Below are 72,089 nucleotides of genomic sequence, written 5' to 3'. Positions count from 1 at the left end.
ACATCGTCGACGCGCCGCCGGCGCGTGAGAAGGCACCTTCCGCAGGAAGGATGAAGACGACCAAGGCACTCCTCAGGGGGCTACCTTGGTGCTGTGACGAGGCAGCGGTCCGGGAAGGGCTGCTGCGAGCCGGGTTTGGTGGTGTAACCGCAAGGCTGCACAACCGGACCAACAAGAAGAGGGCGCCGCTCTATGCCGTGACCGTGCATACGGTCGACGGCGGGAGCGACATCTTCGACTTGCGGAAGCTGCTGGGCTTCCCGGTGACGTCAGAGGCTCTCCCGACCGCCATGGACCCCCAGCCCCAGTGCTTCAGGTACCAGGGCGAGGGCCATGTTGCGAAGTATTGCCGCAACGCGGTGCGGTGCGTCAAGTGCTCAGGGGAGCACGACAGCCGCGCCTGCGACCGCGGCAGCAACGTTCTGCCGACCTGTGTCCGGTGTGGCGGCCCGCACGTCGCCAGCTGGCGCGGTTGTGCTGCTTTCGCAAGCCGCAGCCGTGTCGGGGGCGGCGAGGCGGCCGCACCGACGCAGCGGAAGAAGCGAAGACGACGTCAGAAACGGCGTAGGGCGCAGAACAACCCGGCGCAGCAGAGGGACGGCGCAGCAGCAGCTCCACCTGCCAGGAGCAGGGAAGACCGCTTGGAAACGGGCGGCCAGGACGCAGCCCGCGCTCCCGAGAAGATACTTGACCTCGAACTCGGCACCGCCGTGAAGGAGGCCACTGCAGCCCTCAGAGCCGTCATTGCGACAGAGAGGGCTGCCTTCGCAGCAGCCGTGGCTGCAGAGAAAGAAGAGGCCTTAAGGCAACTGCGAGCAGTCTTCGCCCGAGGCCCCGGCGCAGTAGTACCTGCGAACACTCCTGCGACCTCGCAGAAGGACGTCCGCGCGCCTGAGCCAGCGGTTGCCCCAGCACCACCGCAGGTGAAAGGTGCTAAGAAGAAAACCGCCGCCCCAGCTGAACCGGTGGCAACGCCGACCGCTCTGGCAGCGGGTCCCGCAAGGGATCGAGAAGCCGAAAGGGCAGCCTTCATCGCCAAGTTGCGACCGACCGGCAACACTTTCTCGGACGCTGAACTGTCGCAGCTCTTCGAACAAACGGAGCTCCTTGGAGCTGCATTGGAAAATGGCTGCGGCGTGCAGTAGAGGAGGACGCTGAATGGTAGCCACGCTGCCGTTCTGCACCAGCCTGATGAAGCTGCACCAAGTCCCCGACGACAAGGCGCAGCAGAGGGCATAACAGCAACGAATGCGTTGCCGCGCCGAACTCTTATGTTGCAGGGAGGAAGCCACTGCGGCCGGCCTAGGAGACTACAAGCGAGCCCAGCCGCAGCACACGGACTGACCCAGCTAACGGACACGCAACACATACGTAACGATGCACGATACCTCACGCTAACCGACCTCACCTTGCATGCTCTATCGCAGCTAGCAAGCCGCTACTGCCCTTACTACCCGTCCTACTGTCGCAGAGGTTTTTTTTCCCTTGGCGCTGGCCTTGGCACTTTTTTCCCTCTGCCCTTACAACCGTTACCCTTCGATCGCTTTCGACCACTTCTATCTCCTGATGGACCATGTCAATGAGTAATCTTACCCAGACGCATGGACAACATCACAGCCTGCATCCTGTGACGCCTGATTCAAAACTAACATGCTTACGGAGGTGACAGTAGAACTTTTGGTTTGGTCACCACGTTGGTGCGGGCGTGGAGGGGCCCCATCCTATATATATATATATGAAGTGTTCAGCCACACGTGAAACGTCAACCACGACCTGCAACAAATTATGTTGTCCAAGTAGGTGTTTTAACTGCTGTCACGGCTAATCCGCACATCAGTAGCAGACAAATTGCGCGGGAATGGTGAATCTCGAAAACGTCGGTGTTGAGAATGCTACATCAACATCGATTGCACCCGTACCATATTTCTATGCATCAGGAATTGCACGGCGACGAATTTGAACGTCGTGTACAGTTCTACCACTGGGCACAAGAGAAACTACGGGACGATGACAGATTTTTTGCACGCGTTCTATTTAGCGATGGAACGTCATTCAGCAACAGCGGTAACGTAAACCGGCATAATATGCACTCTTGGGCAACAGTAAATCCACGATGGACGTGAGAAGTGGAACATCAGTGACCTTGGAGGGTTAGTGTATGGTGCGGCATTATAGGAGGAACGATAATTGCCCCTCCCCCTCCATTTTTCGATGGCAATCTAAATGGTGGCATGTATGCTGATTTCCTACGTAATGTTCTACCGATGTAATTACGAGATGGTTCACTGCATGACAGAATGGCGATGTATTTCCAACATGACGGATGTCCGGCAGAAAACTCGCGTGCGGTTGAAGCGGTATTGAGTAGCATATTTCATGACAGGTGGTTTCGTCGTCATGGCCCGCACGTTCATCGGATCTGACGTTCCCGGATTTCTTTCTGTGGGGAAAATTGAAGGATGTTTGCTATCGTGATCCACCGACAACGTCTGACAACATGCGTCAGCGCATTGTCAATGCACGTGCGAACATTACGGAAGGCGAACTACTCGCTGCTCAGAGGAATGTCGTTACACGTATTGCCAAATGCATCGAGGTTGACGGACATCATTTTGAGAATTTATGGCATTAATGTGGTATTTACAGGTAATCTACATCTACATCCATACTCCGTAAGCCACCTGGCGCTGTAACAGCATGCGTTCTCAGAAATGATAAATTCACAAAGGTACATGTATTACATTGGAAAAACCGAAATAAAATGTTCAAACGTACCTAAGTTCTGTATTTTAATTTAAAAAAACTTACCTGTTACCAACTGTTCGTCTAAAATTGTGAGCCATAAATTTGTGACTATTACAGCGCAATCTATCACAAAGCGAAAAAAGTGGTCCAACTGAAACATTCATATTTCTTTACGTACTACACGAATATGTAATGAAAATGGGATTTCCTATTTTTTAAAAAAACGCAGTTGATATCCGTTTTACCTATGGCAGCGCCATCTAGAGGTGCGACCATGGTGCCATCTGGTTTCCCCATTCAAGCTAGACAAGTTCCGTTCTTTGTAGTTTTTTCGTTTGACGCTCATTTCGTGAGATATTTGGCCCAGTCGCTATCATTGGACCACCCTTGTGTGTGGGTATTCTAAGTTAGAAAATCTCTGACGTCACCCCTGAATATAATGTACTTGTTATCCTCTCAGTTAAGACAACCCACAGGACTGAGCACTGTGTGCACCAAGGTTTAGACATTCTGTAAGGATCATTTAAAACGAGCAACGTGAGAAATCACTAAATACAACTGAGAAAGACATAATTATGACAGGCATTATGTGACGTCAAGCGACAGCATTTGAAAGGAAAGTGGAAGAGGTTTGTCAGTTCAATCCATTAATCAAAATTCAGTAATAATGTTAAACCCGGATTTCTTGTGAGGAAGAACCCGGATTTCTTGTGAGGAACAAACCTACATCCGATACACTTATGAACTGAAAAGCTTTTAAATTATAAACTAGTGGCGACCAAGAATTCTGCCCACGAAGCTTACCATGTGTGCCGTAGCGCTCACCATGGCTGGCACGCTTCACGCACCGCCACACCACGCTGTCTGAGCGCGAAGATAGGCAAGGAGAGGAAACTGCGAACGCGCCCCTTTTAAATGGCAATACAGTCGCACTGCGTACGAAATAGTTTCATATTTCAAATTTCTCAGCAACATAGATATAAAAAAACAAAAATAATCGTTTTCAATGTTATTTAATTATTTCTGGCGTGATGAAGACGTACATGGAAACTCTATTTCAGCAAAACAGAAAAGCAATGTAGACGTCCTGGACAGTTTCAACACTAAAGGAAATTTTCTTTCATATAGGTATTACCTCGTGGGACTGCCAGTAACATCTGGCCATTCTCAGGTACGCTTTCAACGGAAATGGCTGACAGGGTCGAAACTAGATATGTAAGACTGGCAGTGTCCTCAAAACGTTCAGAAAGCTATCGTTGTAACGCTTCAACCTAAGCGTTTTCTTAACGTTAGTGAGCCTAGGGAACTGAACTGTGCTTATCTGAGTGTCGGTTTTACAATGCGAGTTTCTTTTATAATGCATCCCTATCTAATCAGAAAGAAGTTGTTTCTCACTTTCCAACATCTTGATATGGCACGGGGCAGTCAAGTCCACTTAAAATGCGAGGACGGCAATCCATTAGAGATATTCTAATTTTCATTCGCCACTACTTTTTTCTTCATAAATTCTACAGGTAAGAGTTTTAAATAAACAAATCTTGCCTACGTGCCCCTTGATTTAACAAATGTAGACTATTTTGCAGTCAAAGTCCTCATACTCTTCACACAGTTCAGCCGAAAACTGTTGCAACTGAAAGTGGAATAATGCGTCAGGCTTAAGGTATTTTAGTATTCGTACTACTAATTTCTTCGCGCAAAGTGCTTCTTGATGTACAAAACAGTGAATCTCCGAACAACTAGCGAAGGATGAACACTATTGACACCATGATTCTGCCTTGCTGCATAGAGCAGTGGCGACCGAAAAGTATCTCCGCAAAGTGGAACAGGCAAAGCGCGCAGTAGCAGAGGGCGGACCAAAATCGGACAACCAAATTTAAAAAAATTAGTGTACACATACACGCTGAAGCGAAAAATCAAACTATGTACGAAGCCTGAGATTGAAAGCAGGCTCTCCTGCTAAACAGGCAGATGCGGTAACCACTACGCCACTTAGCACAGTGCCAGGGCTACGTAGTGGGTAGTCTATCTGCGTAGAGAGCAGAATACCGTGTTCGAATCACGGCCCTGGTATCACTTTTCTCCATGTGTACATCATAGATGTTTGAGACTTGATAATGTCTCAGGAACCAAATATTTTCATTTGATAAGAAAATAATCTTTAACTGTGTAATACTACACCAATGCCCACTACAAGTGAACACTATACTGTAGAACAGTATAGCCCAACTATCAAAGTAATTAAACATAAGCGGCGATGAAAAGATTTCCGCTTCAGGGTACTGCTGCAGCATCCACGACGGAAGTGGCGTACAAGGCGCTTATTCGACCGATTGTTGGGTATCGTTCATCTGCCTGAGACGCTTATGATATGGAGAAGGTCCAATGAAGAGCGGCAACTTTCTTCACAGGATCGTTTAGTCGGCCCGAGGGCGTTACACAGATGCTCAACAAACTTCACTGGCAGACACTACAGAAGAGGTGTTGTGCATCATAGAGAAGTTTGCTGTTGAAATTTCGAGAGATCTGGGAAGAGTCGGACAACATATTATTTCCTCCCGTATACATCTTGTGAAATGACCATGACAAGAATATACTAGAAATTAGAGCTCATACGACAGCATACCGACACTCGTACGATAAATATCCTCCGTCACATGCCATCACATGTGTTGCATTGTACTGATGTAGATGCATATGGACATATTAAAGGAGATTCTAAGGAACTTCTGTTTGCTGATGACGCTAGCTTGACTGGAAAAGACACTGAGTGCAACATATACAGTTATCAAATTGTGGATTTGAAGGCATAAGTTAATGTCTTGTAGGAAATAAACTTATGCTAACACTCAGTTTTTATAATTTCTAACACATAATTGAACTAAAACTGACATTTTGATACCAGATAATGGACATATGATCAGTGAGTCTGAGCTGTCAAAATGTTTAGCGTTCAGATACATGGCAAACTGTCACAGAAAGCTCACGTTCAATGTTTTGTTCAATAGCTTCGTGCTGCTGTGTTTACCATCGGAACAGAATGTGAAATAAGTGGTAGTCTAATTAGTCCAGTTTGCTTATTTTCATCTGCTTATGACATACGTTATTCTGGTGTATCTCTTCCCATTGTCAAAGAGTATTTCGGCTCAAGAAACAGTAGTTCGGGCAAGGTGTGGCGTAAGTTCGCGAAACTCTTGTCGATCCCCTCTCAAGGGCCTGGGAATTCTGAGACTTGCCATTCTATACATATTATACTTCACTTGTTGTAAGAGAATCAGTAGCCTTCACTCAATATTAGGGAGAAATGCAATCAGCACTTCTGTCGGGCTTCCTTGATTCTTGTGCAGAACAGCGTGCAGTATTTTCCATTTTCAATAACCAATCACAGGAATTTAAAGAAATCTTAGCAGTAATCTACGTACTTTATAGTCCAAGCTGACGATTTTTGTGGCTCACCACTTCTTTTTGTCGGTGAGTTCCTGGATAAAAATTAAGCAGATTCCTGTGATGTTACTTTTGATTACGCTGGATATTACTCAAGTGCTCTTGTAAACTAGATGTGTATAATAAATTAAAAACAAGTGATAGCAGTACTTTAACCTAGTTGAAGAATCGTCTTCACTGATCGATTTCACAGTTTTTATCCAGTTTTTCTTCTTGTTTTAATGTTTGCTTATCCCTTTCCTTGGGGCGCACATTTTCGCCGGGATTGCCCCATATTCTGCAGCCAATTTACGTCCCTGCTACTACCACTGTATAGTTTGTTTAGCCATACAATGAAATCTGTCCTCATACCCTTTTAGAGTTGTTGTGGTCTTCAGCCCTGAGACAGTTTGATGCAGCTCTCCATGCTACTCTATCCTGTTTAAGCTGCTTCACCTCCCAGTACCTACTGCACCCTACAACCTTCTGAATCTGCTTGGTGTACTCATCTCTTGGTCTCCTACGATTTTTATCCTCCACGCTGCCCTCCAATACTAAATTGGTGATCCCTTGATGCCTTAGAACATATCCTACCAACCGATCCCTTCTTCTGGTCAAGTTGTGCCACAAACTTCTCTTCTCCCCAATCCTATTCAACAACTCTTCATTAGTTACCATCTAATCCTCAGCATTCTTCTGTAGCACCACATTTCCAAAACTTCTATTCTCTTCTTGTCCAAACTATTTACCGTCCATGTTTAACTTCCATACATGGTTACACTCCATACAAATACTTTCAGAAATGACTTCCTGACACTTAAATCTATACTCGATGTTAACAAATTTCTCTTCTTCAGAAATGCTTTCCTTGCCATTGAAAGTATACATTTTATATCCTCTCTACTTCGACCATCATCAGTTACTTTGCTCCCCAAATCGCAAAACTCCTTTACTACTACAAGTGTATCATTTCCTAATGTAATACCCTCAATATCACCCGACTTATTTCGACTACATTCCATTATCCACGTTTTGCTTTTGTTGATGTTCATCTTATATCCTCCTTTCAAGACACTATCCATTCCATTGAACTGCTCTTCCAAGTCCTTTCCTGTCTCTGACGGTATTACAATGTCATCGGCGAACCTCAAAGTTTTTATTTCTTCTCCATGGATTTTAACACCTACTCCGAATTTTTCTTTTGTTTCCTTTACTGCTTGCTCAATATACAGATTGAATAACATTGGAGAGAGGCTACAACCCTGTCTCACTCCCTTCCCAACCACTGCTTCCCTTTCATGCCCCTCAACTCTTATTACTGCCATCTGGTTTCTATACAAATTGTAAATAGCTTTCGCTCCCGATATTTTACCCCTGCCACCTTCAGAATTTGAAAGAGAGTATTCCAGTCAACATTGTCAAAAGCTTTCTCTAAGTCTACAAATGCTAGAAACGTAGATTTGCCTTTCCTTAATCTAGCTTCTAAGATAAGCCGTAGGATCAGTATTGCCTCACGTGTTCCAACATTTCTACGGAATCCAAACTGATCTTCCCCGAGGTCGGCTTCTACCAGATTTTCGATCCGTCTGTAAAATATTTGCGTTAGTATTTTGCAGCTGTGACTTATTAAACTGATAGTTCGGTAATTTTCACATCTGTCAACACCTGCTTTCTTTGGGATTGTAATTATTATATTCTTCTTGAAGTCTGAGGGAATTTCGCCTGTCTCATACATCTTGCTCACCAGATGGTAGAGTTTTGTCATGAGTGGCTCTCCCAAGGCCGTCAGTAGTTCTAATGGAATGTTGTCTACTCTGGGGGCCTTGTTTTGACTCAGGTCTTTCAGTGCTCTGTCAAACTCTTCACGCAGTATCTTACCTCCCATTTCGTCTTCATCTACATCCTCTTCCATTTCCATAATATTGTCCTCAAGTACATCGCCCTTGTATAAACCTATATACTCCTTCCACTTTTCTGCCTTCCCTTCTTTGGTTAGAACTGGGTTTCCATCTGAGCTCTTGATATTCATACAAGTGGCTCTCTTCTCTCCAAAGGTCTCTTCAATTTTCCTGTAGGCAGTACCTATCTTACCCGTAGTGAGATAAGCCTCTACATCCTTACATTTATCCTCTAGCCATCCCTGCTTAGCCATTTCGCACTTCCTGTCAATCTCATTTTTGAGACGTTTGTATTCCTTTTTGCCTGCTTCATTTACTGCATTTTTATATTTTCTCCTCAGCATTTTTTTCCCGAGCATGCAGTCGGGAAAAATTACGGCAGTAGTTTCCCCTTGCTTTCAACCGTTCTCAGTACCAGCACACACCCCCAATTACGACTTACCGCAGTTGTCAACAATAGAGGGCTATAATCCACGGCCTACGCCGTAGCTTAGCAACGGTTTCAGACGAGTCGAATGGCGAGCAAGACGACTCTTCGTGTCTGCATTTAGCAAAGTCTTTAAAAAAACGTGAAACGCCGTAAGAGCACGGGGAAGAGACAGCAGACTCTGGTAAGCCAGCAAATAGCATCTTATTTTAGCCAAAAAAAGGACATCGAATCGATTGCAACTTTCTGCGGACGCATAAGATCAATTTTCGCTTTCGTGTATGTTTAATGAATCAGTAATTTAATTTTGAAAATTAGTCGTCCAATTGTTTTTAACGGTTTGTCGGAAGCCGCAAAGTTTAGACGTGTGGTCCGACGCACCTTGCCATGGTTCGCGCGGCTCCAGCTGTCGGCGGTTAGAGTCCTGCATCGGGTGTGTGTTTTGTGTGTGTGTGTGTGTGTGTGTGTGTGTGTGTGTGTGTGTGTGTGTGTGTGGTATTTGGGTTGCCACATATTGGCAACGTCCTGTGTGACGTTAGCTTTGGACTATGCTACAAAAAAAAAAGAAAAAAGTGTCCATTTTTCCACATTCGCATCCCTGTCGTAGCCATACTTGCCATTCTTTTCCGTTTCAACTCATGCAAATGCAAATGTTGTTGCTGCGCTCTTTGATGGCGGTGGGCTGCAGAATCTGGATCAGAGCTTCGGCATGGTGCAAAGTTCAGTTAGTCACGACGCATTAATTAGTTACGACATTCCATGATGGTTATTTGCGACAGAGAATGAACTTCAAGCAACTGACAACAGACGGAATTTTATGGATTGGTTCAGAGGAAATGTAAACATATAGTTTAGTAGCAGTACCAGCACAGCAAGGCCGTTTTGGTTAGTGTTACAAGGCCAGATCAGTCAATCATCCAGACTGTTGCCTGCGCAACTACTGAAAAGGCTGCTGCCCTCTTCCAGAACCACGCGTTTGTCTTGCCTCTCAAGAGATACCCCTCCGTTGTGGTTGCACCTACGGTACGGCTATCGCTGAGGCACGCAAGCCTCCCCACCAGCGACAAGGTTCATGGTTCATGGGGGGGAGGGGGGGGGAGAGGAGGAGGAGGAGGAGGAGGAGGAGGAGAGAATCTTATTGTATCTCAAACAAATTATGATTAACTATTCAACACTTTTTGAACATGTTATTTTGATACCTGAAGGGTGTCAACATCTGAAAAATATATTTCATAACTTTTTTATGTTTTCCACAATTTTATGGTGTTTTTCTCTGCAGAATTTGAAATTTTTTGTTCATATGATGAAATCTAGTATATCCATTAATGTTATTTATATTAAAATTTTCTGACAGCTCCATTGATTCTTGGTAGAATATTTTATACATTATAAATCAAAACAGACCCAATATTTGTCTAGTATTCTACAATACTGTAGAACATTACACCAGCACTTCATGTTTTTCATTCATAATATTTTTATTCTTATATGGCAAAAGTGTTATGTTACCATAATGTAGACTTTCACGGCCGGAAATATCATGTCCATTATAATTATCCGGGCTGTTATGCCGTGGTCGGTTGATGAATTTTGTCTCAATTCCCAACGTTTCGTCTCCGACTGCGGGAGATATCTTCAAGGGGGTCCGTAGGTCAATAGAAGGTCCAACAACTAAAAATATTTGTGAACCTGAGTTGCTCGACGCTGAGATGGAACATCTCCACAATGCATTAATGAAGAACGGATATTCGTCCGCCGAAATAAAACATGCGTTAAGGCAGCCACGCACAAACCATAGTGACGTACAGGCTACTGCAAAATCTAAGGTATTCCTGCCGTTTATTAAAAATGTAACGGAAAGAATAGGGAGGATCTTGACGAAGCGGAATATTACCGTAATTTACAAGCCCACCAGGAAGACACAGGAATATCTTAAGCCTGCCAGGGACGCTCGCAAACCTTTGGAAAAAGCTGGCGTGTATAGGATCCCATGCAGCTGTGGTGATGTTTATGTGGGTACAACTAAAAGAATGGTTTCTAAACGTTTGGAAGAGCACAAGGGAAACTGTAGAAGAGGAGAAACGGAACGATCAGCTGTTGCGGAGCATGCTTTCCAGCCAGGGAACCACAATATTCGTTTCGAGGAGACGCAAGTACTAGCGGCCACAAGCTGATACTACGAAAGGCTCTACTGGGAGGCAATCGAAATCGCTAAACACCCAAATAATTTCAACCGAAAGGAGGAGGGCGTGAAATTAAACGGTATATGGATGCCGGTGTTACAGAAGATGTGTACCACCCGTCCACTATTGGGCGATGGCAACGGCGATCGACGGCGACGGACAGCGGCCAATTGCACTGACGTTTTCAAAACACGTGACGTCACACCGCGGCGCGGGAGCTCGCGGAGACGGAATTTAGCGGCAGTCAGTAGCGAGCCAGTGGGTGTGTTGGACCTGCTATCGACCTACGGACCCCCTTGAAGTCGGAGACTAAACGTTGGGAATTAGACAAAATTCATCAAACGACCACGGCATAACAGCCCGGATAATTATAATGGACAAAAATGTTATGGTAAACTAGAAATAAAAAATCTGAAATAGTGTTGCACTACAGCCTTTTAAACCTGCAATTCAGAAAACAAAAGGTTGCTCTGTGTTCTGGTTTAAGAAGCTGTAGATGGATTGAACTACCATGATGAAAGCCTATGATTGGCACTAAATTGAGATTTGTTACCAAAAGCCAACCCCCTTACTGCCCCCAGGTCAGAACACTGCTGATGCAATCAAATATGAGAGCTATAATACACCATTGGTGAGTCAGATTACACCAGGTCAGATCCTGGCATTGTGCCTCTCCTGGGGTTTATGCAATTAGAACTGATGGTCTATCACCACAGGCTTCGGTCAAGCAAAGTTAATTACTGTCTGCTCCAGTATTGCAGTATCTGCCATCAGCTGCAGCCATTTATAAGAGGTATTCAACAGCTGTGAATCTCATGTGGATTTTAGAGTCCATTGCAACAAGATGCTGTCTTTGCTAGTTGTGAGCCTGTGTGCTGTGCTTAGTGCTGCTGTGATCTGAATTGGTGTCTTCTAGCCAGAGACGAGTTGTTGGCTGACAAACTAACTTCATGATGACTGCCCTGCAGCACTTTCAACTAACTCATTTCTGAGGTACGACATATCTGTGTGCATTGACTTTGATATTGCAGATTTGCTGCTACAGGCTGCTATCTCTGCATCCTATGTCAGGGTTCCAGGTTCCATGTCACAAAATCACTCTTTTATTCACTGCTAATTCGTGCAAGTGCTAAGCTGGCTGTGCTGCACCATCATCTGACTTGGTACCACTGGGGACACAGTTCTAACACAAGGTGACACCACCATGTATTGCTGAGTGGAGTGACTGTGGCAGCCTGGTTTTGCTGCTGTCAACACTACTGCCTAGGTAAGGTTGTACAGCCATGTGCCGACTGCAGCTATTGGTTGCTCTAAACTAGTGTATTGATTGAGATGAATAAATACACTATTGGTTTCTCAATGCTTGTATGGGTGTATGATGGATGAATGTGTAATGGACAACTGTATTGTTTGACATTCTGCTGCCCTGCATAACATATTGCTCCAACATCATGGCCTTCAGTGAGGTCATTAACACTGAATACAGCCTTAACGCACTTTAAAAGAAGTAGAATTGAGAACAATGGAGAAAACATTTGAGATTTCAACAAAATATACCAATACTGAATTAATGGTCCTCAAAGTGAAACTTAACAAAGTGAACTTAAGAAACAATATATACAATTTTGATGCTGTAAATAAGTTTTCACATACAAAATACTACCTGATCATGTTATTTGGTTCATTACATTATTTGCATGCCTTCTATTTTTTGTGATGTTGACTGTGAATAACTGAATACAATGTGCTTCGAAAGATTTTTTTAAAGATTGCTTGGAAATACTGTTACCAAGTACCAGTATTTAATGAGATGAATGTAAGGAACCTCACAGAACAACTCTCAAACCGGCCACTAAGTTGACACTTAAAAGTCTACAACTGAAATAATGTTCCATGTCTCCTGAATATGACGCATTGTTATGTTGTCATCCCAACTGGATTGCAAAATTCAGAACAATTACTTTACTGCTGGTCAAGAACGTGTGTGTTAAATTAACTTTTGGGTGCAATTCTATCCAGAATACTGAGGTGGTAATGAGTTACTGGGATGGAGTTGGTTACTTCAAGTTTCAGCTTGTTGAGAGGTTTAGCCTGTATCTGTTATGCACCTCTGGAGAATTTTAATTGAGTCATTTGAGCCCAGACAAGACCAATGAACTGTTGCAGCTTCTTAGTCATTTTCACAAGTCTTAACTGGCAAACAAAAAACTTACTAACAAGGCACCAGATTGGAAAGGTCCACTTAGGGTGCCCCTTGAAAAATGAATAACTTACATTCGTTGATTTGTTGCATGTTACATGATGTAGTGATCAGACCCCGTACATTGCATTACCCATGCATGACCCATATTTTCAGTAATAAAGCCAATTGTGGGAGCCCCACCCAGTGGTTGACTAAAGATTAATTAACAACAAGATAGTCTTAAAATCTGTACCCTTGTCTGATTTATATAAACATATTATCACCTTCTGTTGAGACTGGAACTTACATGAGTTCAGCAGGGTTCCTTTTGACTCGTCCACTGGTGTGGCTGTTTTCTCCCATCTTTCACGTTATGTCTTGGTTGACTTGAATTTTAAATGTGTATATAACTATCTTCATGATGTCACAGTTTATAGTACCACCTTTGTTGAACATTTAAAACACCTGCAGGTGGTACTTGAGGATCTTACTGAAGCAGGGTTGACTATCAGACAATCCCAAATTACATTAGTGTATCAGCATATATCAATTTGGACATCTGGTTTCAGCTGATGAAGTTAGGATAGACGAATATCAAACTAGGGATTTGCATAGAATCCCTGCACCCAGTAATAAGAATGCTGTGGCTGGCTTTATTGGCATGGCAAATTTTTTCATAAGTTTGTACCCAATTTTACTCAGTTAACTGGGCCCCTTAATGACCTTCAAAAGAAAGGTGGTTCTTTTCCATTGGGATGAGAGTCATTAGGCATCCTTTGAGTCATGTAGAGGCCCTTGGTAATCCCATTGTTTTGGCTGTTGCCAATTCTGAGTGCCTCTTTCTTGTCCTAATGGATGCTTGTTCTTGTGGTATAGTGGCCGTCCTTCTGCAAGAACAAAATTGGGAGTGTCACCCATAACAAATGCTTCGAAGAAATTGTTACCCTCTGTAACAGAATATTCTGTTTATGAATGAAAAGCATAGGCAGACAACTATGACGTTGAGAAATTTAAGTTTTATCTTCAGCACTGGGAGTTTCTTCTTCTAGAAATGGAAAATCATGGCCTGAATTAGTTCTATTACACCCTGGATGACAGTGCAAATAGCACACTGTGCAATTCAAATTTTTGCTTTTTGTTTTGAGGTCAAGCATATCATGGGCCCCAGCAGTCAGGAGTCAGATGCATGTTTCAAGGTGAGGTCCATGAACACCAGTGACAGAGGGTGGATGGAGGGTTGGCTTTTGATAGAGCAACATGGGTGTTTATGGAGTCTTCTGAACTCTTTACTAATTTGAAGGTGAAGGAAGGTCTTGACCCTAAAATTTCCAAGATGAAACAGATGTTATTACAAGAGGGACTGGTCTCTGGGTATAGCTTGCACAAAGAACTACTACTTTACAGTTGATGTGGTGAGTGAGAACTTAAGATTTCTTTACCCATGGAACTTGGTGGTCCCATATGCCTTTACTTTCATGATCTGGTGATGTTTGTCCATTTTTTGTATTTAATAAAATTATTGCTAAAGTTAAGGAATATGTTACTTGGTCTACCCTTTATAATAATGTTTAAGACTAGTGGGTAGTGTGAAAGCTGCAAAAGTGCTAAGCCCAATTGTAACTCACAGAAGAGGCTCTTGTGGTCAAATAGGGAGGACTGTCTCAGGGAGAAGCATTTTATTGATTACAAAGGGCCCCTCCCTCATACTCATGCTGGTAATAGGTAGGTCCTGGTTGTTGCTGATGACTTGCCATTTTGGCTGGTTGATTCTGAGCTGTGAGGTACTCCTTTGGCCATTTGCTGCCTTCTGAGATGTTTTCTATCTTTGAAACACCTAGGTCTCTTGTGAGTGATAATGCTTATGCTTTCACTTGCTAAGTGTTTAAAAGGTTTTGTTTTGAGAATTCTGTTAATCATATCGCCACCACTTCATACTGTCCACAACCCTTCTCTGTGAATTGAGTCAGTCATAACTTGAAGGCAGCATTGGTCATTTTTCATGGTAGTTCTCAAAGGAAGTGAGATATTTTGATATCCTGGCTCTGTTTCACTTTCAATATGTCCCAGCATGAGTATGAGTCTCTTAAGGCCTCCACAGACTCACTTATATCTGCTTATCAGGTGATTTCCTGTTTGGTTAACTCATGGTCTATTAATGATCTCCTTCCAGAGCAGGTTAATCCAGAAGTTATTCAGTGGAATTGGAAAATTGTGAAATGCAACTTCCTGCACATGCATCAGAAGTTAGCTAGGTGCTGCAATCGTGGTCATAAGGAATTTAAAGGTGAAGTTGGGGAATAGGCTTTAGTGCACAACCTGAGTATTGTCTTACAACATGATGTAGGTTATGATAAGCTGCTTTCATGTGAGAATGTATGGAAGTTATGTCCTGTTAATCTTCTTTCACAAGATCTCTGCACAGGTAGATTGTTGTGGGCTCATGTGAGCCAGTACAAGCAGTATAAGTTAATTCTACTGAAGAAAGAGGAGAGTGCTCCCTGTCCCCACCTTTTTGTAGTTTTGGTGAGGAATATTCAGCCATTTTGGTTCCCTTTCCATTTACAAATTGCTTCCCTCATCCACATCAGTTTGCAGCTGCAGTATAGAGTGATGGTGATAGTGTCATGGTTGGGGAAGCGAAGGGTTGCATGGGGAGTAGTGAGCTGGGACCGGTCATCAAGGGAATCACGTGGCTTGAATTTGTGGTGAGGCATATTGACTTTGGGCACTGGGAAATTAGTGTGTGTATATCAGCTTTCTGGGGTTAGCTCCTTTCTTAACTGAGCTCAGTAAAGTCTTCCTGAATTAATTTGCTGTGTGGTAATCCAGTTGCAAAAATGTAGCTGGTTCATGACTGCAGAATTAAGCCCAATTCTTGCTTGTTTGACTAAAGTTAATTTTGGCTCTGAGAAACCCACTGCTTCTCTGAAAGCATAGACCAAAATTTTGCAAGTGAACGTGATTGTTTTGGCCATGTAAGAGTCCCACTGACCTGCCTACGTCATTCCCAGTACCTCTGTAAATCATAAAGAGTAGAGTTGAGTTGCAAATTTTTGGCTGTTTAGGTTTCTTAGTCAATGCTTATCAGGACTTCTGGAATTATTTTTATGTTCTACAATCCTGCCTTATGATATCCACAGTGAATGTTTATTGTAACATTTACTCAGCTTTAGCCATGTTGCTGAGTGGTGTGACTCTGGCAGTGTTCATTGTGCAGTAATTTCATGGACTTAGATGATCTTTTAGTCTGTTTCATCATCATGGGCAGTGTGGTATGCCACCTTATGTAACTCTTGCGCCGCAATGTCTCTGCAGCTGTGCTTTTACATGCTGCACCACCCTTCATAAGTTTCATTAAGGAGATGATGACTCACTAAGTTATGTAATTGTAATCTATGAACTGTTTCATGTAATTACTATTTTCTTCACTCTAAAGGCCTAAGTGGTCAGTGGAGGTCACTGCTCACTAATTTATGTAATTGAAGTCTAGTAATTATTTCATATAACTGCTGTTTTTCTCTTTCCAAGGGCCTAAGCGTCCATTTATTTTAGTATCCCTTGTTTTAACAGTGTAATATGTCTTTGAAGGTGGCTAACGTTTTTAATTGGTGTGGGAAGCTACTCCTGTCAAATTACTTATTCTTTTGGTTCAGTAGTTTATTTAACATGGCAGTCTCACCATCTCCTTACCCACCTGTTTCTTGTAATGTCGGGGGCTGTAATGGCAATGGTTTTGGGCACCTCATGCTTCATTTGGCTACTGGGGACTGTATTTCAGAGCATGGCGCCTAGATAGAGATTGTTTTCAGTTATTTATTATTTTGTCAGATCGTATCTCTATTGGGTCCTATTTATTGTGTTTGGTGTTACCAGTCAAATCTTTTAAGAGGAAAAGTGTCTAATTTGCGTAGATTAAACCTGGTGTTTAAGGGATTTACCTGTGCCAAACATTCTGGTCATATGATGTTAACTGTAACCAGTATGCACAGGTTAGAGTTGATACTGAACTTACTTCCTGTCTTTATTTTTCGTTAAGAGTGGAAAAGAATAGTTTGTAGTGCCAAATAAATTAGTTTTTCGATGCAGTGAATTTTAATGTTACCTACAGTGTCAGATTTACTTTTTCCTAGATATATAGGGCAACATCTAATTGTGACATTTTATACATGTTACTTCTTTTATATTCTAAAATTCAAGCCATTGCACCTATTTCATAATTGTTGAATCGATCCTATAGAGTAAGTTTGTAATAATCATGTCAAAGGTTATGGGAAAACTGTATTTGACATACTAGTGCTAATTATTGGTCGCAAAAGCTGTGCCTTTTGTTGAAACATATGCAGTATGTGGTTTAAATGTTGATAAAATTTGGTAGCAATTAGACATTAGAGGTTTACAGTTTTATGAGCTTGTTTATAAAGAGTTATAATTTGATAAAAGGCCATGTTATGTTTTTATGTCTGTTGCTTGTATCTGAATTGTTGGTCATTTTTAAAGATTGTGGGTTATTTAACTGGACATAATTTTTCTATACTTGCTGTTTGATGTATTTGTTGCTGATCTCTTAATTGTTTATCTTCGTTTTTAGTGATTTTATTTCATTTCTTTTGTTTTTAAATGGTAATAAAGCTTGTCAAATAATGAATGGTGTACATTTAAAACCATGGCACAGACCTTTCTCTTGTTTGATTTTGGTTAGACTGTACTCTTAAAGGTCAGTTTTCACCATCCCATTAGCTTTAGCCACTAGAAAAATAGTACACACATATGGTGAAACTTATGGCCTAATAACCCATTGGCCTTAAGTTCATCTATGGTCTGATGTAGTTTCTACATTTTGATAGGGGATTTTTCAGACAGGAATTTCAGCTGAAAACTGAGGTCGATAATCAGTTTTGTTCATGGCCTTATTTTGTTAATAGGGATGTAGGGAGATTTACCAAGTAATTTTAGCATATGCTGGGCTTATGCATCATTCTGATAAGTTATATTAAATCTAATGAGGTTATGTTGAATGTTACAAACAATCTGAATATAATAATTATGACTACACAATATATTTTTGCCAAGATGGAAGTAAAGAAGGAAAAAAGAACTGTTTAGCCACATAATGTATATCACATCCTGTCCCTTTATAAACACATAGCCAAGTAACACATTACAAAAGCAACACTTAATGGCCACAATAACCCATGAACACCTGAAGTGGTGTTGAGTTTCCCTAGTCTGGAAACAATTCACCACTGACACTGTGGCATTGCTTGGGAACGATTGTAAGGAAGGAAACTTACCTATGTGGGTACACTTACAATACCTCTGACAATCAAGCAGAGAAATACTGCTGCCTGAGGCCAGCAAGGCATATGCCAGGTTGTGGCTTGAAGTGGTGCAATTGAAGTATAAATCTGATGTCAAAACTGTCTTTAGCATATTACAGACTTTTGCTGGCCCACTGTGACTCCTGCCAGGAGTCACCAACTGCTTGTATCACTTTTTTTTAAATCCTGTCTCATGGTATGAGACAATAATGCATTAGATGACCTAAGTGACTACTTCAGGAGAGGCAAGTTCTACTATCAGTTGCCAGTTGTTTTCTCATGCTATCACATCGTGTGCTTTTAGCATAGACAGGCACAAATGTCCATTTATGAGTGCCGTGCTTTTTGTCACTAAACTATATGTTCCCTGTACCTGCTGACAACTTATCTAACATGTTAAAGGTGTCTGGTTTGTCAGTGAATAGCGTATTTGAACAGTCTTCTAGGGCTCATAGCTTCTAAGATATTATTAACCATTTATTGTTCAGTAACCTTGAGACAAAGAACTGACATGGGCATCCAAATTTCTGCATTATGTCAGAGAAGTGACTCCTGATTCTGAACAGGGTAGAAATGTTGGCTGTCTAGTACTATTTAACTCTGCTTGATAAATGTTTGTACAGCAGTCTTCCACATTAGTCAACCAATACCTTGTTGTGTACCTGTTGATCCCAATACCCAACAACATTATGGGAAACTGCCACCAAATAGGCATAACCACACAACTGAGCAGCATTACACTACAGATCATAGTACCACGAGTCCCCTTCTTAAGACTATATTCCAATTCAGCAACTGCTATTTATGGAGAAATTATGCAGTCAAACAACTGTCTGCAAAATTACTTTTAGCTATAATGACAATATCATTGTTGTCATCATCTTGAGTCCGAAGGTTGATTTGATGTAGCTCTGTGCTACTGTACCCTGAATAAGCCTCTTCATCTCTGAACAATTACTGCAACCTACATCCTTTTCTGTACATACTTACCATATTCATCCCTTGGTTTTCGTCCATTGTTCTGCTTTTTCCCCAGTACTAAATTTGTGATTCTCATGTCTTAGAATGTGTTCTCTCAGCCAGTATTTCTCTTATTCAAGTTGTTCCGCAAATTTGCCATCCCAATTCTATTCAGTAACATCTCATTTGTTACACGATCTACCTTTCCGATAGCACCACATTTCAAAGCCTCTAGTCTCTTCTTGTCTAAACTGTTCATATCCATGTTTCACTTCCATATGTGGTGACACTTCAGTGAAATACCTTCAGCATCTGTACTGGAGAATAAAAAATTTCTCTTCGACACAAACATTCCTTTGCCCTTGGTAGTCTACATTTGATGTTTTTTCTACTTGAACCAACATCAATTATTTTGATGCCAAAACAACAAAACGTATCTACCACCTTTAGTGCTCATTTCCTAATCTAATTCTCTCAGAATCACCTGATGTAATTCAGCTGTATTCCATAATCCTGATTTGGCTTTTGGTGATGTTCATCTTGCATCCTGTTTTCAAGACATGGTCCATTCAATTCAGCTGCTCGTCCTTTGTTGTCTCTTCTACCAGTCTTATCCTTGATTCCAATAAACATAACAATTATTAATGTAACTCAAATAGGTATCTGGACATTTCTATCAGTGTCAACAGGCGTAGTAACGTGCAGTATAACAAACTGGGAATATAAGTTCTAGAAAGGCATTGCCTTTATTGATTGTCACTTTGTTGTTTTTGGTTTGCCTAATTCTCTAATAAACAATCATGGTGCGATTCTCCTGAGGCACACATCCCAGTGTTACGAAAAGACATCAAACTGTTAGTGAATAATCATGGGTGACTATTCCTGAAATCACTTCTATCAATAATAAGATTCTGTTCAATTGCATAAAAATAAAACTGGATAAAATTATTGCTTTAAATGAAATATTGTTTTAAGATTGATGTTTTGTATATTTCATCATAAACAGCTGTTGAAAAATCTTTCGGTATAAACATATTTGATGATAGTCCAGTTTCAATAAGCACATATTACATAGTTGAATATGGAAGAAAGTCCCAGGCTTAGCACACCAGGTCCAGTTTCCTCCACCTCGTCATGTGGACTCCTCAAAGACTAGTTAGTTTGAAATCAATGCAGTTACCACATTTAATAAGTACAAAGGATTTGTTAGATGACATTGCAGCAGATCTGCAGTGACCTCTACAGAGAAATTGTTTGAAACTCAAATATTGTAGAGAATGAATGATTACATAATCTTAAATATACTACATATAACAGATGTTTAGTGTCCAGAATGAGATTTTCGCTCTGCAGCGGAGTGTGCGCTGATATGAAACTTCCTGGCAGATTAAAACTGTGTGCCCGAACGGGACTCGAACTCGGGACCTTTGCCTTTCACGGGCAAGTGCTCTACCATCTGAGCCACCGAAGCACGACTCACGCCCGGTACTCACAGCTTTACTTCTGCCAGTATCCGTCTCCTACCTTCCAACCTACGAACCTGCGAACCTTGCAGAACTAGCACTCTTTCAGGTTCGCAGGAGAGCTTCTGTAAAGTTTGGAAGGTAGGAGACATACTGGCAGAAGTAAAGCTGTGAGTACCGGGCGCGAGTCGTGCTTCGGTGGCTCAGATGGTAGAGCACTTGCCCGCGAAAGGCAAAGGTCCCGAGTTCGAGTCTCGGTCGGGCACACAGTTTTAATCTGCCAGGAAGTTTCAGATTTTTCGTAATCTGTGTATTGACAAGAGTATGATAAGCTGCTAGGAAATGACAAAAGAAACAAATCTGATAAGTTATTTAACATTATCAGAGGTAAACCAAATATGTAAATAATTGAATTCCAAAAATAGAATGGGAAGTACAAAAAGTGAAATACCACAGCGATGTGCAAATAGGTCCCTTTTAGAATTTAAGGTATTCAAATTTCAAAGAAACATCGTCAGAATATGAATGGTGGCAAATATTTTGACACTTGTTTTGTCATCTACTATAGAGCAGGTATCAGAAAGGTACAGACCTGTTTCAGTCTGTCTGAATTACAATGTCATCAATGAACTTAAAAAGTTTTATTTCCTCTCCCTGACCTTTAATCCCAACTCTATATGTTTGTTTGATTACCTTTACTACTTGCTCATTGTACTGACCAAATACCATTAGAGATAAACTGCAACCTCATTTCACTCCCTTCTCAACCACTGCCTGCCATTCACGCCCCTTAACTCTTAATAAAAGTATTACCGGTTTTCCATTTATATTACATTTCTGTTCTAGTGCTGCCATGCTAGAATGCAACGTGCCACTCATTTTAATGAGCTATAGTAGAAAACAAGTTGCTGCTACCACGGATGTCTGGACTGTATTAATAGTAACATTGGGTTACAGTATCTCAGCATAATCCTGCTTAATTTGCCACAGAGTAATAAGTAAATAGGTTGAATTATTAATGAACAATTCACTAAAGTAGGTCCATGAGTCCACAACTTGACAGTTTACTGATTTTTTTTTTCCATTATCGGCAAAACATGATCAGGTAACTGGTCAAACTGCTTCCAACTATGATTTAGTAAAGTGCTGTACTCAAAATCACTATTCAGTGTACTTGGACTGGTATTCTTATTAGCCTATGAATTTGCTTCCCCATCTAAGAGCAGTTCCACTAATATTATATTAAATGTATAAGTCATTTCAAACGAAAAATTGTGACTGATGTAAGAAGGTCTATTGGCTTCCACATTCCATCTTCTGGAAAACTTTTGATCACAATGATGGCCTACATGCTGCCACAACTACATATAAAACTTTTCTGAGTTACACCTCCTTAATTTTTCTATTTAAATCTGGTACATTAATTCTGCACTTTCAGAGTACATGTTACCTTTTTTTTCTTCTTGAATAACTTGGTCACTGATAACAGGAAGTTTCTGATCAAGTGTCGCATTTGTGGAAATCTTTTCTTCTAAAAATCACCCAGTCTAAGCCATGTCCACTTTCTAATTTGAGTTTTCTTGATTTACAAACCTATCAATATTCTCAAGGTTTTCTGTGTCAAATCTGATTCTCTATTTTCAATTCTACTTCCACACAATCATTGACCTGACTTTGTCCAATCTCAACGAGAGTATTCAGTACATTCATTTCTTCCCTCATTTCTGTGACCTGTGTGTGATTGCTTTCTGTGTTCTTAATTTGGAAATAACATGTGAGGGCCTGTTTACTTATAGCTTATAGGGTGCCTGAAGGATTGTGCTTTCTTGGATAGTTATACAACAAAATACAAGCAAATCATATTTATCCTTTTTATAACAATAAAGTATATTGACAATGTTTAACTTTGGTTTACAAGAACATATTGCAAGCTATAGGCGACATTGAAACAATCAAAGTTCTTTGCTAATTATAATGTCCATACCAATTATTCACACACTCATAAGTCACTGCTATTGTTAATATCCCTGCTTTTCTAGGCCTCTCTGTTAGTGTATCTTCTACTGTCGGGGTCTGCTAATGCCAGTCTACTACTGTCCAGACATGGCTGGCAGGAGTGACACTAATATTCTTTTTGTATAGAGGTCGCTTCTGTCATGGTGCAGTCCTCGTCAGTGAGATATTGGCTGGAATCTCACAGCCTTTCTTGCTTTTGTATTCTTTATCTTTGTGGTGGCACTTCATTACTCTGGAACATAACTTGTGAGGTTTTTTTCATTAATTTGTTTAGCTGTTTGCTTCTTGAATTCATGTTTAGTATATTCTATGAGACTTTCCATCTGCTACCCTGTCACAATTCCAGTTTTTTTGGTAGACTAATTTGTTTTTCATTTGCTGTCCTAGCTGGGATTATCAGTCATTTCTTATTTCAGCAAATTCTACAAATATATTTTCATATTCCCCTACCAGTGGCATGCTAATAATATACTTATTTGATGACACCCCACTGAAACTGAGCAAAACCTGGGTCCTTCTCTGCTAACATGTCATCCGATTATGCTCTATTCATGATTACATTGTTCCAACACAAGGACAAATTTCACATTAACAGTTCTTACCAAACACTTTACTATGATCAAAAAGTTTGGTTTTAGTAAAAGTTTCTCGTTTCACTGATGTTACTCTCAGTTTTTAGTTTAAAAAGTTACTTTTTCTGGATTTCATGCGAAACTGTACAAAATGAAGTCAATTTGATGTTTTGTTCTTTGTATCTGGTTGTGTACTGTTGACACCGAAAACTTACATAGTTTTCCTAGGGAGTGATACCTAAAACAATTGTGTGTCAGAATATGCAGATTCACACAAATGCAAGAGGATCCCAGCTCCTACACCACATGACATACCATCTACTAATCAAGCATCAATTTTTATAATTTAAATATGGCCAGTGATGAACTATTTCTCACTACACGTAATGTTAGTGCGTGCGCGCGCTAATAATTGAGTAAATGAAAAATAAATTTTTGAAATTGGCAAATATGTGAATTTTTTTCATAGGAAAGCACCTAATTTTACAAGTGAGATGATTTAATTCCAAGCATGCAAGATCGCAAGTCCACAACCTAAGAGAAAATAGTAGGAAACGTGGTAAAACAGGGAGGCATCTGGAAACAAAAATGTGGTAGCAAATATCAGGCAACTCTGTTCAAATTTTATGACCTGTAACTGAATAAACATGAAAAATTTAAGTCCATTAGTTGAGAAGTAAAGAATTTTTTAATGTCTTTATTGACTCACTCAGAATTCAAGGCAATTCTCCAAATGCATACAGACTGGCATGCTCCAAATCTGGGAAATGCCAAATGAAACTAAACCCTTATAAACAAACAACTAATACAAATAAAGTTAACAGACGTAAAGAAAATAAAATGGCACAAGATCTTTTTGATACATGTCATAAAATTAAATATTATCTTTATGTGACACAGTAATATCCTATGGAGGACACACACAATCTGTGTGTGGTAAGCACTAGCTCTTCTACCTATTTAGCATTCTTGTTTTATGTTCAGTTCCAGGTGCTGCATCTTCTAATACTGTTAATCTATCAAAATTACCTGTTACTATAATGATCATGCACTTTAAGCAAATAGTAAAATGTAATTTGGTAAGCATTCAACATCTGATGTTTTAAAATCCACTTCATTATCAGAAAACTTATGGTATAAAATATTTGTACAGTTTTTAAGAGAGACCAACCATGAGACTTCTCTCAAGTGGTAAATTTTGTACTATAACTAACAATGCCCATAAAGCACAGACTTCATATCACAGGAAATACCATAGTGTATAATGTGACACCTATTCTGGTTTTTACGAAAGTATATTTTTGAGATGTGAATTCTATGTGACTTATCTATTTAACATGAGGCACACTTTTGACTTTGCTGTCTCAGTGGGCAGCATCGTACAATTTTACTTTCCAAGTAAACCCATGAGATAAAAAAGACGGCTTTGGCCAAAAGCAAATTTTGTAACTCTTTCTATTTAGCCTGTCTGCCACTCACGGTGTCATCTTAATGGTGAACAGCAATCTATACAGGGTGAGTCACCTAATGTTACCGCTGGATATATTTCATAAACCACATCAAATACTGAAGAACCGATTCCACAGACCGAATGCGAGGAAAGGGGCTAGTGTAATTATGTAATACAAACCATACAAAATGCACGGAAGTATTTTTACACAAACTTTTTTTAAAAAATGTAACCACGTTAGTTTGGCTAGAACATCTGAACATAAATACGTAATCAGTGCCGTTTGTTGCACTGTCAAATGTTAATTACATCCGAAGATATTGTAACGTAAAGTTGACGCTTGAATCCTCCGGCGTTAAGTTGCGTGTTGTAACAAACACGGGCCACAGTCAGCGAGAAGCATCTGCAGGGACATGTCTACGATGACGACGATATTTACTAGTGTGGCTATAGTGCACTGTTGTGGTTTGGTCTAGCTGCCGCAGTGTCCGCATGTAGCGCTTGCTGCTATTGTTATTTTGCATTCGTCTCCGCACGCAGACCATCTGTAGTACACCTTGTTACCAGACGTCTGTGATAGTGTAGTGTTGTACGAACTGTGACCGTGGTGTATTCGAACTCTGAAAAGGCAGAAATGATACTCATCTACGGCGAGTGCAGACGAAATGCAGCTGAAGCCTGCAGGGTGTGTATGGTAGTAGCACGTAAACGCGTCCGTAACAGGCCCATCACAGGAGAAGTGGGTGCAGTTGGTGTGTTAGCTGCTGTTGCCATGAACCCACACATGAGTACACGGGACATTGCAAGAGCCAGTGGACTGAGTCAAAGTAGTTTCATGCGCATACTGCATCGTCACTACTTTCGCCCGTTTCATGTGTCGCTACATCAGCAATTACATGGTGATGACTAATCATCGAGTGCTATTTTGTCATAGGGCATTAACAGAGAATGCGTTGCAGTTCTACCTGTTTACCGATGAAGCGGGTTTCACAGAACATGGGGCAGTGAATCCACGGAACATGCATTAATGGTCCGTGGACAATCCTCGCTGGCTCAGACAGGCAGAGCGACAGCGAACGTGGACTGAAAATGTATGGTGCGGAATCATTGGCGACCACCTCATTGGTCCTCACTTCATTGCAGGGGCCCAAACAGCTGCAACATACATCGCGTTCTTACAGAATGATCTGCCAATGTTGCTCGAAAATGTCCCACTTGAAACGCATCGACGTATGTGGTATGAGCATGATGGAGCACCTTCAGATTCCGCAATTAAGACTTGGCTGACCCTTGACAGAATGTTGGATGGGCGTTTCATAGGACGTGGAGGACGCATAAATTGGCCAGCCCATTCTCCTGATCTTACACCTCTGGACTTCTTTCTGTGGGGTATGTTAAAGGAGAATGTGTACCGTGATATGCCTACAACCCCAGAGGATATCAAACAACTGTGGCAGCCTGCAGCGACATTACACCAGATGTACTGCGGCGTATACGACATTCATTACGCCAGAGATTGCAATTGTGTGCAGCAAATGATGGCCACCGCATTGAACATCTATTGGCCTGACAGGTCAGGACACACTATTCCACTCCGTAACTGAAATCGGAAACCACGTTGTGTGTGTGTGTGTGTGTGTGTGTGTGTGTGTGTGTGTGTGTGTGTGTGTGTGTACCTCACCCCTCATGGCAATGTACACGTGCGTCAGTGAAAAAGACCGATAAAGAGGTGTTAGCATGAAGACGTAATGTGCTGTTCCAGTCACTTCTGTACCTGAGGTCCATCACCGTTCCCTTGAATCCATACGTAATTCGGTGCTCTCCGATAGAATCGAACAGCGGAGGAGTGGTACTCAAGCAGTTACTTTAGGTTACAATATCTCCGGATGTAATTAACATGCAACAACCGGCACTGATTACGTATTTGTTTGTGTGTTCAGATGTGCTAACCAAACTAACGTGGAACCATTTAAAAAACTTAGGTTTGTGTTAAGAACATACTTCCGTGCATTTTTATGGTTTTTATTAACCAATTACACTAGCTCCTCAAGTTCGGTCTGCGGAATCGATTCATCAGTATTTGGTTTATGAAATATATCCAGCGGTAATGTTAGGTTACCCTGTATATATGAGTAGCTCAGATGCAAAAATTGCTAATTGAATTTTCTGTCGATTCGGGGTTGACCACACTAGAACATATTTTTCAGTGCCAATACGATAGAATAGGTTTCAGGGTGCAAAACCCACTGTAAACCTTTGAAAAATGGCTGTAGAAATTCATGTGCCGTTGCAAAACCCCTGAAGTGCGTGGCGATCACCATGCCATGTCTGGATGTAAAGCACACTGCAACGGACATCAGACTTTCAAATGTAGACAGTCAGACCTAAATTTCAGTTTAAGATATTTTTACTCAGAATTACGTTTCTTTGCTGCAGTAAATGCGTATCCAACTGTAGATCTATAGCTGCCGATTCATTTTTTAAATATACGCTGGTTTTCACAGTTCAGCTGATCAGCAGGGTGTGTGTTGACATTTGTGTGAATTTGTTTTTAAGAAAATGAGTGATTTTGTTGATGGTTTTGATATGTCTGCGTAATCAGAAGAAAATAATCATCAAAGTCTAAAAACAATTCGTTGGACTGTTCAATTAACCAAAACAAATTCTCCAATTATAACACCAACACAAAACAGTGATCCGTCTTCGAATCACATCTACATACAAGAATATAGAGAACAGCTGAAATAATTTCCTACTAGTCTCCGCCAGAGATTTCCCCTATATACCAAGCCTAATCCAGAGATCAGCGAGAAGATACAAGTCAGGCTGCTGGGGTGACATCTGTCCATGTCTTATGGCGGTCGATGAACTGCCGAGTGCCGGCCTTTATAGAGCTTCGGCGGATGAGTACCTCGGAACTGTTTTTCTATCATGTGGTTTGACGTGTGAAAATAGTTCCGGGATCTGCAGCGACCTCTTCCTTAGGTTTATGTGGGCCGGTAGAGCCCCTGGTGGCCGCTGGTGTCTTTGCTGTGGGGTAGTTATTCTGACTGTTCATCAATATTGCCTGTTGGTTGTGTAGTGCTTCGGTGTGCCTGCAAGGCGGGCTACCCGCGGCTACAAGCTGTCAGTTTGGTTGCTGATACTCTAGGCGCGGTGATGTCTGGTGGACAAAGCCACAGCAGGCTTAAACAAATAACGTGTGAGTAATTGGAATACTTCAAATTCTGCGAGAAATTGAACTCATAGCAGCAGTTAAAAATAACCAGAATGAGACCAAGGGTAACAGTCCCTGCTGGAACAGAAAGTAGTGTCCTGACAAGTAGGAAAGTAATGTTCCCAAAAGAGAAAGTTAAGAACATTAAAAGTATCATTTAAGCAATATTATGAAATAAAAACCGTGGTGGCACTAATTGTTAGCACGTACACGGAAAGCTTGGTGAAACTGACTAACTGGTGTTTCAAGGTTTGAAAAAAGAAAATGAAAAAATCCCTTTCACAGTGATGTGTATGTGTGTTACACTAGTCTGAACTGTTTCAGTTTGATAGGCCTCTGTCATTGAGTTACTTGGGACTTTCGCTGGAGATATGGCAACTATATGTAGGTGCCTCTTCAAACACTGCAACTTTTCCTGCAGTTGCCCAACTCTTTATAAAACATGGCTACCTCGCTGTTTCCAGATGAAAATGTCAAGTGCAGTGCAGAGTCCAGAGCAGCTCCACCAGCGCAGTGCAGAGATGCAGGAGAGATGGCAGGAGCTGCTGAGGAGGGCCACCGCCGACAGCCATCGGATTTGGCTGCAGAGAGTGGCAGACCTGCCAAAGGCTGAGCAGCTGCTCAAGGACTGGACTCGAGAATTGGAGGCCTTCGTGAACTTCATCCAGAGGTTCTGGCCCCGACGAAGACTTCCTTGAACGAATGCCTCCAGCTGTGGGAGACCAGCAGCACACTGACCAGCAGGAGTCCCCTACCGAGGGGGGGGGGGGGGGGGGGGGGGGGAAGCAGGGCAGCAGCAGACTCCCCCAGGGCAGATCTCCATCCAGAGGTGCACTGCCGATAACTCTGATCCTGATGAAGACTTCCTCGAAGTAGAGCACCCGGCTGTGGGAGGACAGCAGCAAAGTGACCAGCAGGAGGCTCCTGTCAGGGGGTGGCAGTCTCTACGAAGGAGGCCAGCCGTCAGGTAGAGGGTGGGCAGGCGGTGTCTGCGTCTGGTGGCTCTGCTGAGGAGGACATTGGCAGCATTCCCACGGAGCATATGCTACTAGTGGTTTCTGTAACAGCTAGCAAACGAAAATAATGATGTGTTCACGACGTGTACTACTATATGGTTTAACGCGGTGGTTTTGTTAGCTAGACCTGTTTCTATTGCTAGTAGAAAATAAATTATTTTCTTTTTTTAAGTAATACTGATTTAGTTATTTTCTGGGCAAATCCCTTCGCTTTCCTAGTTCTGAGAAAAATGTTACTTATGTCTGACACCAAAGTGTTGGCAATAACAAAGAAGTGTCGCAAGCGAAGGGTGATATGCAGATAAGGTATCTCTCCAGCATACACAATTCCTAACTCGCTGGTCTTGAAGTTCCTAATCTTGATGGTGGTGGTGGTGCTGCTGCTGCTGCTATGGGTCGCGGCCAGTCGGCGTGGAGCTTTTGTCGTCTTCCCCTAGAGGCCGCTGCCGTCGCGTTGTCCTGGAAAGAGATCCGTTAGCTTTAAACTGGTTGACGTCTTCACACAGTTTTTTCCTCTCTTTCGTTTCCGACTGACGAACCTACACTTAATTATGCCGAAAATACGTATAGGGTACTTCCCCTTCTCGTAGAATTGTGACATTGGACAAAAAGCGTGTTTCCACAGCGAAAATAAAAGATAAAGTACTAAAGTCGTTAGTTTGTAACTATCACATTGTTACCTGTCTGTTCAGGCATTTTTTTCTCAGGAAGGGGTAGAGGTATCAAGTTAAAATTTATGACAAAGAGTCTATTGAAGTAGTATAAAATTCAAGCTTCCAGTAAGGTAAGCATTTGGGCTCTAACACATTTAAGCCTCAGTCTCGTGAGCGTTTATTTAAAGGCGTCGTACAGCACAGTTGGTATTCGTTCATCTGCGAACCTCTGCAGTCGTCCACTGGAGGCTGCTGAGTATGGCGTGCCGAAGTCGTCCTCTGCTTGCCGCTAGCAGATACCTATAGAGACCCTGCACTGTGTATGAGAGGTTGCATTTTGTGGAGCTGTTTCTGTACCGAAAAGTCAAATGGTAGGGCGATTGGTAATCGACCTTGCTAATGTTTCACAAATGGTTGATATGAAGTAAGGAGGAACTCTTGATGGTCAGGATGGTATCTGTGTAGAGAGTGAATTAATCCCATGATCCCTGGTATGTGCTGTGCAGAAGTATTGTCACCGTTTAGATACGGATACTGTTTCAGCGCCAGCACAATATTATGATGCTAGTGATGATAATGACAACTAGCTGCAAGTGGTAGTGCAACGGCGAGTTCGGGAAGATAGAATGAAAGCAGTAAAAGTGAATTTCAGCTTTTTACTGATAAGTTTTTAACACTGAAGTGTCATTATTTGATGACAACACACTGAAGAACAGCACAAGGTATACGACGATTATCACTTCAGAGGTTTCAGTACATGTGACGACCTCTGGAAACAAGGCTCTAAGTGAACGCTAAAAGCAACATTAAAAGAGTACAGGGCAAAGATTAGGTAATACAGTTTTCGAAAGAAATCGTACGCTGCAATTCAGTGTGTTAGCATGTGATGTGGAAGATTGAGGTAGAGCGAGACTGTGGTACTTACGTTCAACAGTGGACATTGGACGTGGCCAGCAATGTCGAGTGTATAAAGTGAGATTTATTACAATTTTTTAAAAAAAGGAGTTTAGGATAACATCAGGCAGAGTAACCACTAGTGCAAGGAGGAAAATATGACAAAGATGATACGACTTTAAGAGCTCAAACATTTGTTGCTGAATTCAATGCGCTAATCACGACAGGAAACATCAAAATGGGTTCTGTACGGAATTTTGATCATAATCAGTTAAACTATGAGCTTCCTTTTTGATGGGACGCTATCAATGAAAGGAAATAGTAACAGTATCGACTTCATGTAGCAGTATAGAACACGGCAACACTGTCGATGATGCTACAGCAATTGAACGATTGGGATACAATATATATATATTACTCGAATTCGGGACCTATGCCATTCGCGGGCTATTGCTCTACCATCTGAACTACCCAATCACGACTCACACCCCGTCCTCACAGCTTCACTTCTACCAGTACCTCGCCTCCTACCTTCCAAACATTACAGAAGTTCTCCTGTGAAACTTGCAGAACTAGCACTCCTGAAAGGAAGGATATTGGAGAGGCATGGCTTAGCCACAGCGTGGGGAATGTTTTCAGAATGAGAGTGTCAATCTGCAGCGGAGTGCCCTCCAAATGTCTTCATAGATGCAAATGTGATCTGGAAGATTGTGAAACAACATTGAGACCTATTTACTCTCAGTTTCGAATCTAGATTTATCGACGAAGTAACTACTTCTTTATGACTCCTGGTGTGGACATAAGGATGAACAAGGGCTACTGGACACAGCTAGGTGTAGCTACAAGAATCAACCCACCTGCAAGTACAAAAATGTATAGAGCCTCTGGACGTGTATTTTTTCACACACAAAATGTATGTCAAGAGAATAAATTTGCGAGTCTACTTTCGCATTACAGATTCTTTATGATGAAAATGCATTCTCTTTCTTTACGTGTGCCGAACCAGTGAACAACTTCAGAAGTACCATTGACACGGTGCTCAGTACTGATAATATTGAATATGCAGATACAACCTATGATCAGCTTGATTTTATTTCATTGTGCGTTTTGTAGGTGTTAATATTGAAGGGTACTTACGGAATGAGGTAGAATTCGAAATGTTTGTTGCACACTGTCAAAATGCGATTATTTTGTATTACTAAGCATTAATAAACCATGTGTATCTTAACTCAGTGCGTATTTGGGAGTGTGTGGGACTGCAATCCGTGGTTGATTGATTACGCACATTAACCAGCCTTTGGCTAAATTGGCAAAAAAAGAATGCACCACCTGATTCAACCTGCGCATGGAATCAGCAGAGGTGTTATGTTTCCAATATTAATGTTTAAATTCAACTCAATATGAACAGAACATTTTATTCAAGAGATGAATTCCAGAGATGCAAGAATATTAACATGCTATTTAACTCAGTTGCTGGTGCCTGCTTCACTATACAGGATTAACAGAATTAACATAAAATATCTAATCTTACAGCTCGTGGGCAATAAATAGCTTGCAAACTGAGGATAGTGGGCTGATTAGGTACACACGCATTTCGATATTCGCAGTAGGACAATACAGAGAGCGGAGAGGAACGAGAAGAATAGAAACCTACACCATGAACACACCACAGCAGGCAAAGAGGACACGCTCCGACAGCCAGACGCATCAATAATACAGCATTTAAAATTCACGGATTAAAATTAAATAATGAGGCACAACGTCAGACATAATTTAGATTAGAATAGCGATTGAGAACAGCCATGCGGGGTTCAACGAAAAGGACCACAGAGAAACACCGTGGGGGAATAGGTTGGTGTGCAGACAGATGCGAAAACGTCAAGTTACAAAAACGTTAGCGGTACCGACAAGAAACCGCAAGGTTAAGGAAACACGGGATACGGACTGGAGGAATCATCTTTAGTACTTCACGCTTCGAAATTGTAAGATGCAGCTCAACAAAGCGAACTCCCTACAGGCACCGAATAAAAAAATCCAGTTGCTGCTTATCATAAAGGACAATTTACCACGTGCTCATTGACGTTCGTTTGCACAATGAACTAATACTGGACACAGTTTCTAAGGAACACTTAAAACAAAAACTTACTCGCCACTTAAAATCAACTTTACTGGAGAATCTGCTCAACTCTTCTACACATGAAAAATCACTATTTACTTGCATTAATAGACAAAAATAGTATGACAACGAAAAGATGATCATTAGAATTTCACTCGCCTGTGACGTCATCTTCCATTATCCCCCTTCAGTTAACCTTTGAACAAAAATGTATTCATACAAATACCTAGAACTTTTTCTCACTCTCTGGCAGCCATATGGTCCAGTCTTTCTACTATCGACTCCCTGCCTTACTAATACCACACCCTCCTAAATGTCTTAACATTATATCAAGGAAAGGGTTGTGTCCTGAGAAAGTGTGTACGTTTTGTAAGTTAACTGTGACTGTGACATCCAGCCAATGACCAGATAAGAAAGCGCCAATTTCGACCGTAGAAACGAATAAGTAATGATAGTGCAGACGGTTTTCTCATCTGAATGTAGCATGTAGAGACCTAACTCTTATTCCGGATTAACGCAACTGAAGTGCCTGAATGTAAAATGTGAAACGTGTTAGAAATAAAACAGATCTGCAGCAAGGTGAACGAGTTTGAATTTCAAAGAATTAATATTTTCCTGTCAGAGAGATCACAGTTTGTTGTAATTGACGGAAAGTCATCGAGTGAAACAAGTGATTTCTGGCGTTCCCCAGAGTACTGTTATAGGCCCTTTGCTGTTCCTTATGTATATAAACGATTTGGGAGACAATCTGAGCAGCCGTCTTTGGTTGTTTGCAGAGGACGCTGTTTATCGACAAAGAAAGTCATCAGAAGATCAAAACAAACTGCAAAACGATTTAGAAGAAATATCTAAATGGTGCGAAAAGTGGCAGTTGACCTTAAATAACGAAAAGTGTGAGGTCATCCACATGAAGGCTGAAAAGAACGCGTTGAACTTCGGTTACACGATAAATCAGTCTAATCTAAAAGCCGTACATTCAACTAAATACCTAGGAATTACAATTACGAACAATTTAAATTGGAACGAACACATAGAAAATGGTGCTGGGAGGGCTAACCAAGACTGCGTTTCATTGGCTGGACACTTAGAAAATTTAACAGACACTGCGACTGTCCGAACTATTTTAGAATCCTGTTGCGCAGTGTGGGATCCTTACGAGATACGACTGACTGAGCTTCGAAGAAGTTCAAATAAAGGCAGCACGTTTTGTATTATCGCGAAATATGGGAGAGAATGCCACTGAAATGATACAGAAGTTGTACTGGACAGCATTAAAAGAAAGGCTTTCTTCGTTGCGACGGAATCTTCTCACGAAATTCCAATCACCAACTTTCTTCTCAGAATGCGAAAATATTTTGTTGCCGCCGACCTACATAGGTAGGAATGATCACAAAGATGAAATAAGGGAAATCAGAGCTCGTACGGGAAGATTTAGGTGTTCATTCTTCCCCCGCGCTGTACGAGATTGGAGTAACAATTGTGAAGGTGGTTCGATGAACCCTCTGCGAATCAAATGTGATTTTCAGAGTATCCATGTAGATGTAAGATCCCTATCTTGCATGTCCGCAAATGTATTTTAATTGTAAGCTCTATATGCGTGCATATATTATTGTATAGCTGCTAGTTACGAAAAACTTATTAAAATGTACACACTATATGCAACAGTTTCCCAGCTGCAGCAAACGCCACTGGAAAAGCGTAAGATTTCATTTGTATGTGAAATGAGTTCGCACTTTGGAATTTGAGAAGCTAATGAAGCTAAGGTAAGTCGAGGCAGTCTATTGCCACAGTTATATGGCAATGAAAAGAAAGCATTTAAAATGACTATTTAAAACTGCGAACGAGAGAGATTGTATATGGAGCAGAAGCTGGAATGAGAGGAGTGTGACCACCTCAGGACGACGTTATACGGGTAAATTATGGAAAATGATTTCAACGTGATTGGGTAAGGTTTTGGCTGTACAAAAAAAAAATCAGTTTATATTTTTGAGACAATATGTATCGACGGCTAAATTATGCTGGAAAAGATCAGTTGCAGTCACTCTCGTGCAAGACCTTTAATTCCAAAGACCTTAATTCCCTACCACGAAATTTGTTTACCTGCTAAGCGATACCGCCTAATGGCGACATGATTCGTTGCCCGTGAGGCGTGGAGGTACCACCGTCCTGTCTTCCCCCACCCTTTCCCCACGACAACCATTACCTAAGAGTGGCCACCACCCCTCTAGCGTCACTTTACAACCGTCTGGTGCACCAGGACACCACCACCCCGCTCCTCCAGCTCAGGTTCCTGATCACCGCGAAGTCCTACAACAACGCGCGTCGATGCTGCTATGGGCACATCCGTAAACTTGGCCATTAACCTTACCGAAGGCCAATACGCGTTGGCCCGACCAGCTACGAGAGTAAGCATTTCCAGTAGCCGTCACAGGAAATAGTTTCCCCATCACCGAAGGTCGGCTAAGTAGGTGAAGTTTTGTTTTATTTCTACGTAATAGTAACAGATTTTTGCTTACGCTGCTTGACATGCCGAGCAAGTATAGCAGGCCAATGGAGAGTCAACTCTCATCTGGAGCGTCGACCCCCGTCTTTGTGAGTGCAGACGCAGGTAGTTGTCGGACACTGATTTTAAAATAAGACTGCGGGGGTAAAGCATTTCCTACTGAATTCTTTTTTGGCTTTCAATTCCTTCAGCAGTTGTATGTATTTTGGTATGGTGTTTGTCCATACTCGTTCGAGTCCTTGTGGATTCAAAGAGAAACGCTGACTACTGTTTCAATAGAATGCGTGTGGCCGTGTGATGTCACCATACTAGGTTCCGATATCCTTAACTGCATGTGTTTGTAATTTACGGATTCTACTTATTTGAAGTGATGTGATATGGTGTCTGCAGTTCTCCGTTCGAGTCACACGATCTTTGATCTATGCTATCTCATAATATAAATTTCTTTTTCTTTGCTGGTCTTTACAGTATTTATTACGTCATTTCGTTGCTGCGTGTCTATTCCCTTCTATTTCCTTGACTTTTTGCCCTATTCTATCTTACGAATCCTATGTTTGTGTGTTTTGTGTGGTACCTCCGAAATTTCCATTAGGATTCTGTATCTCTCTTCTGAAGCATGTACAATACCTATTACTTTGTTCAGTATTCATCGACGTTCGTCCATATTATAAAGGGTCAGTGCCTGAGTACAGACTGTACAGCGGAAGCTCGTTTTATATTTCACAGCTACAAGGAACATTTCCGTGTGTGTATGAACTACCAGCGTATTTAATTCCCGTAAGTGTATTTTTATGTATATTGTAGCAAATGGACATACCGAACTTCTGACTTCTCACTAAGCATTCCTCATATCTTTTCCTCGGTACTGAAATATTTTCATTTAATAGTTTTTTTGTAATTCCAAACGCACATCTCAATGTTGATGTTTGCTTGGTTCTTCACATACAGGGTGTAAGTGCAATTACACGGAAGACAAGGAATTTCATTACAACAATTTTTATCCACATGAGGTGTTACGCTGCATCGATCCTGGATCACTACACATTTAACGTCGCTAGCTGCTTCCTGGCCTGTTAGCCATAACTTCGTAGAGTAACCTTAAAGCCTGTTCCATCCTCATGAAATCCACATTTTGCTTGTCTTCCAGTATGCGTTCCCTTTACGTCTTTATATTACGAATGGGCCTCCTCTTCGTGACCCCATTCTTACAATATGCTTCTTCCATTTTGTAGGCAATTACATTTTTTCCTCCAATCTTAATGTATTTCTTTCAGAATTACTAAATAACTGATTTGATCTTGAGCATAGGTATTACTGTGGATGATTCATTCTGTGTGTCTTGGCTGGCGTTCTATGTCTTGTACTACTGCTTGCTAAATCTGGTATCAAACGATATTTTATTTAAGGTTAATCTGTTTTTAAAATGCTGTTAAACAATACGACATAAATGAGGAAAATTTATTTTGTAGGAACTGCGGTCTGTGACGAGTTTTAAATCTTTTGACAGACGTTTATTAATGCTGTGTCGACTGGAGTATGCCCTGTTGCACGTTTTACTGTGCATTGTCAGTGTCGCAGCACTGAAGAATGGCGCTGTCAATCCCCAGTTTAAGACCGGGCTGCGCTATTTGGCTTTGGCTCTTGGAGTAGCGAGCTGTCGTAACTTGTTGCTGGGATTCGCGCGTGTGCGACGACTTCACATGTATGCCTGCAGACAAACTCATACGTTAAGGTGAAAGGTATCACTGTAATCCATGATGACTAGTTCCTTTGAACTCAATTTCAACAACATTCATGGCCGATTTAGTGCGTACTGTGTCAGCAAGAATAACCGGTTACGGAGATTAAGGTGTATGTATCACTGTTAGGGAATTAACGCAATGCCTTTTAGTTGTGTTCGGGGTATGTAACCGCTATTTACGTTTGTTAAAGGTGAACTGGTCTCGTTTTTCAGTCGACAGGGCGCAGTAGGCCAGCGACCTGATAAGACTGCCGTCAGATATCGATTCGAGAGAAGGGTGGCCAAGAGGATTCGGCGTGCAGAGTCCTCAGAGTGCGAAGAGCCAGAGAGGAAGGCTATCTGCACGAGAGTGGCCCTGAGGACGGGCAAGCGGCCATTCTCTACCGAATCGTCAGGGGGCGAGGAGAAGGAGGGAGAAGAGGAAGAAGGAGGCTATTTAGGACAGTGAGTGCGACCCACGCTGCGAGGCGGTCGGAGAGTGCGTGACGGAGGAAGTGCCAGAGCGGCGGCGCTTTCAGTTGTGCCCGCACGGGGCCGACACCGATGGCGAGGGGACTGTGGGGACAAGCCGTGGGGGAACCTGACCAGTGAGTGCCGCAGTGGCGACTGCCCGTTTGGGCAGGTCAGCCTGCCAAGCGACGAAGACAAATCCGTGCAGTCCCTTGTCAACAGGTGGCGCAGGTGGGGCCACCTGGCCAGTGAGTGCCTGGGCGGTCACTACGGCTGCATCCCAGTCATGGTGCCCGACGAGGGAATGGCCAGCAGGTGGCGCCACCTGATGAGATAGTGCGTGAGCGTCGACTGCGGCTGCTTCCCAGTCATGGTTCCCGACGAGGGAATGCGCAGAAGGTGGGGTCACCTGGTGAGCGAGTGCGGCGACTCCAGCTGCGTCCCAGTCATAGTGGCTGACGAGGTAATGCCCAGCTAGGCTGCTGGCCGCTCGCTGTACCAGTGGCCGGGGCACTCCTAGAGGCGCTGCTGCCGTTCGGCTTCACCATAAGCGCGGGCGAACGTCCCACCCGCTACCATCACGTGCTAGTTAACAGACCAGGCTGGCCTGTTGTGGTTGTCGGATGACGCCATACAAAACCTCTTCCACCTGACTGTAGGTGACTGAGGAGCAGCGGCAGCGCTGTAGAGTTAGGCAAGAAATTTCAGATGGCGATTGCAGCCCACATTAGTCTTTGTGTCCATAATTCCTTTACAATCACCGTATACCTACATAAATAAAACTGATGGGAAACTATGCTTGAACTGAACTTAAAACGGAAAAACGAGTAACAATTGATTAAAATAGATGTCGAAGATGAGGATGCCAACAAACGTATTTCGTACTCTCTCTTTATCGCTTGGTGGTTGTTATATAATTTAACTGGGTCTTCTTTCGTTTACTGTGGTTACCTGATCTATCAACGCCAATGGTTCGAAGCCATACAGTATCTCATGCTCCTCTGTTTCTTTCATATACTTTCCTTCTTTCCAAAACTTATTTGAGCATAATCTGCAACCCATATTTTAGTAAAACAGGATTCTTAAACGTAGAGTAATACAAAGCTACAGTGCTTCAAAGAACTTGGTACCTATAACAAATTCTATTTTTGTTATTGGTAGTCAAGAAAAGTCATGTCAGCTCTATTTTCATTCGATGTGTTGTATTTCACATTTGTTTAGTGTATTTTTTCCATCACTACTTGGTTTGTGTGGTATCGATAGCTATGACGCCACGGCATAGGGGCAAATTCATAGGTTGGCACTACGACACCGACGACAGCGCCCTCTAGCAGGCTCTGTCCAGATCTACGATCTCCACTCCAGATACTGCCCATTTGATGAAGAGCAGACGGCTGGGACACTTCAGCTTCGCTTCATGGACACTCTTTGCTCTACTGATCATGGGTCTAAAGCTTCGCACCTATGTACAAACTTATGTATGCCTCTACATATATTCATGCAGCAGTAAAACACTTACTTGCCGTACCGACGTGTTTTACCTTTTCCTGCTCCTTCTCACTTCCTACATTCTGCCTACCCTTCAGTTTACAGGAGCAGATCCACGCGCCGCCTTCCGGGCGGGATGCAGAAGTATGTTACGCCAGAGACGTTCTCACAAGCACTCAAGAACCGTGTTCATTCGGTGCTAGTAGCATTGTCGTTGCAGACATTCTTATTGTAAGAGCAGCTGGTTTTGAGTCGTGTATAGATACGGAGAAGGCTGAATTTGCAATAGTTAACCTGTATATTTGCTATGGCACACTTCATCTATATCGTGGCTAGACCTCAAATTCTGACACTATAGTTCGCACTTGGTATCATGTTTGATGTTGCATTACTTTACTATCACCTTTCAGCTCCGCGGCACGGGAAGTGACGACGCCTCGCACTTGCGTTCACTGCTAACGTAACGCTACCTGACGGTTACGTCTCGTTGCGTTCCTCTCGGCTGTCGTCCACCTTGAAGCGGCCCTTAAGAGTCGCACGTCTATAGGGTGATCTTGTGTTGCGTACACTACTACTAGCTCCCGAATGAACTATCAACTTCACTGAGATGTTTGAAAGAATGTATATTGAAAATCATTTGCTTCCGACGTGTAAGGGCTAATATCTACCTGTGAACATTGTTCTTTCAACGAGGACCGTTTTGTGTGACGGCTTTGTCTTCAAGACGATAATTTTCCGTTAGTAACGTTTCGTTACATGAACTGGATGTAGCTCCCACTTATCGTTCACTTCACGTAATTTAACACACGCGTGCGTTGCTAGCTAGATTAATTCAATGCCTGTTACATGAAGCGTGCGATACATTTTCGCTAAAAAGCAGCCAGACTCCAGTTGAGGCGCTGGTGGTACGAGCAAATAGCTCATTAGGAAGTTCTCTTAGCTGTCAGTGACTGCCCCTGGCTAGCAGGACTAACGACTCTGCCGCTGTTTCCGGTACCGACCTGACCTCTGAATGAGGCGTACTGGTTGCATCGCGATGCTCACCATCCTTCTTTGGTTTGATGTATGAATAAAGGTTCCCCGTAAAGCAACTGAAATCACTCAGAGGGAAGTCCTGACGGGATACCAATTCGATTCTACAGAGTACGCGAAAGGACTTGCCCCCCATCTAACAGCCCACTACCGCAAGTCTAGAGGAACGGGAAGTTCCAAATGATTGGAAAAGAGCACAGGTAGCTCCTGTTTTCAAGAAGGGGAACTATAGGCCTGTATCCCAGACAATCTGTTTTATAATTTTACAAAAGGTTTTTTGCTCGCGTATCATGTAATTTCTGGAAACCCAGAATCTACTCTGTAGGAATCAATATGGATTCCGGAAACAGCGATCGTGTGGGACCCAACCCGCTTTATTTTTCATGATATCCAGAATATATTAGAGACAGGATCCTAGGTAGATGATATTTTCCTTGACTTCCGGAAGGCGTTCGATACAGTTCCGCACTGTCGCTAGATAAAGTAAGAGCCTATGGAATATCAGACCAGCTGTGTGGCTGAATTGAAGAGTTTTTAGCGAACAGAATACAGCATGTTCTTCTCAATGGAGAGACGTCTACAGGCAAAGTAACGTCTGGCGTGCCACAGGGAGTATTTTGGGACCACTGCTTTTCACAATATATTTTAATAACCCAATAGTGTGTGAAGTTCCACACCTCTTTCGACGATGATGCTGCAGTACACAGAAGTTTCAGCATTAGGAAACTGCAGCGAAATGCAGGAAGATCTGCAGCGGATAGGCACTTGGTGCTCGGAGTGGCAACTGACCCTTAACAGAGAGAAATGTAATGTATTGCGAATACATAGAAAGGATCCTTAATAATATATGATAACCGGAACACACACTGGTAGCAGCTACTGCTGTAAAATATCTGGGAGTATGCGTACGGAACGATTTGAAGTGGAGTGGTCATATAACGTGGTTGGTAAGGCGGGAGCCAGGTTGAGATTCGAGAGTCATTAGAAAATTTAGTCCTTCAACGAAGGAGGTGACTTACAAAACACTTATTCGACCTATACTTTAGTATTGCTCATCAGTGTGCGATCCATACCAGGTCGATCCAAAGAAGAGCGTCGCGTTTCGTCACAGGGTTATTTGGTAAGCGTGATAGCGTTACGGAGCTGTTGGGTAAACGTAAGTGGCAGACTCTGCAAGAGAGGCGCTCCGCATCGTGGTGTAGCTTGCTGAACAGGTTTTAAGAGGTTGCGATTCTCGATGAGGTATCGAATTTATCACATTCCCGTACTTATACCTCCCAAGGGGATCACTAATGTAAAATTAGAAATATTCGAGCGCGCACGGAGTCTTTCCGGCAGTCTTTCTTCCCGCGAATCATACGCGACTGGAACAGGAATGGGAGGTAATGACAGTGGCACGTCAAGTGCGTTCCGCCACCCACCGTCGATGGCTTGCGGAGTATAAATGTAGATGTAGTCTTGCAACCCAAGGGCAGTCTGACAGTTAAGGGAACTTCCTAGCGAGAGATTCTATTTTATGCACGTTTTATTAATTTAAATAAAAATATTCTGTAACTTTGCATGTCTTATTTGGAATTACATATTGTCACCTCCGAACGTTACGTCTGTACACTAACATGAAAATCTATGACCTCATAACGTGCCAAAGGACCTGGCTACAGAGCGACAGAGTCCATGACAAATTTCTGTGGACTGTAGATTTTATTTCTGTGTAACGTTGAATGGTTTCATGATTGTCTCTCTCCAAGTTGTATTACTTACCTGTCAAACACGTGTCTGTTAGTATTTTAATGGTACGTAAGAATACAATATGCAATAATTAATGTATACCGACATCGGCAAGCTAAGTCAGGTACAATTGTATCATCTGTATTACTTATGAAAAATCAGGAAAATGACGGATCGAATAGTGTTTTCCAAAATATTGAGAATGAATGTTGTTGTTGTTGTTGTTGTTGTTGTTGTTGTTGTTTTCAGTCCTGAGACTGGTTTGATGCAGTTCTCCATGCTACTCTATCCTGTGCAAGCTGCTTCATCTCCCAGTACCTACTGCAACCTACATCCTTCTGAATCTGCTTAGTGTACTCATCTCTCGGTCTCCCTCTACGATTTTTACCCTCCACGCTGCCCTCCAATGCTAAATTTGTGATCCCTTGATGCCTCAAAACATGTCCTACCAACCGATCCCTTCTTCTAGTCAAGTTGTGCCACAAACTTCTCTTCTCCCCAATCCTATTCAATACCTCATTAGTTACGTGATCTATCCACCTTATCTTCAGTATTATTCTGTAACACCACATTTCGAAAGCTTCTATTCTCTTCTTGTCCAAACTAGTTATCGTCCATGTTTCACTTCCATACATGGCTACACTCCAAACAAATACTTTCAGAAACGACTTCCTGACACTTAAATCTATATTCGATGTTAACAAATTTCTCTTCTTCAGAAACGCTTTCCTTGCCATTGCCAGTCTACATTTTATATCCTCTCTACTTCGACCATCATCAGTTATTTTACTTCCTAAATAGCAAAACTCCTTTACTACTTTAAGTGTCTCATTTCCTAATCTAATTCCCTCAGCATCACCCGATTTAATTTGACTACATTCCATTATCCTCGTTTCGCTTTTGTTGATGTTCATCTTATATCCTTCTTTCAAGACACTGTCCATTCCGTTCAACTGCTCTTCCAAGTCCTTTGCCGTCTCTGACAGAATTACAATGTTATCGGCGAACCTCAAAGTTTTTATTTCTTCTCCATGAATTTTAATACCTACTCCAAATTTTTCTTTTGTTTCCTTTACTGCTTGCTCAATATACAGATTGAATAACATCGGGGAGAGGCTACAACCCTGTCTCACTCCTTTCCCAACCACTGCTTCCCTTTCATGCCCCTCGACTCGTATAACTGCCATCTGGTTTCTGTATAAATTGTAAATAGCCTTTCGCTCCCTGTATTTTACCCCTGCCACCTTCAGAATTGGAAAGAGAGTATTCCAGTCAACATTGTCAAAAGCTTTCTCTAAGTCTACAAATGCTAAAAACGTAGGTTTGCCTTTTCTTAATCTTTCTTCTAAGATAAGTCGTAAGGTCAGTATTGCCTCACGTGTTCCAACATTTCGACGGAATCCAAACTGATCCTCCCCGAGGTCTGCATCTACCAGTTTTTCCATTCGTCTGTAAAGAATTCGCGTTAGTATTTTGCAGCCGTGGCTTATTAAACTGATAGTTCGGTAATTTTCACATCTGTCAGCACCTGCTTTCTTTGGGATTGGAATTATTATATTCTTCTTGATGTCTGAGGGTATTTCGCCTGTCTCATACATCTTGCTTACCAGCTGGTAGAGTTTTGTCATGACTGGCTCTCCCAAGGCCGTCAGTAGTTCTAATGGAATGTTGTCTACTCCGGGGGCCTTGTTTCGACTCAGGTCTTTCAGTGCTCTGTCAAACTCTTCACGCAGTATCGTATCTCCCATTTCGTCTTCATCTACATCCTCTTCTATTTCCATAATATTGTCCTCAAGTACATCGCCCTTGTATAAACCTTCTATATACTCCTTCCACCTTTCTGCCTTCCCTTCTTTGCTTAGAACTGGGCTGCCATCTGAGCTCTTGATATTCATACACGTGGTTCTCTTCTCTCCAAAGGTCTCTTTAATTTTCCTGTAGGCAGTATCTATCTTACCCCAGTGAGATAAGCTTCTACATCCTTACATTTGTCCTCTAGCCATCCCTGTTTAGCCATTTTGCACTTCCTGTCGATCTCATTTTTGAGACGTTTGTATTCCTTTTTGCCTGCTTCATTTACTGCATTTTTATATTTTCTCCTTTCATCAATTAAATTCAATATTTATTCTGTTACCCAAGGATTTCTAGCAGCCCTCGTCTTTGTACCTACTTTATCCTCTGCTGCCTTCACTACTACATCCCTCAGAGCTACCCATTCTTCTACTGTATTTCTTTCCCCTATTCCTGTCAATTGTTCCCTTATGCTCTCTCTGAAACTCTGTACAACCTCTGGTTCCTTCAGTTTATCCAGGTCCCATCTCCTTAATTTCCCACATTTTTGCAGTTTCTTCAGTTTTAATGTACAGGTCATAACCAATAGATTGTGGTCAGAGTCCACATCTGCCCCTGGAAATGTCTTACAACTTAAAACCTGGTTCCTAAATCTCTGTCTTACCATTATATAATCTATCTGAAACCTTTTAGTATCTCCAGGGTTCTTCCACGTATACAACCTTCTTTCATGATTCTTAAACCAAGTGTTAGCTATGATTAAGTTGTGCTCTGTGCAAAATTCTACTAGGCGGCTTCCTCTTTCATTTCTTAGCCCCAATCCATATTCACCTACTATGTTTCCTTCTCTCCCTTTTCCTACACCCGAATTCCAGTCACCCATTACTATTAAATTTTCGTCTCCCTTCACTATCTGAATAATTTCTTTTATTTCATCGTACATTTCTTCAATTTCTTCATCATCTGCAGAGCTAGTTGGCATATAAACTTGTACTACTGTAGTAGGTGTGGGCTTCGTATCTATCTTGGCCACAATAGTGCGTTCACTATGCTGTTTGTAGTAGCTTTCCCGCATTCCTATTTTCCTATTCATTATTAAACCTACTCCTGCATTACCCCTATTTGATTTTGTGTTTATAACCCTGTAGTCACCTGACCAGAAGTCTTGTTCCTCCTGCCACCGAACTTCACTAATTCCCACTATATCTGCATTAACCTATCCATTTCCCTTTTTAAATTTTCTAACCTACCTGCCCGATTAAGGGATCTGACATTCCACGCTCCGATCCGTAGAACGCCAGTTTTCTTTCTCCTGATAACGACATCCTCCTGAGTAGTCCCCGCCCGGAGATCCGAATGGGGGACTATTTTACCTCCGGAATATTTTACCCAAGAGGATGCCATCATCATTTTATCATACAGTAAAGCTGCATGTCCTCGGGAAAAATTACGGCTGTAGTTTCCCCTTGCTTTCAGCCGTTCGCAGTACCAGCACAGCAAGGCCATTTTGGTTATTGCTACAAGGCCAGATCAGTCAATCATCCAGACTGTTGCCCTTGCAACTACTGAAAAGGCTGCTGCCCCTCTGGTGGTGTGTTTATGGTTCTCGTGTTGTGTGGTGTATTTGGTCTATTTTGTACAGCTGCTTGAACTGTTCAGCTGTCGGTTGTGACTGTTCAAGAGAAATTCTTCTACAGAAATTGGTTTCAGAGTGTTAAGAATTAAGCTTCCGCTGTGTTTAAGTTATTGTAGTGTTGTTTGCTGTATGTCGCGTGGTAAGTCGTTTAATTTGTGACTAGTTTTGTTTGGTATGGATATGACGGATAAATTAAAAAGCGCCAGTTTGCGTGCGGAAATGGGGGAGAATGCGTTGTCCCTTATAAAATTTGTGCAACTCTATGGGCAGCTGGCAGAAGCGATTAGGTGCTGCGTGTGTCGGCAGGAAATGCGGTCGGTGGAAGTTCCGGCGTCTGGGACCAGGGAGGGCTATATGTGGTGGTGCCGTAGGAGCAACCTATGGCGCTGCTTAATGCGTGGTACCTGGTTCCAGAGATCTAGGATGTACATGTGAGGGATTTTGTTTATGTATTATTTGTCCTCAGTTTTTGTGCACATGAGACTGGTATGAGTGAGAGGACGGTTTTTGCCTGATTTTCGTTTTGTAGATAAGTGTGTTCTGAGTATGTTAAGTACAGGTGTAAATCGGGTGGGCCTCGGGTGGAGGGTGTTGACGAGTCGCAGTTTGGGAGGGTAAGGCTCCGGTTGGTTTATGGGAGGTTCTTTTTGTGGTTTTAGGGCGCACAACTACAATGGTCATTAGCGCCCTGACTAAGTTGGGAATGCACCGCGAGGCACAAGGTTAAAACAGCAACTAAAATGGACAACACTATAAAAGACGTATTAACAGGCATAGGATTAAAAAACAATAGCATAATCAAATGTCCTTAGGTGTGTCAAGTTGATAAAACGAAGAACGCGAGCAGCAGCTCTTGGGTCATTCGCTAAAATGGCATGCAGAGTACATGGCAGGCCAAGATCAAGACGCAGTGTAGTAAAATCCAGACAGGACGTTAAAATATGGCGGACCGTCAGCAATTGCCCACATGGACAGAACGGCGCCGGCGCAGCCGTCAGCAGATGGCGATGGCTGAACCGGCAGTGTAATTCGAAGCCGGGCCAAAACGATCTCCCACCGAGAAGGGCGCGAGGGGGACGTCTAAGCCGCGGGAAGAGATTTCAAAGACCGAAGCTTGTTGTCCGTAAGTGCAGCTCAATCGGCATGCCACAGCGATAAAATGCGCCGACAAATGACCGTGCTACAATCTGGTGAAGGGACACAACAAGAAGCTGTCCGAGGCTGGAGGACCGCAGCCTTGGCCGTGGCATCTGCAGCTTCGTTCCCAGGGATACCGACATGGCCAGGAACCCACATAAAGCTAACTGGAGACCCGTCGTCCAGCTGCTGAAGAGAGCGTTGGATCCGGTGCACGAAAGGTTGAACCGGATACAGATCACTGAGGCTCTGGATGGCGCTCAGAGAATCTGAGCAGATGACATAAGCAGAATGTCAGTGGCGGCAGACGTAAATAACAGCTTGGTAGAGGGCAAAGAGCTCTGCTGTGAAGACCGAACAATGGCCATGTAGCCGGTATTTGAAACTTTGTGCCCCGACAATAAAAGAACACCCGACCCCGTCATTGGTCTTAGAGCCATCTGTATAAATGAAGGTCATATTAATGAACTTCGAACGAAGTTCGACAAAACGGGAGTGGTATACCGAACCGGGGGTAACCTTTGTGAGCGAACTGAGATCAAGGTGAACGCGAACCTGAGCCAAGGTGGCGTGTGGCTCTGGCCCACTCTAAAGGTTGCAGGGAGTGAAAAATCAAGGTGTTGAAGGAGGCGACGAATGCGGACTCCAGGGGGTAGCAGGGCAGAGACATACAACCCGTATTGACGGTCGAGAGTCTTCAAAAAAAGTTACGGTACGATGGTTGGTCGGGCATTGACAGCCGACAGGCATAACGACAAAGCAGTATATCGCGCCGGTAGGTGAGTGGCAATTCACCGGCTTCAGCATGAAGACTCTCGACGGGACTAGTATAAAACGCTCCGATCCCAAGACGTAAACCCCGATGTTGTATGGAGTTTAGGTGGCGTAAGATGGACGGCCGTGCAGAGGAGTTTACGAAGCTCCCATAATCCAGCTTTCAGCGGACGATCGACCGATATAGGTGAAGGACGGTTCGAAGAGCTGCCCACAGCATACCACTGAGAACACGGAGGACATTTAGGTTGGTTGGTTGGTTGGTTGGTTGGGTGTGGGAGTGAAGGGACCAGACTGCTAAGGTCATCGGTCCCTTGTTCCACGATAAAATCACACGAAATAAAAACTGTCAATCGTTAAAAACGGAGAACTGAGAGAAGGGACGACACAATACAAGAAAGGCAGACAAAGACCAGACAAACGGAACTAAAATCGCACCGAGTGTGAAGGTGGTTGGCCGACCATGAAAATAAGGAAAAGCCAACCACCAAATGACATTAAAACCCACAGTTTAAAACCACAGGCCAAAGGCCCAAGTCAATACAGGAAATAAAAGGACAAACACTCAAATCATACGATAAAAACCCCCTGCCCGAATAAAACTCAACACGAGGTCCGCCATAGCATCGTCATCACATAAAAGGGCAGGGAGGGTATCAGGCAGCGCAAACGTCTGCCTGAGTCCTGTTAAAAGCGGGCAGTCCACCAAAATGTGGACCACCGTCAGAGCTGACCCGCAGCGACATAGCGGTGGGTCCTCCCGGCGCAACAAATGGCCGTGCGTCAGCCACGTGTGGCCAACGCGCAGCCGGCAGAGGACGACAGAGTCCTTCCGAGAGGCCCGCATGGAGGAGCGCCACACACCGGTCGTCTCCTTCACCGCCCGAAGTTTGTTGGGCGTGGGCAGGGTGCGCCACTCGTCACCCCAGACACCAAGCACTTTCTGGCGCAAAAGCGACAGGAGATCACACTCCATAAGGCCGAGTTCCAGAGCCGGTGAACTCATTGCCTGTTTAGCCAGCGTGTCAACCCGCTCATTGCCCGGGATGCCGACATGACCTGGGGTCCAAACAAAGACCACGGAGCGGCCGCAACGGGCAAGAGCATGGAGCGACTCGTGGGTGGCCATCACCAGATGGGAACGAGGAAAGCACTGGTCAAGAGCTCGTAAACCACTCAGGGAGTCACTACAGATGACAAAGGACTCACCTGAGCGGGAGCGGAGATACTCTAGGGCGCGATAGATGGCAACCAACTCGGCAGTGTATACACTGTTCCCGGGTGCCAGCGACCGTTGCTCACAATGATCCTCTAGAGTAAGAGCGTAACCAGTGCGACCAGAGACCATCGAACCGGCGGTATAGGTCACGGCAGATCCGGGAAACTCGGCAAGGAGAGCAACAAAGTGGCGGCGGAGGGCCGGAGGAGGGACCGAGTCTTTCGGACCCTGTGCCAAATCCAGCCGAATGCATGGTCGGCCCACACACCAAGGGGGCAGACGGAGATTGGCCCGGAAAACAGGCGGGAGAGGAAAAAACTCAATCCCACACAGTAGAGCCCGGATGCGAACCGCGATCGTACACCCTGACCGGGGCCGCCTGTCTGGAAGATGGACGATCGAGTGCGGGAACAGGAGACGGTAGTTGGGATGCCCTGGCAAGCTACAAACGTGGGCAGCATAAGCGGCCAGAAGTCGGTCGCGCCGGATCCGCAATGGAGGAACACCAGCCTCCACAAGCTGTCAACAGGGCTTGTCCGAAATGCTCCTGTGGCGAGTCGGATCCCGCAGTTATGGATGGGATCCAGCAATTGCAAGGCTGATGGCGACGCCGAACCATAAGCCACACACCCATAATCAAGGCGGGACTGGATCAGCGCTTGATACAGCCGGAGAAGGGTGGACCGATCGGCACCCCATCCGGTGTGGCTAAGGCAACGGAGAGCGTTTAAATGCCGCCAGCATGTTTGTTTAAGCTGCCTAATATGAGGCAGCCAAGTCAGCCGGGCATCAAATACCAGTCCCAAGAACCGATGCGTCTACCACAGCAAGAGGTTCACCGTCAAGGTAAAGGCGTGGCTCAGGGTGAACCGTGCGACGCCGGCAGAAATGCACAACGCAGGTCTTAGCGGCCGAAAACTGGAAGCCGTGCGCTACAGCCCACGACTGCGCCTTGCGGATAGCGCCCTGCAGCTGGCGCTCAGCAACTGCAATGCCAGCGGAGCTGTAGTAGAGGCAGAAATCGTCTGCATACAACGAAGCTGCGACGGACGATCCCACCGCCTCAGCGAGCCCATTGATCGCAATTAAAAACAGGGAGACACTGAGGACAGACCCCTGTGGGACCCCGTTCTCCTGGACCCGGGAGGAACTATGGGACGCAGCAACTTGCACGCGGAAGGAACGAGACGACAGAAAATTCTGAATAAAGATCGGGAGCGGGCCCCTAAGACCCCACCCATGAAGTGTGGCCAGGATGTGATATCGCCAAGTCGTATCGTACGCCTTCCGCATGTCGAAGAAGACGGCAACCAGATGTTGGCGGCGTGCAAAGGCTGTACGGACGGCAGACTCTAGGGAGACCAGATTATCGACGGCAGAGCGGCCTTTGCGGAACCCACCCTGAGACGGAGCCAGAAGGCCTCGAGACTCGAGGAGCCAACTCAACCTCCGGCTCACCATACGTTCTAGCAAATTGCAAAGAACGTTGGTGAGGCTTATGGGGCGGTAGCTGTCCACCTCCAGCGGGTTCTTGCCAGGTTTCAACACGGGGAGGACGATGCTTTCTCGCCACTGAGACGGGAACACACCCTCAACCCAGATGCGGTTGAAAACATCTAGGAGGCGTCGCTGGCAATTCACAGAGAGGTGTTTCAGCATCTGGCTGTGCATGCGGTCTGGCCCAAGAGCCGTATCAGGGCAAGCAGATAGTGCACTCTGGAATTCCCAGTCGCTGAAAGGAGCATTGTACGACTCCGCGTGGCGCGTGTGAAAGGAAAGCCTCCAACTTTCCAACCGCTCTTTCCGGGAGCGGAAGGCCAGTGGGTAATTCGTAGATGCGGAACACTGAGCAAAATGCGCTGCTAACCGGTCCGCAATCGTGTCGGAGTCAGTACACACCACTCCATTCAGCGAAAGCCCAGGGACAGACAGGCGGCCGATAGCCATGGAGTCGCCTAATCTTAGCCCAAACCTGCGATGCAGAGGTACGGACGCAAATGGTGGAAACATACCGTTCCCAGCACTCCTGCTTCCGTTGGCGAATAAGGCGTCGGGCACAGGCACGGAGCTGTTTAAAAACGATGAGGTTCTCCAAGGACGGGTGCCGCTTATGGCGTTGAAGAGCCCGCCGGCGATCTCTAATCGCCTCTGCGATCTCGGGCGCCCACCAAGGCACAGTCCTCCTCCGAGGGGACCCGGATGAACAGGGAATCGCAGATGCCGCCGCAGAAACGATGCCGGTGGTGACCGACTGAACCACCGCATCAATGGTGTCAGGGGAAGGAGGTGCGATAGTGGCGAGAGAGGAGAACAAGCCCCAATCAGCCTTATTCAGAGCCCATCTGGTGGGGCGTTCAGAAGAGTGACGCTGTGGTAGTGACAGAAAGATGGGGAAATGGTCACTACCACATAAGTCGTCATGGACACTCCAGTGGATGGATGGTGAAAGTCCGGGGCTGCAGATAGAAAGGTCGATGGCCGAAAATGTGCCATGGACGACGCTGAAATGTGTCGGCTCTCCCGTGTTTAAGAGGCAGAGGTCAAGCTGCGAGAGGAGAATCTCGACATCTCGACCCCGGCCAGTAATCGCGGCGCTACCCCACAGGGGGTTATGGGCGTTAAGGTCGCCCAGTAACACAAAAGGAGGAGGCAGTTGTGCTATCAATGCAGCCAACACATGACGCGAGACATCACCACCTGGCGGAAGATACAAACTGCAGACAGTAATAGGCTGAGGCGTCCACATCCTTACAGCGACAGCCTCTAAAGTTGTGTGAAGAGGTACACAATCGCTGTAGACAGAGTTAAGGATGTAGACGCAGACTCCACCAGATACCCTATCATAAGCTGCCCGGTTCTTGTAATAACCCCGATACCCACGTAGGGCAGGGGTCCGCATTGCCGGAAACCAAGTTTCCTGTAGGGCAATGCAGAGGAAAGGGTGACTGCTGATGAGTTGGCGAAGCTCAGCAAGGTGGTGGAAAAAAGCGCTGCAGTTCCACTGGAGTATTGCTTTGTCCATGTCCGAAAAAGGCGTGAAGGGGCCGAGGAGGCAGATCACGCCACTGGGTCACCTGCTGCCACCGATGGAGGACCAGTACAATCTGCTTCCATGGCGTCTGAGGGTCCGGCGAGATCCAGGTCCTCAGCGGACGCCCGGATCTCCACCTTATCCCCGGACGCAGAGCCTGTAGGGAGCAGTGGGGTGGATGCCACCGCGTGGTCCTTGGCCTTAGAGGTCTTCTTCTTCGTCTTGTCTCTCTGGTCCTTGGGTTTCATTGGCTGGGAGGGCTCCAGCGAGTCAGTCTCCGGGACGGAGGAGGAGCGGGAAGCCCTGCGATCAGCCGCTGGTCTGCTTTTCTTCCATTGGCTGACGTCACCCTTCCCAGAGGCGGAAACCTGGGAAGGAAGGGACCCAAGGGACCCTTTCCGTGCTATTCGAGCAGGGGAAGTTTGAGGCTTCCCCAGCTTAGAAGTGGGGACTGATGTCCCCGATGGTTGGGGGGTTGCTGCTCCTGAGGCAGGTAGTGCAGGAGCAGCAGGGAGTGAAGTGCCCCCCACCATCAAGGGGGCAGGTGTAGCATTCCGGCTCTGAGAGGTGGCAGTCTGAGGGAGAGCCAATGGGGCCATAACAGTAGTAGCCGCGGCGTAAGAGGCAGTCATTCGAACAGGATGGAGGTGTTCGAACTTCTGCCTGGCCTCAGTGTATGTCAGGCGGTCCAGGGTCTTATACTCCATGATTTTGCGCTCTTTCTGGTAGATCCTGCAGTCCGGCGAGCAAGGTGAGTGGTGCTCTCCCCAGTTTACACAGATGGGAGGCGGAGCACATGGAGTATTGGGATGTGATGGGCGTCCACAATCTCGACATGTGAGGCTGGAAGTACAGCAGGAAGACATATGCCCGAACTTCCAGCACTTAAAGCACCGCATCGGGGGAGGGATATAGGGCTTGACGTCACAACGATAGACCATCACCTTGACTTTCTCAGGTAAAGTATCACCCTCGAAGGCCAAGATGAAGGCACCGGTGGCAACCTGCTTATCCCTTGGACCACGATGTACGCGCCGGACGAAGTGAACACCTCGCCGCTCTAAATTGGCGCGAAGCTCGTCATCGGACTGCAATAGAAGGTCCCGATGGAATATTATGCCCTGGACCATATTAAGACTCTTATGGGGCGTGATTGTAACCGGAACATCCCCCAGCTTGTTACAATCGAGTAACCGGCGGGACTGGGCCGAGGACGCCGATTTGATCAAAACCGAGCCCGAGCGCATTTTGGACAAGCCCTCCACCTCCCCGAACTTGTCCTCTAAGTGCTCGACGAAGAACTGAGGCTTCATGGATGTAAAGGATTCACCATCAGCTCTCTTACACACCAGGTAGCGGGGCGAGTATGGTTCGCTGGCATCCTTAGTCTTTCGTTCCTCCCATGGTGTAGCCAGGGAGGGGAACGATTTGGGGTCATATGTAGTTGCGTTGTATTGAGCCCTGGAACTCTTAGAGACTGCTGGCGGCTGGCCACCAGCAAGAGATGATGTACCACGCTTCATTGCGGGTCATCCGCCCTGATGCCACCTACTCCGACCAAGGGCCCTCCCCACGGGCGCCACCCAGCCTCAGCAACGACCACCTGGCAGGATGGCCATTGCCGGGAGTCCCAATGCCCCAAGGAGATAGGCATCTACTCCTTGGCATACGTGGGGAGTTAACGGCGCTGGCATCAGCAGAGCGATCCCTGTGTAGTCAGGGGGGCTACAACCAACAGGGTACATGGCGGCCCCACCACAACGGACTGGCTACCGTGCGGGATTTTAGGTGATGTAGTCCAATATCGTCATTGGCGCATAAAGCGACACAGCATAGCAGACTGCAAGAAACCGCACCCAAGAACAAATCCACGCCCAAGAGATGGTAGGTGAGCGGGACTGCTAAGCGATGACGACAAACCTGGCTAGAGATGGTAATGCTTGATGGACACATCGCTCCTTGTAAGGCGCCCTTCCCCAATCGGCTCGCTCTTCGGAAAATTTAGAAGGATGGAGGTCAAACCCGTTAGGGGACCATCTCACAAGGCCAAAACGTTTGAGACTCCTTTTAGTCACCTCTTACGACAGGCAGGAATACCGTGGGCCTATTCTTACCCCCGAACCCAGAGGGGGGAAGCCTTCTCCAAATCAAAAAACACAGCCGCGGTCAGGCGCTTCCGCAAGAAGTTATTCATAATGAAGGTCGACAAGGTAACCAGATGGTCAACAGCAGAGCGGCGCCAACGAAATCCACATTGTACATTGGTAAGTAGGCGTCGAGATTCGAGCAGCCAAACCAACCAGAGTTAACCATTCGCTTCATCACCTTACAGACATGGCTGGTAAGCGAGATGGGTCGATAACTGGAAGGCAAGTGCTTGTCCTTCCCTGGCTTAGGAATCGGTACAACAATAGACTCGCGCCAGCATGCGGGAACATGTTCCTCAATCCAGATGCGATTGTAAGTACGAAGAAGGAAACCTTTACCCGCAGGAGAAAGGTTCTTCAGCATCTGAATATGAATAGAATCAGGTCCCAGAGCGGAGGACCGTGACCGGGCAAGTGCATTTTCGAGTTCCCGCATGGTGAATGGGGCATTGTAACTTTCACGATTCGAGGTGCCGAAGTTAGGTGGCCTAGCCTCTACCTGTTTTCGAGGGAGGAATGCAGGGTGGTAATCAGCGGAGCTCGAAACCTCTGCGAAAAAGCGGCCGAAGGAATTTGAGACATCCTCATGGGCCACAAGGACGTCATTCGCGACCGTCAAGCCAGAAACTGGTGAGTGGACCTTAGTGCCAGATAGCCGGCGCAGGCTACCCCCAGACAAAGGAAGGAGTAAAACTGTTCTAGGTACTTGTGAAAGAACCCTAGCTGGCTTTCTTGCTTTCTATAATAATACGACGACACTGCGCACGTAATCGTTTGTAAGTGATACAATTCGCCACTGTAGGGTGGCGTTTAAAGGTGCTTAAAGCACGTCGACGAGCACGTAAAGCGTCTACATGCTGCGTTCCACCAGGGGACCGGTACGCAACGTGGAGAAGAAGCAGTGTGAGGGATGGAATATTCAGCAGCAGTGAGAATGACTTCTGTGACGTGCGACCTGACTATCGCAGCTTGTGAAGGTTTGATTCTGAAAGGTCGCCCTGGAAGAGAAGAGCCCCCAGTCTGCTTTGGAGATGTTCCAACTAGTTGAGCACAGAGAGGGGGTATGATGCAGGAGATGGATAACGCACGGGAAGTGGTCGCTCGAATATGTATCAGAAAGTGCATACCAATCAAACCGGCGTGCAAGTTGGGTAGTACATACAGAGAGGTCTAAATGGGAATAGGTGTGAGATGTGTCTGAAAGACAAGTAGGGGCGCCAGTACTGAGGCAAACAAGATTGAGCTGGTTGAAAAGGTCTGCTAACAGGGAGCCCCTCAGACAGGATGCTGGAGAGCCCCGAAGAGAATGGTGAGCATTGAAGTCTCCAGTTAACAAAAATTGTGCAGGTAACTGAGCCATCAATTGCATCATGTCTGCCCTGGTAACGGCCGACGACGATGGAGTGTAAACGGTACAAATGGAAAATGTAAAAGTGTGGAGAGTAATGCGGACAGCAACTGCCTGCAGGCCGGTGAGCAATGTGATGGGATCATAGTAGATATCATCCCAGACCAGCAACATAACCCCTCCATGAGCCGGAATACCTCCTACAGGAGGTACGTCAAAACGCACAGAGGTTTAGTGTGCCAAGGCAATGTGATCGCATGGGCGTAGCTTCGTTTCCTGGAGAGCTACGACGAGCGGACGGTGCAAGCGGAGCAGCAATTTCAAGTCCTCTCACTTGGAGCGAATGCTGCGAATATTCCAGTGAATAAGTGATATCGTGAGAAGAAGGTGCAAGAAGGGGTCATCGAGAAGGCCGCTCAGGACCTGGCTTCAAGCGAGCACTGCCGCCGCTAGCAGGAGGCGGACAGTCATCGTCCATTTGTTCTGTAGGTTCATCGGCCATCTTGTGAAGATGGCCGGGAGGGGAAGCATTCTCTGCTGGTGAACGGCCAAATGTTCGGCTACCAGCGGTGCGGCCAGGCGAAATGGATGAAGGACCGGAGCGGCAACTGCTCGGTGGCGCAGGAGAAGGAATGCGCCGTGGCGGGAAGGAGAACTGATTTCCATGAGCCTTCTTCGAAGGTCGTTTAGTGGACGTATTGGTCGATGGCTGGGAGTTCGAGGTACGTAGTAGTTCTGCACGAGACGTTTCCTTCTTGAAGGCCCGTGCATCTGACTTCTGGGTCTTCGTCTTGGAAGATGCTGGTAAAGGTGCTTGTGTGAGGAGTGACAGGAGGAAGAGGAGACGTCGACCGGGCGATCTTAGCACTGGCCTAACGGACGACTGTAGTGCTGAAGGTCAGATCGCATGTCTGCGTCGCCACCTCCCTGGTAGTCCGAGGAGAGGCAAGGACAGTACTGTATTTTCCCGCAGGGAGCAGCGTGGGCTTCCTACTAGCAAATAGCTTGCGAGCAGCCGAGGTGGGCACTTTCTCTTTGACCCGAATTTCTTGGGTACAGCGTTCTCCCATGTAGATGGGAGTCGCGGGAGGACGCTGCATGGTCACCCTAACAGTTCACCCTCATGAGCGTCCCTGCCACAAGTGAGATTTAGCCGCGCCATATACTACCTTGATATCACTATTAATAAAGTTAATAATAAACATAAGTTTTCGATTTTTAAGAAACCCACTTGTGCAGACAATCGTCAATGGCAGTTCATGCCATCCTCCCAGATACAAAAAAGCTTTCTTCTCTTCCATGGTTCACCGGCTCCGTCTACCTTTAGACGAAAACGAAATACGTAAATAACTTAGCATTTTAAAGCAGATCGCATTAGCTAACGACTTCTCTACAAACGACGTCACGCGCCCCTACAATAGGCTAAAGAAACTTTTAACAAACAGTAGGCGCGCACGCACATACAAGAGAGAACTAGCAAAGAGAATAAATACTATCCCGTGAAATTTAACCGCAAAATGTACCAGCAAATAGAAAAATGTTTTAAAAAGTCTAATATCAGATGTGGCTTTCAGGTCAATAACACTGTAAAACTACGAATAAAACAAATTGAAAGGGAACTATGATAAATTTGATGACTGGAGTGTACAGGATCGACTGCAGTAACTGACGAATATTATATAGGTCAAATAGGCGGCTCTTTTAAATTAAGGTTTGAAGAACTCACAGCCACGAAACAGAATGGCTTTGGGACAGCATTATGTACAGAACCCTATTTCCTTTCATTTGTGGCCCCTTTAGCGATATGTTTTATGTTGTTTATATTACCCCGTGCAATATCAACGGTGTTTCATATTTGTCACTGCCTAGAATATTGACACTAGAGCCTATGACAACCAGTTTTTTATCTACGGCTTTTTAACAGTATTACTTTCGTCGTTCTTTTATTGCTTTTTATTACTGTAACACTTTTTTACTTTATAAGCTTATTACAGACTAACTATTGTATCTCCCCTTTTATTTTCGCTCTTTCAATTAATTATTGGAAACTAGTGTGTGCTGACATTAGCGACATCTGGTCAACTTACTACACAAACATCTTGTGGCTACTGTATGGCAGCCTTTTTTAAACAGTTGTTTTACTGAAAACATGACTCGTGCATATGATGTGATTTATATGTATTTGACGATGCTGGTGCTGATTGCCCATGTAACAGTTGACTATGCCATTAGGCTGCAGTGCATTAGGACTGTTTTTCTGAGACAGGTATGCCTCTTCACATTTAAAGCGCACAAATTCTAATTTTGTCAGTACTACTTTTCAATATGCTCTATGTATTGTCTTCAGCTGTATACAGCTTGAGAGTGTATATTGTTCCCATTTTTGCTGCAGATCTGATGGTCATTAAAGACCGAAACCGGTAATCTGTTAATCAGAAAAGATGACCATAGACGTGTTTTAAAGTAAACTTATTACATATACGGGTCACTTTTTTCGCGACGATGTCGCAGCTCGTGAAATATAGTTATTTGAGTTGCAGTGTGATTTAAATTTGTTTATTTTTGGTATTTATTTGTTGATCGATCGTTGAATTTTTTTTTTTTGGGGGGGGGGGGGGGAGAAAGTGGGGGCGTTGGTAGGTTGCGAGTAGGTCAAGGAAGTGTTCGATTCCAATTATGTTTAGATGACGGTTTTGTGGTCTGTATAGTTGTGGTGATGCAAATTTCGGAGATTTTTGGAGTTTTATATTGTGGTACCGAAAATTGTAGGTGAAAGGAAATGGCCGACTTCTGAGGATATTGTGAGTACTGGAATTAGGGAATTTTGTGTTGTCGATTTGTATTTTTTTTGGTTTGGTATGGTGGTGTGTGTTTATATTTAGTTTGTTTCCACCCAAAAACAGCCGATTTCCCACGCTGAGCCCGTTAGTTTGATTATATTTTTGGAGAAATATATGTGGGTTTAATTTTTAATTTACTTTTGTTTTTGTTACATTTTCTATTGACATCATAAGCGCCATATTGGCGTTATCGTGAAAGGTATCCGCCATATTGGTGACGTCATTGCTCAAAGCAGACAAGTGGAATTAGACGCTTCTGTAATCCCGCTTATCTACGATCTGATGTCATTAAGGTCTATAGACAACCTGAAAATAATTTATAATATTCTTCAATGATTGTCATATAGCATTAAACAAGCTTATTTAATTTAAATGCAAATTAGGACTGGGGTCTTCGATGTTTATTACCTGAACGATTCGAAACAAATCCACGTTTTAAGACTCACCTGTTTCAACATACACAATACACTCATGCATACTAGAGTTCTTAGTGTCACTTTGATATTGTCACAAATACTCAGTCAGAATTATACACTGCTGAAAATTTATCTGACTACAGAACAAAATTACCATAGACCAAAAGCACAGGAAATGTTATATTAAGTACCAAACTACACAAAGGAAAGAATTTCACTAACGATCCTGTTAAGGAAAATTGGACTGAACTACTAGATAACAATGGGATAATGCTAGTGTTTTGCAACTATCTCTTTAACTTATGAACACATCAGTCAGGCTTTTCCCTACAAAAACTAACGTGGGTCCGGTAAGACAAAAATTACTGGGTCATTAGGCAATTAAGGTATCTAGTAGCAGACTCAAGGAACAGCATACATTATTTAAGTGCGGTACAGAGTGATCAAGTATCAACCTATATACTACGTAGAAGAAAATATGTAACAATATCATAGTATGTGCTAAGAAAATGGCTATTGAGTAAGCCATCAGCCTTTCAGAAAATAAGGCAAGGACAGCTTGGAAAATATTAAATGAAGAAACAGGCCAGTAACGGAATAAAAAGGACTGTCCCAAAGAAGTTTCATGGAACAACACCTTAAGAAGAAGTCCTGAATCAATAGCAAATGCTTTCAATAACTACTTTATAAATATCTTAGAACATAAGAGACAATCACAATCTGGGCAACTAATGCTTTGAATGGGTTAAAGCTGAAGAAACAACCATTAAGTAATTCGATTTACTTGTTTTCTGCTAGTGAAGGAGAAGTAATTGGAGTTATAATCAGCCTGAAAACCAGTGAGGGGAAGGATGTTTATGGCATTTCAGATATGCTGAGCAAATTACAGAGGGGGTGTTTCAGGAGAGCCTAAAAATTAGATGGTTAATACCTTTATTTAGAAAGGGTGATTCAAGACAATCCAAAAATTACAAACCTTAGTATTTTACCGCTACTACAGCAAAAGCCATTTAACATATTCTGTACAAAAGGTTGATAAAGTTTTCCACAATACATGAAGTATTATCCCAAAGTCAATATGGTTACCAAAAATTAAGTCCATTACTTGTGCACAGGGTGTCAGCAACTACTTGCTAGATGCTTTTGACAAGAAGGAAACTACAACAGGGACGTTTTGCGACCTGTCTAAAACATTTGATGTAGTTAATCACGAATTACATCTATAGAAATTAGAATTCTATGGGGTAACAGATACTGCACTTATTGAGATCCTTTTTCATAAACAGCCATCAGAATACTGAAATAAAATTAAAAATGTTACTCACAAGGGAATGGCCAGGCTTGTCATGCCGAAACCTGTGTTGCTTTTTTTACCACTGTTGTGTAACTGTGCAAAATTGTAGCGGCTGACGAACTGGAAGTCATCTAAAAAAAAAATCGCGAACATGGCTGGGCTTCCCGCTTGGCGCTTGCAGTGACGGCTGGCCACTCCTGGAAATGGCGAGTCGCCAGCGTTGTGCGCATGGTCGGAAGTGCGACCGTCTTATCGTGGCGTTCACTAAAGACGAATAGCAGTGCACGGTTTTAGTGGAAAGGGGAAACGAATATTCGTTTCCGTGGCATGCACGTCCTTTTGAGATGTGAAAGATGTTCAGTACATGTTCATCTATACTCCACAAGCCACTTCACGGTGAACATTCAGACCCCCTCACAGGTGATGGCGAACTCTGTGAATGTTTTGCTGCTTGCCATGGAGATATACTACAGACGCCAAATGAAGCAATCAACAGAAAACAAGCGTGAAGACTGTTTTGCGACTTCTAGACGAGCATGTAAATGGCGGAGACATGTGTCTAGAAAGAAGTGAAACACTCGATATTGCAGACTGCGAATCTACAGTCGGCAAAGGCACCGACGAAAGTTGCACTCATGAAGACTCTTCGAGTGATAGTGCCACGTACCATCATCAATTACCTCCGAAAGTAACACCAGAAACTACAATTACCTTATCAGACAAAGAAAAAACGATGACGTATTGGTTGAACGAAAGTGGTAAGAAACGCCTACGTGTCAGTACTGTTCAAAGTAAGTATCGCTTTGTCCGTTCTGAACGTGAATTGTACAGATGGAAAAGGGAAGCTGCTGGATGACGTAAGAGTCGACTGGAAATTGCGACGGAGATAAATGCGCGACTTTTTGAGCTATTTACCGATGCCACATAAGTAATTTAGTGTCAGCGATAAAACTTCGCGTGATTGGGCGTTAGAGATTTGCTAACGCGATAGGCGCTAAAGAATTTACAGCTTCTCAAAGTTTGGTTAGTCGCTTCAAAAGGTAACATAAAATGGTGGCAAGAAAAATAACAGAATTTGTATCGATAAAAAAGTCGGAAAATGAAGTGACAAATCGAAATGATAGCTTTTCTTACGAATGCAAAAAGTATGATTGCTTGTTTTAGTGAATCGTACGTGTACAATGCAGATCAGTCAGGTTTTCAAAAAGAAATGCGTGCGAAAAGAACACTGTCATTCAAAGGGGAAAAACAGTGACTCAATTGCGCACTCCACGACTGCACTCACCAATTAATACATTATAATGCCCGTAATTAGTCTGGATGGTTCATTGCTGTCTAAATTGTATGTGTCTTCAAGAACCAACTGGACGTTATGGACCAGGTGTCAAAAGAATGTTCTACGCAAACCATCTTGTGGTAGACGCATCGAAGTCTGGATAAGTGGGAATGAAAACGTCACACTTTTCATCCGTCATGCTTTTCTTCCATTCTGCGGGAACAAATCTCTTCTAGATTCGTTGTCAGGTCATAAAAGGTCTGATTCATTAAAAGCTGTATTTCGAGCCCACCCTGACAAAAAGGTATATACTTCAGATTCCTCCCGGCACGACGAACTAACTCAACCTATAGATAGAGAATTTTCCGTCAGTGGAAGGCATTTTACAGCAAACTAACAAAATTATTGTGTGCAGATCGCTGCAGTTTGCTGTCTATCACCGTGACAATATTCTCAAGCTGTAGTCAGTTAATTATCAATTTGCCTCCCCACGTTTTCAGAATCTGATGAAATATGCGTAGCACTCATTGAAATATACTGGTATAGGCCTGATTCATTCCTAAGAACAGCCCAGTTTTGTCTATGGACATCTAACAACGTCTGTGATTCGCAGGGCTGTCATATGTCGTCTTTGTATGTTGTTGGTGCACAAAAAACCTATGTTTTGAACATTGTATCAATATTTCGCAGTTTTGCGGTAATTACAAGAAATAAAATTTGCACGTGTTCTAAACCGTATATTTGTGTCTATTTCATAGCTATATGGAAAGAATGTTGTAGGTAACATATGAGCCATATTTGTCAACGAATGTTTATCATACGATCGCTTTCACTGGGGGATTTAGCTCTCACTGCTGTGGCAAGAAAGCGGCGCGTAGCTAACGCCAACTTGTACCTAGATTACGTTGGTATAACGTATCGAGACAGGTCAGGGTTGTAAAAGAGCCAGTTATAAGCACGGAAACCATGCGACTATGTCTTCCTTCATAAAATGGTTTACAGACTTCCACGTCATGTCAGCAGCTAAAATTTTGCTTACAGACTTCTTGCAAAGTTAACTCACAGTGGTAAAAAAAGCAACACAGGTTTCGGCATGACACGTCTGACCATTCTCTTGTCAGATACAAAGAAAATTATACATTATGTACCACAAGGAAGCTGGCTTGGGCCATTATTTCTATGGATTTATCTACATCAGCTTCCTAATAGCATCCAAGATGAAACCATGCTTTATGCTGATGCCAGTATTAGGTAAAAGGCGAAAATTTAGAAGAACATGCTTTGAATGCTAAAGTGGTTCTTTGTTGTCATGGTAAATGGTTCTGCAATAACAAATTAGTATGGAATTACAAGAAAACCAGTTTCATCTGTTTTGAAATCAGCAAGTCCAAAAAATTGTTTATCTTAATCTAAACTGCTAGGTTATTAGGAAGTTAAGTGAAATTGTCAACCTGGACACCCTGAGAAGATTTTAGTATGCACTCTTATTCTAATATATACTTTGGGATTGAATTTTTGGTGATTACATTAAATATGAATAAGATCCTTGTTATGCAGGCCAAGTCCACATAGTGCCGAGGAAGAGGAGTTGTACAATTTGTAGACACAGATTCAAAGAACTGAACATCCTAACAGCAATAAATTTCTGCATCCACAGAATTTTAACTCACAAACGAAACAGTTATCTCTGCGAAATAAATGATACAGTACAACAATATGCAATTAAAATTGATGGAAACTAAGGGCAATTCAGCACTGAACCAGCCAATATGAGAAGTGGATTACATACCTGGTGGAATGCGGCGCTGTAACTATCTTCCAAATGTCATTATGTAAACAGAGACGGAAAATGAATTAAAAATGTATTCGATAACATTGACAGAAAACCCATTTTATTCCATTCAGGAATTTATTGATGAAAGCAAAGTTTAGAAGAAATTAATGACTGAATGTTAACTTATGGTTATAGACAAACATTATTAAAACCTGTGATTTTAACATTTGTGATCGTTGATCCGTATAATATTAATTTTCAACTATATACACAAAAATGTATCACCATGCTTAGTGAATAAGACTTGACAATACCTATCTGTAAAGGTACAACCTGTATCCACTGTGTAACATCAAAACAGCTACTTAAGTAATAATAGGTGTGACACCGACTCTTTATAAAAATGGGATTATTCTATCTATTTCGGGCTTTAATATTAGCAATCTGTTATGTAAATCATAGGTAATTTGACATCTTTGACATTTGTTTTGAAAATTAGTTTTTAAGCTATGATCAGACATTTAATCAGTTCTGTACCTAACGAACCTTTATGAACTTGCTCACATGAAGAACTAGAATATGCGCTATGGTGGTATCATTGCACTTTACATAATACTGAATTGCTTAAATTGAGACAGCAGTCATTAAGTGACATGAAATGTGACGTATGCTGTGTATGTGGAATAGACGCTGACATACCATGAAGTGTGATATAATTAAGCTTCTCTCCAGTCGTAATTAGAAACACTAGCTATCTGGATAATATTGGAATGTGTGACGAACCTTATGAAGTATGTAATTGCTTAATATTAAACAGGAGACACTGGTTGGCTGGTTTTAAAAGGGGGGGGGGGGGATCAAACTAAGAGGTTACCGGTCCCTTGTTCCTAATAAAACAATGCCACAAGCGTCAGAATAAAACTGATGAGACGTGTAAAACAAAACGGAAGAAAGGAGAAGCCACGAGAACAGAGGAAAGGCAACAAACACTAAAAGAAACCGAAGAGTACAAGCAAACAGACGCTAGAAACAGAAGAGAGTAAAACAAAGCAGATTACAGCGGCTGGCCGACCACGAGAATAAAAACGAAAAGCCAGTCACTCTGCAACACGTTAAAATCTCCACCCTAAAAGCAATAGGGTTGAGGACACGCACGGACGAAGGACATGAGCTGAAACTTAAATGATAAAACCCCCCAAACGAATAAAACGTAAAACTAAATCAGCCAATGAGGCGTTGTCTGATAAAATTAGGGGCAACAAGTGCGGTAACCCAAGACTCCGTCACTGTGCAGTCAAAGTGGGACAGTGCACCAGAATCTGGGCCACTGTCTACCGGGCGCCGCAGTGACACTGAGGCGTGACTTCACCGCGCAAGAGGTGACCTCGGGTTAGCCAAGTGTGGCCAATGAGCAGCCGGCAGAGGACAACTGATTCCCTGCGAGAGCCCCGCATGGAAGACTTCCACACATTCGTGGAGTCAATGACACGCAGTTCATTGTGCGTACTGTTATGCCATTCCGTCTCCCAAAGCCGAAAAATCGTGCGGCGCAAGTCAGGACGCAGGTCGGGTTCATAGATGCCCATCTCCATAAGCGGTTCTACGTAGCCTGTTTGGCCAGCCTTTCGGTAAGTTTATTGCCTGGGATGACGACATGCCCTGTGTTCCACACAAACACCACTGAACAGTGGTACCGATCCAGGGCATAGACGGAACATCGGACGCTACTAAGGGACTGCGAAAGTAGCACTGGTCGATAGCTTACAGCCTGCTCAAGGAGGCGACACTCGCGGGACAAGGAATGAAACTTAATTCTATTCTTGGAATGGGACTCGTGAAAGAACCTTACATCACAGAGTACTAGAAAATTCCTGCAGGGCGCCTTTGACTAAAATATATGCTCACCAGACTTTTCCATTTTAAAATGAGGAGTCACAGATGTATCTGCTGGTGGTATGGTACTGATCAGAGTATTGACAGCTACCACTTGGAAGAACGATTTCTTCCCGCACCCATGACATACTTCGCCTTTTAGTTTATGCAATATCAGAAAAACGAAATAATACGTCCCATTTAGGTATTTCATTCTTTAACGTGTCGTGTATCCGATACGTGGATGAGTTGTGCAGTATGGGTGAGACAGGATTTCACGATTTCTCTGATTTTGTATTTCTTAGGGAAGCTTCGTGTCTTACATGGCGCTTTGGTTACAAATGTTTTTATTCGAATACGTAACAAGACGTAATGTGCCAACCAAATTTTGATGTCAATTCTAGACGGTTGTGAACCCACAGTTTAATAGTACCTTTTTGGTTGCAGTGTCTTCCCTGGAAATAATTTGTAAATGAACATTGAGGAATATTACGCACTCACAGCTGTTTCCGCAAGAATCTAACTTTTCAACAATCGAGAAGTATATAACCGTCTTCCACTAGCAGCAGTGAATTATTAATGCAACAGAGAAAAAGTGATCGTATACTTGTCGGTTTTTCCATATGGTTCGATGTAACTAATGATTTGTGTACTAATTATAATTCAGTCTCGTGAATGAACTTTCAGCTATGCATTTGCATTACTGATTCTATTTAAGTATTAAAATGCACTCGCCATCAGGAAAATATCTTACCTTCATTATTTTCATCAACAAATCTAGGTGAGTATAAGGATAACATTTCTATGTTCGCAGAGCGTCTAAAATCAGCTTCTTAATAATACTGCAGAACTACATAGCTTCTTAATAACGGGTGTGAGTTTTGCGCTTTATGTCTCAAACGGCGAAAGTGTGTACCTCATTTAAACCCAACATGGTTGTGACAAAGCACAAGCCCATAGTGCACATACGACGTAACTATAGCTTCCTAATAAAATTATTCACAATTAAAAAACAATGTAAGGAACATAGCGAAGTGTGGTTTTAGGAGACGGGACATTAACATCCATGAGCCATGCATAATAAATTAATCAAAGTCTAATGCAATGAGACCTGCAGAGCATTGCCGCATGCTCGAGGATCAGAGTTTTGTACTGCACGCGATGGTTATCAACCGAATACGCGCAATTTTAACTTTCGGCCCCTTCATACTATAGAACGACGAGAATACATAAATACTTTTTCTTTAACGATATCTAGCGCAGTGGAACTACCCCATTTCGCATTTACTTGTAGAACCAAGTCTCTTCGATCCTCACTCGAAACCAAAAATACGAACAAGACCAAGCCCCAACTATTTATCTCACAAAATAGGCGTCCATCGCATTCCATTATAACACCGTCTCAGCCCCCTTCATCCCCACTTCAATGTACAGAGAGACTAACTTCGTACCTGTACCCATTCTATATCATGCAATGCGCCTTAAAATCAAACTTTATCGAAACTAAATTTCGACTGTTCCACCCTAAAACTCGCGAAAACTCCGGTTACCTTACACAAACAAGTCCCTAGTACCAGTGATGACCCACAATCCAGTTCCTTTAAGTTATGCCTTCTCTTTTCCACGGTGAAGCAATTCTGGCACTGCACGTAACAGGTAAACATTGCTTATTGGCATGTGGATGCCAACTGTATCCACTTTCCGTAAATCTCTTGCAGAGGAAGTGCAACTCCTACACCCAACTCGGCTGCTGCTATAAACAGAGTCCGAAACGAGCATGTATTGTATAACAAGCCAACAAACGTTAGCGGTTTGATGCAAACCAAGCAGAAAATCCGCCATGGCACACTGAAGAACTACAGGCAAAATATTGCAAATGAAACAGCAACAACTTCGGTAAATGAAAGACGTTGCTGACGCATATATAGGTGTACGAAATAATTTTACGTCATTCACTTGACAAGGATTCAAGCGCCTTATAACACAAATGCCTCTGAATCCTCCAGTAATCACCTATGTTTAACTGAACATGTCACTCAAAAACGATGGCAATGGACAAGTATGTCGTTTGATACTGCAATATTACGCGTGGATAAAATGGCAAGAATGTCAGGATGTGACTTTTGGTGATACAGTGGTTACAGGTATCTTGATTGTCATGGAACAGGAGCAGGAGACCCAAAGAGATCCAGGTTTGCTTGCCTTGAACGATGGAGAGCTTAAAGTTTTATGATTAATTTCGTAGCTGAACACGATGAGTGGCAGTACAGAACACTTTTTATGGTGCACAGGTATGGGAGGGGGGGGGGGGGGGGGTGAGAAATATGGCGAAGATCGTGTTGCTGGGAAGCGGTCCCAGAGATGAGCTGCCAGAATGCTCTGGTTAATGTATGCTTTGTGAACGGTACATGTAACGCAGTGCTCGGCTCTGTGGGGTTGCTCCTGCTTTATGCCGTTTGAGGCTTAAGTTTGGATAGTTGAGTGACTGCAGCAAGTCGAGGTAATTTTAACGAACTTCATAGCGTAAACATTTTAGTGCCTTAAAGACGTTAACCGAGTAATAAGGAAGATATGGAAGCACCCGTGCTGCTCATTCACGTCCTGAATCCACTAGCAAACGAAGTAGTGACATCACTAAGAATTTCCAAAAACATTGTAAAATAGCCTGCAAAATATGTAAGAAAATCTACAGGCTGGTGGGCTGGTAGTATTATACTAGAACACAAGCCGGGCCAAAGAAAGAAACTGCAGTTACGGCGGCAAACGTAAATACCTGATGACAGTTCTGCCTGGAGCCCGTAATGTAAACCTTCGCCGCCGCGCTGCAGGTAAGAACTTCGCATGCGTCGCGTCTGGTGAGCTAGCTGGGAGCTGAATTCGGCCACTGCGGCTGCCCTCCCCACCGCTCTGTGGACGAAGTAGTGGCAAAAGTCGATTGATAACTGTAAACAAGCGTAAGGAAATTTAATATTTCCAAGGTGAATCGCGTCTGGCGAGAATTTCAAGACCATTCTTAGAGACATACGTAACTAGCGAAAGTAATAGTTTCAGCTCCAAAATTAGTGTCCTACCGATATAGCAGTGTCAAAACTTGACCACATAGCTACTGAAACAGAAAAAGCCCAGATGTGCAAAAAAAAGTTCAACATTTGTCGTGGTATTTTCTATTTCACGTTCTGTACAATTAGGGTGCACTCAAAGCTATATACGGCGTTTTGAGTGCGTAATACGTTCCTAATAGGTGGGATGAGAGTTGGATCACTTCCAGGCATATTTTTGCATTAGCAGACAATCTCAACTACATGCGATGGTGCGGAAACACCAAGACTAAATACAGGAGGCATACATTCCAGACGCGTGGTAATTGGCGTACCTCATATGAAAATCAAACAGTCGAGGTGCTTGGGTAGGTGGTCTCCCACAGCAGTCGCAGGCTCAGACATCTGCGAGGCTCTGCCGATGGTATCCCAGCTGGTCTGTACATGACAGGCGCTCAACACTGCTCTGGTCAGTCTTCAGAATAAGTGCACACGTGGCACAACACGGCCGCTATATCAACAGGGAGGCAGCGCTGTAAATAGGCCGATGCTGAGAAACCACAATCACTGAAAGATTAGTTCATAGCAGTAAGAGACAACCGCATCAGTGGATCCCCGTAGGAAGTTGGGACTTGTAATTACGTAGTCGAATACACTCACGAGGTAGACCAGCAACCACATGGGCGCCACCATAATACAAAGAGACGCGAAGGCCGTGCAACTTAGGATTACCAACGGTGACAGACAGGGGGAAACACCGCCCCCTGTAGATGGCGGATGAGTCGCTACAATCCACCAATCATCGACGCAGCAGGGTAAGTACAAAGATCCGTTACTCATACACCAACCGACCGACCGATAAGCTGGGCATTTGTATGCGTTTCGGCCAACCGACCGACCTACTTTCCCTCGTCGGGAGTTCGGTCGAGTACGACCACCTGAGAGCGAAGTCCATCGCCGACTCAGTTTCCAATGTGAGGGGAAAACAAAATACTCGAAATGGTAAACCAGGCCGTTATTTTCTCAATTCGTTTTCAGGTTGACAATGTGGCATTATAATCACGACGTGAAGTCGGTCGATGCATGTGTAGACAGCACAAGAAATTGGTCCGTCGCTCGGTTGGTGGGGCGTAGGGCTCTAGACACTTCGACTGATGTGTAGCCGAAGGCGGCCACAGCAGAGCGGCTCGCTTAATTTAGTCTGGCTGGCCTGACCTGACACTGAAACATGGATCAGAGAGCGGGTGGCAGTGAACGTGTGAAGGGAGATCGGAGTTAAAAAAAGATGGGTGCCAGGCTTGTGTTGGACAAATATACGAGTCCACCAACTGTATTTGCAATTGCAATTATGGACTACCACCAGCTGTATAACGGAATGACGATGTAAATTTGTGCTAGACCGGGATTCAAATCCGGATTTTCCGCTTATAGCGAGCGGTCGCCCTGCCATTACCCTATCTGAGAACGACTCACGGTCAGACCCAAACTACTACATTTCGTCAACCTTCCGTCCACAACCTCTTCTCGTACATGCATTATGTGTATTCCCCTAGAGGGTAGACAATTCAGTTCAAAGTCGCTTGCCCAGTGTCGGCACATAAATACGATATTGCAGTGCCTGTGTTAATAAGAATTTCGGTATGAAATTCCTTTGGACATGCATGCATGCATGCATGCTCGAAGGATCTTTGTGTCGTAATTCGGAATAACAGAGCCACTGCAATTTCGTAAATACGAGAATGATAATCAGCAGTGGTCTCGTGCAAGTCACCCTTATTGTATTGCCTCTGTTTATTGAGGAAACCACGATTATTCTTGAGCCTGCAGACTGATTACTGCTCACACAATACGGGAATCCAGCTGTGATGTGGCAGTATGAAAGTACAGTGCAGCAGAAGGTAATTGCAGTACCCGCTTAAAACTTACGAGGGAGGAGCCCACAGCTCGAAGTTTCTTGTGCAATTTTCTGTTGTGAAAACTATTCCTCTTGTAAAAGTACTGTGTCTTACACTCTCAATCGGCGCACTTTCACATCTGTCATTGCCACAGATGTTCTCCCAAGAGTTGTATCTTATTGTATGTTAACAGGGGACCTAGAAACGACGCTCCGTCGCCGCCGCAGCTGCAGTGGTCCACAACCCCACGACGACTACCGCAGTCTTTTTGTAGGAAACAAGCTTATGCTAAGACTCAGTTCTTACAGCTTCTAACACATAATTGAGCTCAAACTAACTTTTTGATTGCAGACACCGGAACCGTGCGACTGCCACGGTCACAGGGTCGAATCCAAACTCGGGCACGGATGTGTGTGATGTCCTTAGGTTAGTTAAAGTAGTTCTAAGTTCTAGCGGACTGATGACCTCAGATGTTAAGTCCCTTAGAGCTCAGAACCATTTGATTACAGATAATGGGCATATGGTTAGTGAATCTAAACATTTCAAATTCTTAGTTGTTCAAATAGATTGTAAGCTGTCATAGAAGGTCCACGTTCAGTCTCTTGTTGAAATACTTCGTGCTGCTGTATTTAGCATTGGAATAGAATCTCAAATAAGCGATAGCCTAATTAGTCTACTTTGCTTATTTTCATTGTCTTATGACATACGATGTTATTCTCATAGAGTATTTTTGGCTCAAGAAAGAGCAGTTCCGACAAAGTGTGGTGTAAGTTCGCAAAACTCTTGTCGACCCACACTCAAGAGTGTGGGAATTCTGCTACTGGCCATTCTAAATATATTTTCTTTTACGTCACGTGTTGTCAACAACACGAGCTTATTCCAAGAGTTAGCAACCTTGACTCACTTAATATTAGGGAGAATTGCAATCTGCATCTCTATTGCACTTGTTTGATTATTGTGCAGAACAGTGTGCAGTATTTCTCATTTCCACTCAGCAATCACAAAAATTACAAAAAGAAAAAAAAAAACCTTAGCGGTAATCTACGTACTCTCAGTTCTAGCTAAAGATTTTATATTGTCGAAGAGTTTCTGGACAAAAATTAAGCAGATACCCGTGTTGTAGCTTTTGATTATGCTAGATGTTACTCAGGAGCTCGTGTAAAATTAGTCTAATATTAACGTTCCTCATGTTTATTTGGTGTACTGATTTGTGCCATGAGCATAGAGATTGCCCCCTCCGTTTGGTGTTACGGAACTAGATGTGTATAATAAAATAAAAACAATTAAGTGATTGCACTACTTTAACCTAGTTGAAGATTCGTCTTGACTCATCGATTTTACAGTCTCTATCCAGTTTTTCTTCCTGTTTTAATGCTTACTTATTTCTTTCGTTTCTTTCCTCCTGGTGCCTTGTTTTCTTCGGGGTTGACCAGTATGCCACAGCCCATTTACTTCCATGCTGCATCCGCTGCCGTGGTAACTGTCCTCATACACTCTTAGCGTAAAGAAGACAAATCGCGTTGTGACGTAGTTATCAACAATGCAGGGATCTCTTCAACGGCCCAAGCCGTAGCTTAGCAACGGTTTGAAACGAGCCGAATGGCGAGCAAGACGACTGTTCGTGTCTCCATTTAGCAGTCTTAAAGGAACTGTGAAACGCGGTAAGAGCAAGGGGAAGTGACAGCACACTCTGGTGAGCCAGCAAATAGCAACTTATTTCTGCCAAAAAAACAGACATCGAATCGATTGCAACTTTGTGCGGATGCATAACATTAATTGTCGCATTCGTGTATGTTTAATGAATCAGTAATTTAATTTTGCAAATTAGTCGTCCAACTATTTGTAACTGTTTAAGGCAGTAGGAGAAACACTAATTTTGTGAATCGTGTAGCTGCAGGAAGACCGCGCTACTACAAATTATAAATCTTCCTTTGAAACTGCTGTGCCAAATGCCGGCCGTATTCGCTCGCTTAAATAATGATCGCGAAGGTTAGTACAGCTTCATGTTATCTAGAAACACACGACTTCCATGGAACATCGGTAAGAAATATTACATGTTATAATAATTTGTACTCCTTTATAGATTAATTTCAAGCCGTGAGTTCTATTTAGTGTTAATTTTAGTGTCCGATTCCACCTATAAGCTTTGACCGGTAACGTCCTGTGTGACATCATGAGTTAACGATAGGAAGGATGTAAGAGAATGGACGTAAAGTGGTAAGTAGGCTGTTATTAAATGTTATTTGTGGTTGCCTTAGTGACCGACGTAAACCACAGCCTAACATACACGGCCGTGACAACACTGCTGTGAAAATTATTACCGTGTGACAGATGGAACTGAACTAGCGCTCCCAGCGACGAGAAAGCAGCCGTAAGATTAACGTTTGTTTTGAATTATTTTTCTATTTAATTGGTTCAAATGGCTCTGAGGACTATGGGACTCAAGTCCCCCAGAAGTTATAACTACTTAAACCTAACTAACCTAAGGACATCACGCACACCCATGCCTGAGGCAGGATTCGAACCTTCGACCGTAGCAGCCTTTCTACTTAATTTACGAAATAGGTACATCATTATTATATTTTAGCGCTCCAAGCGTTAATAAAATTATCGAGAGGCATGAATAGTAATGAAATAAACGAGAAAACAGCCGAATCTCATTTGATACAGACACATAAGCTACAATTTATTCTGTGAAGAAATAGTTTCGAGAACAGTTTCGTGTATGCGTATAATAGCACCTTATACTGCTGAAATCAAGATAAAATAAACCCGTATCTCGTGCGTTCGGACCATATACTTCTGTTATTTTCTGTCATTATGATAGGCGCTTTCCCTGACACGCAATAATTTTGTATTAGGTCTACAAATTCGCACATTCTTACACTTCACTCCACTTTCCAGTACACGAATATTTTTGTGAATGTAAGCATTTTGCTTTCAAAAGCGAATGGGATGATGATTCTTGCCGTTTGTGGCTAATATGTAGCAACAACTGGAATTGGGTTCTTCTATGTTGCGAAACATTTTATTACTTTCAATGTAATATTATCTCGTCTGTGTGGTCTTCCCTTTCGCTGCAGTTGTGATAGCTTATTTCATACGTTAAATAATGCAGGTATTGCATTC

General features: G+C 43.6%; 1 long non-coding RNA gene across 1 annotated transcript; it reads right to left on the bottom strand.

Moving 5' to 3' along the window:
- Nucleotides 1-27,434: 27,434 nt before the first annotated feature.
- LOC126334327 (uncharacterized) lies at nucleotides 27,435-67,783 on the bottom strand. Its single transcript, XR_007564700.1, has 3 exons — nucleotides 67,401-67,783; nucleotides 66,801-66,969; nucleotides 27,435-29,326 (listed from the first exon to the last, which is right to left on the bottom strand). It is a non-coding gene; the product is annotated as an uncharacterized LOC126334327 (long non-coding RNA).
- Between the last annotated feature and the right edge of the window lie 4,306 nt (nucleotides 67,784-72,089).

The sequence above is a fragment of the Schistocerca gregaria genome, chromosome 1 (genome assembly GCF_023897955.1).
Source record: "Schistocerca gregaria isolate iqSchGreg1 chromosome 1, iqSchGreg1.2, whole genome shotgun sequence".
NCBI lineage: Eukaryota > Metazoa > Arthropoda > Insecta > Orthoptera > Acrididae > Schistocerca > Schistocerca gregaria.
This window is presented reverse-complemented; position numbering and strand designations above follow the sequence as displayed.